This window comes from Tauraco erythrolophus, chromosome Z, assembly GCF_009769465.1.
Source record: "Tauraco erythrolophus isolate bTauEry1 chromosome Z, bTauEry1.pri, whole genome shotgun sequence".
Classification (NCBI taxonomy): Eukaryota; Metazoa; Chordata; class Aves; order Musophagiformes; family Musophagidae; genus Tauraco; species Tauraco erythrolophus.
The window spans coordinates 56,601,495-56,673,583 of record NC_141496.1 but is presented as its reverse complement, the minus strand read 5'-3'; the positions used below and the strand labels follow the sequence as shown (position 1 = coordinate 56,673,583).

The 72,089-nt window shown below is 40.9% G+C and overlaps 2 protein-coding genes across 3 annotated transcripts in view; one reads left to right on the top strand and one right to left on the bottom strand.

Annotated features, from left to right (window-relative positions):
• Positions 1-5,694, top strand: part of ALDH7A1 (aldehyde dehydrogenase 7 family member A1) — a 19,947-nt gene extending 14,253 nt beyond the window's left edge. Inside the window, exons 11-18 of one of the 2 annotated variants that reach the window (XM_086628934.1) lie at positions 119-213; positions 1,694-1,778; positions 2,068-2,174; positions 2,945-3,061; positions 3,442-3,539; positions 3,694-3,767; positions 4,656-4,731; positions 5,518-5,694. In XM_086628934.1, coding sequence (XP_086485060.1) covers positions 119-213; positions 1,694-1,778; positions 2,068-2,174; positions 2,945-3,061; positions 3,442-3,539; positions 3,694-3,767; positions 4,656-4,731; positions 5,518-5,572 — 707 coding nt within the window. In that variant the 3' untranslated portion in view covers positions 5,573-5,694. The remainder of the gene's footprint in view (positions 1-118; positions 214-1,693; positions 1,779-2,067; positions 2,175-2,944; positions 3,062-3,441; positions 3,540-3,693; positions 3,768-4,655; positions 4,732-5,517) is intronic. The other variant, XM_086628935.1, reaches the window with a different exon arrangement.
• A 17,874-nt stretch (positions 5,695-23,568) lies between these two features.
• Positions 23,569-67,234, bottom strand: GRAMD2B (GRAM domain containing 2B). The gene is made up of 14 exons (XM_086629418.1): positions 67,113-67,234; positions 41,302-41,424; positions 39,198-39,285; positions 38,815-38,881; positions 37,731-37,834; positions 33,367-33,462; positions 32,319-32,390; positions 32,125-32,205; positions 31,312-31,423; positions 30,243-30,365; positions 29,980-30,067; positions 29,434-29,535; positions 27,513-27,606; positions 23,569-23,610 (listed from the first exon to the last, which is right to left on the bottom strand). The coding sequence occupies exons 1-14, from the start codon at positions 67,232-67,234 to the stop codon at positions 23,569-23,571; spliced, it is 1,314 nt and encodes a 437-aa protein (XP_086485544.1).
• Between the last annotated feature and the right edge of the window lie 4,855 nt (positions 67,235-72,089).

Genomic DNA, 72,089 nt, shown 5'->3' with positions numbered 1-72,089 from the left:
GCGACTATTCCTAACGCTTCTTGAACAACCTGTCAGCTTATTGTATTGTTTAGTGCCTTAAGTCGTGCAAACTTCCTGTTTACTTCAGTAACATGCTGATGTTTTAATTTTTGTGAAGTGTTTGAAGATGCAGATCTGAACCTAGTCATCCCATCTGCTCTATTTGCCGCTGTGGGAACAGCGGGTCAGAGGTGCACAACTGCCAGAAGGCTGGTGAGTAACTGTGTGTTACCTGGTTTGGGTAGCTCTGAATTTAAACTCAATTCCAGATTAGCTCAGAAAATGCCTAACAATTCCAAATATTGTAGAGAGCAACAGATAATATTTGAAACGCATTTACTATGTCAAAAACAAGTATGATGGGAAAGTAAGATGGTAGTTTGTCATTCCACTATAATTCAAGCTCTAAAGGACTTTTTTTGTATGTGTTTCTAAATGTAGTGGTGCTAAAACTTAGGAAAATAAAACTTACCATACTTCCTTGTAGTGGTTTCGTCTGGGATAGAGTTAATTCTCTTCCTAGTAGCTGGTATAGTGCTGTGTTTTGCATTTAGTATGAGAATGATGTTGATAACAAACTGATGTTCTAGTTGTTGATAAGTAGTGCTTATACTAAGTCAAGGATTTTTCATCTTCCCGTGCTCTGCCAGTGAGGAGGTGCACAAGATGCTGGGAGGGAGCATAGCCAGGACAGCTGACCCAAACTGGCCAAAGGGATATTCCGTACCACAGGCTTTGGGCAACCTGATCTAGTGGAAGGTGTCCCTGCCCATGGCAAAGTGGTTGGAACTTTAAGGTCCCTTCCAACCCAAACCTTTCTATGATTCTATGTCATGCTGAGTACATAAGTTGAGGAGTTGGCCTGGGGGGCAGTGACTGCTGCTCAGATACTAGCTGGGCATCAGTCAGTGGGTGGTGAGCAATTGCATTGTGCATCACTTGTTTTGTATGTATTATCATTGTTATTATTACTATCTGCCTTTCTTTTTCTATCTCATTAAACAGTCTTTATCTCAACCCACGAGTTTTCCCATTTTCACTCTTCTGATTCTCACCCCCATCCCACTAGAGAGGAGCAAGTGAGGGGTTGGGTGGAACTCAGTTGCCAGCTGCGATTAAACCACAACATTCCTGTCTTTTGTCTCTTTTCACTGCCAGAGCTTCTTTGCTTGTACCTGCTACAAATTTTGGTGCAGGATTTAGTTTCAGCAAAGGAAGGGGATGTGTGTGTTGCTTACTTTAATTTCTAACTTATCATTTTCAACAAGTTTAAAGACATTATAATGTCAGCCTGTGTCTGTATAGTCTTTGCAGAGTGGGGTTAATTTGGTAAATATTCATCAAAATTGATGTGGGTTAACTTTGGATTTACAGGAAGGGCAGTGATTCCTCAAATTACAGCAATAAAAATCACTTGAAGAACACATTGTTACTATTGATCTGAGATGGGGTAAAATTAAAACAGGTTTTTGTTTCTTTGCTTCTTTTAAATTTTCATGGTGAAGATATAAAATTCATTTCATGATATTGGTGCTGGTTTTTTGCTCATGTGTTCGTTTTTAACTTTTGGATTTGCTGAATGTGTCTCCACTGTCTCCATGCTTCATTCAGCCCTCTTCACAGTGCGGTAGTGTTTCAGGAATAGTTACATAGGCTCAGCTGTCTTACAGCCTTCTTACCATGTTTTGTTTAGTTCCTCCATAAAAGCATCCACGATGAGGTGGTTGCAAAGCTTGCAAAGGCCTATGCCCAGGTCCGCATCGGTGATCCATGGGATCGTAAGTAGATATTTCCAACTCATGGGTTTGGGAGGCAAGTTTCTGTTTGTTTATTTCTGCTTAAATTCCAAAGAGATTATGGAACAAAGCTATCTAATTTTAGCAGTTCACCAGGGAGTGGAGATAGCTGGTTTATTTAGAATACAAACTCTGAAAGGGAGGTGAAGAGTTCAGATAATACTGCTCGTCTTGGACAGATTAAATAATTACTCTCAGAATGTCATTATAAGAATATTTGCAAACTTACACAGTTTTGCTGAAAGTATGTCTTTGGATCTTTTGTCTTCAGCTGACACTCTGTATGGGCCTCTTCATACCAAAGAAGCAGTGAAAATGTTCCTTGATGCAGTAGATCAAGCAAAACAACAGGGTGGCTCTGTGGTCTATGGTGGGAAGGTGAATGACTTATATTATCTCCGCTACATTTAGTGCTTTATGAAAAAAATACAATAACGTGGTGCCTTTGGCCAAAATCGTACCTCAGTTTGTCCTGTTCATCATTGCAGGATGTTAAACTAGTCAGTCTGAGAGTGTTAGATTTGTGATTCTGTCTTTAGGGTAAAGATGGATCTACCTGGAAGCTACCTTCTTCTCCAAGAAGCAGCTAAGAGCTTTCGGCTGTTTCTTGCACTACTGCCTAGTTGCAGCTGGTAGTGAAAATACAAACAACAGTGTAAATGGTGAATATCAAACATATAACAAAGAAAATTTTTTTGTTCTGTCCCTGGCTTCACAATATCAAACTTCAGGAAATACTGAAGATTCAAGAGAGCCACTTGCACATCTTCATCATGTGGGATGTTTAATTCTCATGGACTTAACGTTCTGGGAATTCTTGTCTCTCACTGGCACCTTCTTTATTCCTAATACGTTCTAATAAATTCTAATCAGCTTACTAAGCATCTTACCAGTAGGAGAAAGGAAGTGTTTTTTGTCAGTTGCTAGGCTTTTGAAATTTGATTACGTGCTTAGTAGACTAAGTTATGCTTCTGTATTTTAAATACTTAAAACAAGTAAAATTTAAGTTATCTATTCAAATGACTTGACCTTCTGATTGCTAGGCACGACTATGGTAATCAGACCATGCAGGATTCCCTTCCTACACTAGTACTAAGCAGGATGTGGGTTTGAACTTACTGAATTGTTTCTTTTTATGTGTTTTGAAGGTTATAAATCGTCCTGGAAACTATGTTGAACCAACCATTGTGACTGGCCTTCCTCATAATGCGCCCATTGTCCACACTGAGACGTTTGCCCCCATACTGTATGTGCTGAAATTTGAGGTAAAATAACAATGGGGAGTTAGTCAGGTGTCGAAGATTCTAACAGAAGGGTCAGGAGAGAGATTTCAGATGTGTGTCATGTTCGTGTAATTGTCCTGACAATTCCATTTGTGCATTTTCTGTGAAAAGCACTGGAATTAAGATGAGAGTCTCTACAGGAATATATTTTTGTTGTTCGTGTCAATCTGCTCAGGAGCAGGTTGTGTGTTTTGTGCAGTGGTGGAGGTATCCTATCCCTGCCTTGGTGCATGTGTATTTGCCAAGTGGCATTCAATATATTTGCATTATGGCTGTGGTACATTGGGCTTTTTTTCACAGTGCTTTGTAACTGCTTTGCTTTGAATGTTCATGGTTTAGCCGTTGACACATGCTTCTTTTAGGAGGAAGAGGAGGTTTTTGCATGGAATAATGAAGTGAAACAAGGTCTTTCCAGCAGTATCTTTACCAAGGATTTGGGAAGGATTTTCCGCTGGCTTGGGTATAATTTAAAGTATTTTTCTACTTTCCTGAAGACAACAGTCTTTCAAGTATTTTGTAAACCTGTGCACAGTGCTAGTTCAACATTTTATAGCCCTCATTTTAGGGAACGAGCCCTTCCTGATTTGAGGATTAATTGTTTCTTGTCTTTGTAGGCCAAAGGGATCTGACTGTGGCATTGTGAATGTCAACATCCCAACCAGTGGGGCTGAGATTGGAGGTGCTTTTGGTAGGTTACTTGTGCTTTTTCCTTTATCCTTTAAATGATGAAATCCTCTAGCATCAAGTCTAGAGACTTGATATTGTTCCTCAGGTTTAATTTTTTTTAAAGCTGGGGGGATTTTTTTTTTACTAATGTCTTTGGAAGAGAATAAAGCATTACTGCTGTAAAACTAGTATAATTTACGTCTCCTCATATTATTTTTCAAGGTTTTAATCAGTCCATTCCATTGATTTTTTCTGTGGAAAACAGAAATTGACTAGAGGTAGTTGGATTTCAGCTTTTAAGAATACCTGTATTTGTTTTTTAAATATTCCATGCATCTTTTTTTCCCTTTAATCAAGGGAATGTAACTCAGAATTGTGTTCTGGATATGTTTAGAGATGTGGCTGAGTGGAAAACTGTTTAAAACAGTTCTAATTAAAATAGTGTTGAGCATTTTGATTGTGAATGTGTATATAAAAATTACAGCATAAACTATTTTTGTCATAATTCTTCAAATATGTTTTTGACTTTGTTTCTCTTTTTTGTATATACTGAAGGAAGTGGAGAGAGGAAAAAAAAAAATTCTCGCCTTGCCATTTAAAGAGTACAAGAACCAGCACATTGTTGTACTCTTGTCTCATGTTAAAATAAAATATCTTTAAAACATGGTCCTCTGGTACCAGCATGATGAGACTTTCAACTCCAGGCAGATGTTTTTTGGATCAAGCATGGGGAGAGAGTATGAGTGAGTTGTATGTGGTGGTGTTCTGGTAGTTTATTTCAGATATAGAACAAGGGTAAAGGAATAGTTTTTCCCATGAATTTTTATAAAATGTCTCACCTCCTGGAGTTATTCCAGATTCCTATACTCAAAAAAAATTCAAGTTTTAATGTATAACCTTTTTTCTACAGGTGGTGAAAAGCACACTGGTGGGGGAAGAGAATCTGGTAGTGATTCATGGAAACTTTATATGAGACGGTCTACTTGGTAAGAGAGACTTTTTAAATTCCAAATAAATGTAAATTACAGATAAACTTGCAGAAGTTCGAAATGTATTAATCCTTGAGTGCAGGAGGTTATCTTCTCTAAATATGAGATAACCATGTATGACTGTAATTGCCTTTTCTTCATACAAGAATTCGCATCTGTGTCCTAGTAGAACATTATTTGAAGGGTCTAGATAAAGACCTTCCTTAATCACTGTTCTTCAAAATGAAAAAAAAAAAAAAGTTTTTTTTTCCTTCTTGCTTGATTTTAAACTTGGCTGAAAATTGAATTACTGAAATTTGTTGGGAAATTCATGAAGTGGCAACCACAGTGAGATGGCCACTTTTGCCAGTGGTGGGTAATTTAGCTACACATTGGATATCTACCCATAAATCTCCTGACAGCCTGTAGTGGTTCACCATTCCCACTCTTTGCTGGCCTCCCTAGCCTTTAACTGTGCTAACTTTGGTTTGCATGTGAAGGCTTATGAACACGAGAAATCCTACCTTGATTTTTCTGTAAGGACATTCTCCTATTAAGAGATTAAATAGAGAATGACATTTTCTTTTTGATCTATGAAGGAGGAGATAATGGGGAATGTGGTCTTTCCCCATACGTAGTTACTATATTGAAAACCAGAGTAAATTCAGTTCATAACTTTAAAGAAAACTGCATACAGAAGTCTTTTATATACGTGTGACACAAATCAGAAGCTTTGTACATAGGAAGTGGACTGCATGATCTGTCCCAGTGATCAAGTCTGGTCTCTGCTTGTTTCTTTTCCAGTACAATCAACTACAGCAAGGATTTACCTTTGGCTCAAGGAATCAAGTTTCAGTAACAGCCTCATGAATGGCCGTGCCATGAACTCTCCTAGCATTTCAGGACCAACCACCTTCTAAGCCTCATGGTGAAGAAAGTTAATCATCTGAAACTTCTCTGCAGCAAGGATACTAATCCTGTCCAAAAATTAGGTACTTCAGTCTTCAAATGAGAAGTATGTGGTCTTTAGGAAGAAGGAAGGGTGACTGAAACTAACAAACTTGGATTCAGGCAGCCTGGATAACCTTCTGTTGCCTTATCACTATATTTCAGTATCAACGCTGTCTGTATGTCCTGCCTCCCTGCCAATTGCTGATATTTCCTGCTAGTGGATCTATGCTTCAAACTTATGTTATGAGTTTCCTACGGATACCTGGTGCTGTGGGGGTGGGCAGTACAGGGCTATTTTTCAGTGGATAAATAAAAGTACATTTTGTGAGATACATTACCCTTCTAGGTTTTTTCTTCCATGGTTTTGGAGCATTTGGAACATTCAGCTGACTGTCCATTTTCACACACTGAGCTGCTAGCTGGGGGAAGTATCAATGCTTTAGTTTTCCTGCCTCTCTTTCGGAAGAGAGATTTTCACCTTGTGCATTCGGAAATAAGGGGTAAGACCAAGGGTTGCTGCAGTCTCTTGGAACCTCCTCTTAATGCTAGAAGGAGTCACAGCCAATTCAGGTTGTCACAGCCCTTGTGACACCCTGCAACCAAACCAGCCTAACAACAGGTGATGCAGCCAGGACGAAATACTCTTGCAGAGGGAATTTGCTAGGATAAGGCAAATTATTTATGTATGTTTCACCTTAGGTGAGGGTTTCTGCTGGCTGCTCAAGACTATGGCCATCAGTGCCTCATTTAGGAGCCTTGCTCAGAATCCAGGATGAGAAAAGGTATAGTGCTACTAGGCTGATTTTTACCTTTCTACAGAGTAACTTCTGAGGTTTTTTGGAGGAGATTTCTCTTCCTCTCAGTCTTATGTAACAAATTTCCACAATCTCTGAACACGGAAGAGCTGTTCATTTTGGGATTGAATTCTGAGACTCTAATTTCACTTTTGATTTATTTTGATGTTAAGATGTTACAATAGGTATGTCACCCAAACTGTGTTAAATGTCCAACATACCATGATGCTAGCTGGTCTTTCACCTTAGTATCTAGCTTTAAAATACATGGTGTTTTGAATTTTACATCCGTATTAAAGAAGATATTTTGAGTGTCAGTTTCTATAGAACAAACAGTAGGCAGCCAAAGTTTTTTCCTACTCAGTCTCTTAAAGCCAAGTGAACTCTCTCTTGTAGTCCTTTGTGCTGGGCAATTTAACTAGGAAGCAGATTTCATTAAATAATGTTCTGTGTATTTGCACACAGAAAGAACTGAAATCCCCTAAGCAGATAGATAAATCAATAGGGAGCAAGGAAACAATCCTATTTCCAGATTTAATTGTTCTGCAAATAGCACAAGTTACAGAAGCTGTATTTTTTCACTGTTCTGTGGCACTGAATGTTGCTATGAAACTCAACAATGAAGAATAAGTTCAAGAACTTCTCTCTTCTGTTTTCTTGCTGCTTATTAGTAGTTTTTGGATAGCCTCGTTATGTCACATCTGTTGTTCTAGAAAATAAAGGCCTTTACTCTTTTGCGATAAAATAATTTCACAAGTCCAGTGGTTTAATTTACAGGAATAAGGTTAACTCTGCCATCTGAGTTTAGATATCTGAAATCAGGTCACAGAACGGAACAAAAAATAGGATGATGAGTCTGATGTTTGACTAGTCTTCAAATAATTATCTGAAAATGAGTGTGAATGGAAAAAATGCAGGAACATAATCAAAAGGGTGACTATAGCAAACAGGCTAAACTTTTTTTTAAAAAAGGTTAACTCGATATTTTTATACATAACAATCCCTTCTTCAACACAAACTGTTGAGTGGACTTACCTTGAAATACTTTGTAACTACCTCTATGTATTATGAATAAGCCCATTAGATCCACTTTTATGTTGGCAAAAAATGGGCTCTCTCTGTAAGTAGATTACAAATTCATCCTGACTTTTGCTGAGTATATTTAATTACTGTTCCAAGGATTGCGTGATCTGCAGTGTCACCGGAGTGCTGTTATGGCATTACAGCAGGTGATCATCACACTTCATCTGCTTCCCAAATAGCTTTGAATTCCTTAGATGATTTTTGCAATTTGCTTCTCTCCACCCTTCTATTATTTAGTTACCTGTTGTTGAAGAATCCTACCTGAATTGACTAGCTGAATGACTTCCAGTGAAGTGGTTCTGGGGAGAGTGCCTTAAGACAGCTGCAGGTTGTAACAGGTTTTGGAAAGAATTTAGGTGCATGTAAGCAGTTATGATTATGATGAAATATTAAACTAAGGAGGTTTAAAGATACTGTAAGCACCCTATTTCTCAATTTCTGCTTTAATTTGGAAAGCCCACTCAGGAGATTGGAAACGGCATTAGCTGTCGTTGGGTTATCTCACCCAAGGAAAGCAATTTGAGAATTCATAAAACGTATCTTGGAGCTACTGGTATATGCAACATAATAGAACTTGCAGTTTTAATACAAATTCTACCAGCGGCTTCCACTGTTGCATAAACTTAATTACCACTGAGTGTGTAACACCAGTGAATAACAAGTGTTAAATGACACATGATCAATATTTCATTTGTTAGCACAGTATTGCTTACTGTGAAATGACCTTGATGGGAACAGTCTTGCAGGTAACTTCCTTTCTTTTTGCCATGTTATTAACGAAAGAAAAATGCAAATTCTACTAATGTCCTTGCTAAACAAACAGAACAATTGCTTTTTTTTTAATGAACAGTGAAAACTCAAACCTGCAGGCTGTGAGCTGCAGGATGCTGCTCTGCTGTTCTATTGCATCCTACTCCAGTTTCTAACAGCAGAGTTGGTAGGACAACTGTTTTCAGAAACCAAGAACACTACTTGCCATAGGAGGTCCCAACTTTGGTTTTTGCAAATTGTTGTCCTGCAGTGAAGAATTTAAAACACCCGGGAACGTGCTCACTGTTATCTTTCAGTATTAGCAGACCAACCCATTCATATTATATCATGTTATTTTCTCGTGGTATTTCTGTCATTCAGTTCTGTGTTTCTGGATGGGCTCAAAACTATGAGGCTGCCAGAACTCTTTAATTGGTGGTAGCTAGCTGCCTATGTTTCTGTAGGAAATATTGTATGTGTAGGTTCTGCATTCAAGACTCAGTAGCCTGTACTAATCCATTAAAGTTGTCTGCATTAATCTCAACAGGAGCTATGGAAAAAAATAATGTGTAAATTGCAGGAGACCTCTTTGCCTGGATTGTCTTCTGAATTGATTGCCATGTTGGTGCTGTACCAATGTGTTGAGCGTGTATTGCACAAGTGTATACTCTTATTTCCCTATATGGAAAAGGAAAAGAATTTTTGAGGCTTATATATGAGTAAAATGTCTTAATCGCATAGAATTAAAGTCCTGAGTAGAAACAGTGGCTTGGCAAGGACTTTTTTAGTGTCTTGTGTTTGGTATTCTGAAATGTGTATTCCTCGATCAGCAAAACACGCTGTCGTTTGCTACGTGCCCGGTGTGTGAAAACGAATGGATTAATTCCATTTGGTTGTTTGCGAACTGCAGCTGCCACTGAAGTGCTTCATGCCTGACCTTGCACTCTGAACGCGCGGGTGCTTGGTGCAAATATAGAATCATAGAATCATAGAATGGTTTGGGTTGGAAGGGACCTCAAAGATCATCTAGTTCCAAACCCCCTGCCATGGGCAGGGAAACCCTCCACTACACCAGGTTGCCCAAAGCCTCATCCAACCTGGCCTTGAACACTGCCAGGGATGCATGCAAATATACACGCGTATATTCACGGTCTCTCTTTCATCTGCGAAATTATTAGCATTGGTTTTTCCGTACAGCTCATTGCCTTCCTTCAGATAACAGGGAAACGCTCCTGCGTTTTGGGACGAGGACTTGCACAGTGAGGTGCAGCAGCCTTTTTTCCATCGTCGCGTTCCTCCTGGTGTCGCTGTCGGTCAGGCTGTCGCCCGCCGAAGGGCGGCTCGGCCGCGATCCCCCAGCGCAGAGCCGCCTTTGCGTTCGCTAGCCAGCTGTGTGGAACACGCACCTCTTCCTTTCCATGTCTTTTACACGCCGGCACATCTGGGAACACTACTTCTCAGCTGGTAGTTAAATACCCTTTCTTCTGCAAAAAGCCTCAGTTGATTAGTGCAATAGTTACATAAAACATTAAGTCCAAAAACCCCACAAAGGATAAAAATAATAGTGTTTCAGCCGGGTACTCATCTCCAGGGAAGAACAAATTGTTTAGTGCATACTTTATCCAGCATGTTACTGTTCTTCAGCATTAGGGCTCTGTTTTTCTGCAACTTTGTTTCAAGGTGGGGTGAAAGGGGACAAAAGGTGCAAGCTACGTCTCTGAACTTTGGAGCAAGGCACATCCTCCCATTACATCACAGTCTGGAAAGCTGAAAGTTAGTGGTAATTGTGTTTCATGCATCCCTGGTGCTATCCTTACAGATTTCCCAAACCTCCTTTGATGTGGCAGTGAAGTGAGCATCATCAATTCACTTATTCAGGGGAGTGCTAAGGAGGTAATGAAATGGTAGCAGGCAAATTCAACACTGAAAGATTGAGGAACAGCAGAGGATAAACATCGTCTATCTTGCTTCTTTTATTTAATCCCCAAACTACTAATAAGCACTTGCGGTCTCCTGTCTTTTGTAGATTTTAAGAGGCGACTCACTCATCGGCCTATGTTAGAGATTGATCTATAATGATACAAACCTCTGAGTCTCATATGGCAGCTGTATTTGAAAAGTAGCTAAAAAGCACAGCACATACCTCTCATTTGAGTTGTATTTCCTTTAACTACATTTTTTACCACAGTTGCTGGTATTTTTATATTTTTAACACATTTATCACTGGAAATATGCAGGATACTCGTATAATCCCAGAATACAAACCTATTTCTAGCTCATATGTGACTGTATTCACTTGAGTGAACACTGAGTACATGACTGTACTCACTCTCGACTATGTGTTTGAGAAATTAGGGCTATCTGTTTGCCCCATGAAGAGTAAAGACATTCCTTCTCCTCTCAATTTGACCCAGATGGCACTTGAGTTATGGTCTTGGTTTAAGGCAGAACAAATAGCAGAGTAAAGGTATGGTGATGTTTCATGGTAGAGTGCAAGTCGAGCTATCCTCCTAAACTTTGCTATGGTATTAAATCTTGTTAGGTTGGAAAAACAATGTGAGGATTTTAGCAGCAGGAGAGGGTATGTAGGATCATGGAGTGACAGCAAAGGAGACAGAAACTTATAGCAATAAGAAAAAAGTCGGTGACAGAGCACAAGGTAGGAAATCTAAAAATGATGAGTCAAGCATCGCTGTTCCAAAGCAGGCTTAACCAATGCTGGCTGCTGTCACTCTGTCTTGCCCGCTCATTTCCTTTCCATATTTTTTCATTAGGAGTGTTACAGACTTTTTTTTTCCTCCTGCCAATTTAATGCTGAAGTGGCTCTCTGCAAAGTCTGATGAGTACTGTAGCTGTGCAAGGGAACCTGTAGGAAGACAGCAACCAGCCACTGGCTGCAGAAAACGGAAGGGTTTGGAAAGTGAGGATGAGGAATGCAAAACTACCGGCAAGGGAGGTGTTGAAGTCAGGGTGAAGGACAGGCAGTATTGCAGAGGAGAGGACCCCGTACCAGACTTTTAGATGCTGAATATTACATGCAGAACACTGGGGAAGATAAGATTGGACTAGTGCAAATAGGAGGTGGGGCAGAGTGCATAAGAGAGAGCAAATTGAAAGAGCACGTTTCTGAATATTGTATAAAGGAACAAAGGGATAAGAGAATTACTGGATGAGGAGAACAGGGAAAGGAGCCTGATGTAGTTTAAGCTAACACATAAGGCTGCAATTAGGGCAGATAAAACAAAGACAGACACTATAGAACAATATCATCCTAAATCTCCAAATCTATTAAGAGTTCATTGATTGGAGCACAAATCCAGCAGTAGGACAGGCTGTCAAAACTGTCTATTATGATTAAGGAAAAAAACCCCAACAACGCAAAGAAAAGCATCTGAGAACAGAAGAAATGTTCTTGGTTTGATGATTGTGTGTCTCTTAATGTTTTCTTTACTGTAAAAACTGTTGCAATGTCATTCAGCATGTTTTGTGTAAAAAAAAAAAGACACACACCAAACTCTTTGTTCTGTGTTTTTTTTTTTTTTTAAATCAGCTCTGATGATGTACAAATCCATACATTTTAAATCTCTGTATTTGTTAGATTTATGCCAGCCAGTATTTGTCTAAGTACTCTAGCTTTCGTGCTGATCGTTTCATTCACTTTTCTGGCTGTTCACTGCCTGCTTCCATCTGAAGAATAAACACTCTGAAAGGCTGACCCTTACGGGTACTCAGCCTGTGTTGTTCCGTGTTGTGTTGTTGCTACAGGAAATAGTAAATATGAGGCATACCTTGCACAAGTCTTTTTATAAAGAGTTCTTTAAATCACAAATTTCCTAATTACTGTAAGTAAGAAGTTTGTGATTCCTCAGAGTCTTAGCTTGTTTCTTTTTTTGAAACTGGGTTGAGGCATTGGTATTTCAGAATTCGTGGGGTTTCCAAAGAGTAAGTGGTTTGCTTGGCTTATAACAGCCCTCAGCTAATCAGGAAATATATTGTGGATTCTGTATTTAAGTTGCTAAGAAAATTTGTTTTGCAATGTGGTTTAAAATACCAGGAAACCACGGTCTTTCATTATTTCCCTATGAGAGATCAAAATGAGTTCTGGCGTAGAATTACTAAGCCAAAACAATTCATCCTTCCCCTAAATACCTATAGACCAACATGTATTTTCTGTAGCATCTCCATAACTTCACATTTGTTTTGTTTATCTAGTTCATCATTCTGTAACTTCTCATTCCTCAGCACCGAGGTGAGATTAGTCAACTTTTGTTACAGTTCAGTAAATCAACAGAGCAGAGCAGAAAATATTTGTGCTCTTCTCACTGCTCTGGTTTAACACTGTTTTTGTTTGAACTCTACATAATTCTCTGTAGTTACTCCATAACGATATTTGTTGGGACTGGAGAGTTTGAATCTGTATATGTCTCTACCAGGCCACAATTAAGACTCAAGATACTAACTTTTCTTTCTTCCAACAAGACAGAATGACTACAGTGAGCACAGCCAGAGCACAAATCAGTTTCTCCCTGACCTCTGTTGAGAGCGGCTGTTGTTTAGCTTTCATTTCCTCCACAGCTCTTCCCCAGGAGAGTGGGTGCAAGAAGGTGTATTTTTCTGCAATACACTATTCTGCTGTTCTGCTTCTCGAAGTGGTGAGAAAAGCTGTCTAGCCTTTCTTGCAAGCTGGAGCTACCCTGCTGTGACTGCCTGCACCCACCTGGGGAGCATGCAGGCATCGCCTCTACCCCTGTCCTCCCAATTTCCTATCAGCACAGGCATTTGCTGGGGGTCAGAGGTACACTACAGGGAGCACGCACACGGCAGCCTGATGACAGTGTTTCTGAGGGTAAGAGCAATGCATGCTCATGGCAGTGCATGAGCATCTTGGGCTGAGAGAGATCTGCTCCTGTCTGCAAGATTTCCAGTGAAATCATCATTGCTCTGCTGTTACCCGATGCAGTGACAGCAAGGCAAAAGCACAGAGATTTCAATGTGAAGATAGCTCCTTTCACACAGCTGTGGACCGAGCACTACAAAGCAGGATTTTGGCTTTTGCATTGAGCTAGAGGCTGAGCAGAGCTTTGGTAAAACTGGCGTCTCGTCCTGGTGGTCGCCACGCAGGAGCTGTGCTGGCTGCCCTCTGGGACTCTGCTGTCTCCTCTGTGACCCACTGAATGGTCTGGCAATGAATCAACAGCTGTCCCGCAGCCTTTGGCTGCCTGATTCAGTAGGTTTTCTCTCAGCCAGGCCAGGGAATCTCACAAATACTGTTGTAACTGTTTTCTTTTGTGACCAGGGTTATATAGGTCTGTGTATGATGGTCCTACCCAAGTTTGCTCTTAAGTATAGATAAGTGTTGCCAAAAGGGAATTAGCACCCAAAGCAGCAACTTTCACATCTACCCACAGGAGACAAACATGTTTTTTCACCCTGGACACTCATCATTTCCAGCTCCTCCTTCCTCTGCCAAACTGGTTACTCAGATGCTCTAACCTATTTAGCAGAGCTGATGCAGCAGAGGTGATGCATCGTATCTTTGCACTCTAGACTGCGCACAGCATAACCCCAGATGATTTTCCTGGAAGCAGATTAGGGATACTGATGGCACTGCACCACAGGTGCATGGGTGGAGATGGGAAGCAGCAGCCTGTGCCCAGGACAGGGGGTGACGGTGGAGCGGCAGCAGTACTGATCTTTAACAAAGGCAGCTGCTGGCAGGTAGGACAACTGTCACAGTCAGCCTCACTTAAGTGCTAAATGGTAGAGGAGATGGAAACGTGCATGTGCCTGAAGTGACTGGGGCAACTGTATGACTAAACCCTTGAGGATCAGGCAATGCTGAGTTCTTTACACTCATTTTTAATCTCAGGAAAGACACCAGCCGCTCAACCTTATAAGTGGTGTAATAAATAATAATAATGTAGCTGGCCATAAGCGTGAGGGACTGCTCATTGTGTGTGCTATAGAGGTGAGGGAAAGACAGGTAGTGTAGGTTATTCAAAAAGCCCTGCACTCCCATGGCCAGGCTCATGACGCATGCTATTGCCAATAAAACCCCAGGTGTGCAATTTACTCATCAACCAGCCCTAGGAGAGAAACAGGACGATTGCTCGTGACTTAGAGGAACAAGAACCACCACTGAGCCTACAACAGAGGTGTAAATGGTTATTTTCTTTTGTTTGGCCCATTTGCACTTCCTGAACTGTGCCCTCACTAGGCCGACTAAATTTTAGTAGTAAAATTATTGCCTTCTTTTTTCCTCAAGAAACCTATATTGAAAGTAGCAGCTTGGCAGTGACTTGCACAGCGCTGCTTCTCAGGTGTTGTTGTTTGCACAGCTGCCAAAAGGCTGTCAGCGCCCTGAGCCAGAAGCCACTGTTTGCTCAGACCTTCTGAGACAGTACACACTCACCCTCTGCAGCAATTCGCACTTAAATTGCATTATCATATGTGTTATACAACTGTATGTGATGCGAAGTCACAGGAAAATGCCCTAGGAGTCCAAATAAAGACCATCACAATACATAGACATTCGTTCTTTGAACAATTTCTTGATCATACATTGATTAGATAATCTAGGCTGCTAATATTTACTTTTTGACGGGGCAGATTTTCTACCTGCTTTCTTAATAAATTTCCCAAAATTTATTTGAGATTGATGACAGATACGAGGACAAATACGTTGGAGGAAACATGAAGATTTCATTACAGCTCATAAAAATCTGTGTCATTTGCTCAAATTGCACATCCTTATTACCTGCAATGATGGCAAAACTTTTCTAGCACTTAATATTACACTTCTCACGCCAGCACGATTGATGAGAATGCTGCTGTCTCCCGTCATGAGGCCGCAGTTGTTAGCCTGCGTGCAAGCTTATTTGCTTATGAAATTTTTGTGTCAAGTTCAATGTAGAGAGGAATAGTTCTCTCCTCCCAGGGCTTCCACCATCCCTGATGGGACCAGCATGGGATGAGCATCCACCAAAAGCACACCCCCTCATCCAACAGCAGCGGCACATAGCTCCAAGTGGTGATATCACCAGGAGAAGTAACAGATAAAAAAAGTGGTGAGATAGATGGAGATTTAAAATTTTTCCGGCAAAGGTACTTCATGGAAGGACTTTGTCTGGGGGCGATGGAAGCGGAACTGTTCAGCTCCATGAGGCACTTCTCAGGCAGAACCAAGAAAGGGCAGTTAGGGAAATCCCATACTGCTCCAAGTTTTCAAGTCCAGGGTCCCAAGCACTCTTCTAGGATGGCCCAGGACACCACGCAATAATAATTAAGTGCCTGTTACATGCTCACTCATCCATGCTTGGGGTGTATTGTATTGGAAAAACTGTCAGGAAAAAAAAACCAAGCACACGTTCTATGATTTAGACATTAACATCTCTGTTTTTCCAATGCAATTCGAATACATCTGGTTTTGCAGTACATTCTTGCATGTTGTAAAAGAAAGAATAGATCAATTCAGGCCAGAATAAATACCCACGCTCTGGAAATAAAACTAGCTTAAAGATCTCTCAGTCTGCGAGCTGAAAAAAAAAGATGGGTTTCAGAAAGACAGAAAGAAAGCTTTTGAAAAGAACACTGTATAGTACACTGTATAGTTGTTACTGGACATCTCCAACACAAAAAGAACCACGTTTTTTTCATCAAATCAAGAAACATAAATGGAATTTCTAGTACTAGCCTAAAAAGCTTATTATAAACATTAAAACAGACCCAGGATTTGCTGGCTCTGATTCTCACAGCAGGGCAGAGCTGTTTAGTGAAAAAGTGAATGGTAAAAGAAAGGTGGTAAGCAGAGAAAGTAAGAGGTGAGTGAGATGATTTCTGTTTGGCATCGGTGCTTGGACACTAATTTCATTATTCAAAACAAAGAGGAAAAAAATCCAATAAAGTGTGTCAGCGTATAACCCTGCTTTTGCAGGAGAAAAATGAATATTGTACTTAGCTTACAGTCCATCTTACCCTGAGGCATACTTGCTATGACAGATGTGCTTCCAACTTTAACATCAAAAGCTGTCACAACTTTAAAAAAAGAAATTGATTTCCATATGTTGGACATAGTAATACCGGTCAGATTGCGTTAGGTAACTCTATCTGCTTCCTAAGGGAACGCAAATCAAAAAAAAAAAAAAAGAATCAGGGACAAATACAATGTTATTTTATAATCCTTCATCATCATATACTAAGAGGAGTTTCCTCTGTTGCTTGCAGTTGAGTGCAACCAGAGTTGGGTGGAAGCCTATGTTATCGCTGCTGAGGCATTTGGTCCATTTCTCATGTGTGTCCTCAGCTCCTTGGGGAAGCACAGAGGTACAGGGCAGGTGCACAGAGAAATTGCCTCAGAATATTCTTGCTGTTTCCAATGTTGTTCCACTTTGGATGGAATAAAATTACAGAAAACAACAGAGGGAAAACGTAATAATGTCAGTGAAACTAAAATATTATTTCAGGCATTGCTCAACAGGCCTGTCTTTGGTACTGAGCTATCTTACAGACTCCTCCTCATACATCTGGTGGAAAATTAACTATTATTGGATGAGTTACTCTTTAGCAGATCAGCTTTTGGATCCAGGTTACATCTGGTAGCACAAGAAGGGAAATGGAGGCAGAGGATGAACAGAAGGAGGGAGTAGCTAAGTATGGGAACTCTCGATAGCCAGCTCTGAGCACCCTAGTTTCTTTAGTCCTAACACTAATCCAACTCTTGTGTTTTTGTTGGTTCACAAGCTGTTTTCTTGGGAGGAGTTACTGTGGTGGTCAAAGTGTGATTTCAGAACCAGAAATATTATGAAGAGACTTGAAAGAGAAGTGTGAAAGATGTCTTCCCATAATCAGGAGGTTAAAAGTATTTCAGCTCAACAATCATCTTCCTTATAGCCATTACTGTTGATCAGAGTCCTCAGAAGGCTGATCATTTCCCAATCAGCCAATGCAGATTATTTATTTTTTCATGTGTACTGTTAGTGGCATCGCTTAGAACTGCTTTGGAGGAAAACATACAAGGACATCTCTTCACAGTAGTATCATAAGCCAGTGTCATAAAGTGTTTGTTTTTCACGTGATTCATCTGTGAGAGAAGGTTCACGGATCATTACATACTTCATGGAAACAACTGTTAGCACAAGCTGACATTCTTTCCACCTTGCCCCTGCTCCAGAATGCGGCCATGTGTGCACATTGCCATGATAGCGAGCTCTAAGTACAGGAAGGATTCAGAGCTATATTTCGCCCTGCGTGCCAGGTCCAGCATGTAAGGTTGTAATTAAGTTACTCATTACCTTTTCTCCTTGGAAGGAGCCCTTATCTATCTATCTGTAGATAGTGTGAAGAGCTGGTTTTTAATTTTGTACTTGACAGCACATTGGAATGATTTTCCTTTAATCTCCTGCTAAGCACTGCTAAAATGCCTACTCAGTGGAAAATTTCCTTATCAGTACCGCTAAGTGGGAACAGCAGTTGAAGAGGCCTTTATTGTGCAGTCCAAACTATCATCTGTATTGCCAAAGATTAATAAATCCTCATTATGAAGCTTAATATAGAACGTCGCACCTCCAGAATAGGCTGCACTTGCTACATCATCATGGATCATCACATGAGCTTGCTGTTTGTTACGTAAAGCCTGAGAAAAGATGTCTTTTCAACTTTAAGAACATAATTAACCAGTATCCAAATGAACTCAGTACAGCAATTGGCAAGGCAAGAATGTCACATACACAATAAAATACATTGGCACACGCTCCACACACAGTGGACAAAAGGAAAAAAAATGGGATGAAAGGGGAAGAGCTATCCAGAATGAATTCACAGAGAGTGGCAGCCAGCAAGACTAGTCAGTAGCAAATGCATATGGAGGGCAATCATTTCTAAAACACTCTCTTTGAGGAGCAAATTTCCAAGTTATCAGGCACAGATGTCCACTTACTAAACAGACACCCTACTCAGGGTAGCCACTCCTTCCACCAACAGTTACACCTTGGAAAGTTGTTTGGACCTTCCAGGAGAGGGAAGAGTTTTGGCACAAATACTGCTCATTGTGGGGAAAAAAGGTAGAAAGTGATTCATGCAAAGCATTTGTAACTTCAATAGGGGACAGCTGGAATAGTTGTACTACTGTTTGTATCAGACAAGCAGTATTGTGCCGTATAAACACAAGTTTGAGGAAGACTTCGCTAACATACGATCCCCTTGAATTACTCCCGCTTGAAGTTTGCTTGCTAAGACGCTGCAGCCTGACTGCTTGTTTGTCAATTATAATAGAGATGATACTAGGCGTGGAAGAAAGACAAAACCTTCTGATTTTTATACCAATCCTGCTGATATCCTCTCAGAGCATTTTTCTAATCAGTTCTTTCTTGGCATCGTTCCCTTTGAGGGTTCTGCCGATAACAGGTGTAGACAAGAGCTCCTAACCTCAGCGCCGTAAGGATGTAGACCTAGTGACCCAAATCATTTTAGATTTAATCTAAGATGAGTAGGCACAGTACTGCTGGCCAGTTTGACTAAATGTAAACTTGAGGGTCAGTAGAAGCCACTAGGAGGAAAAATAGAAGGTCTAATATGTATCAGTGAAACACCTGTATGTTGGACAGGAGTAGTTACACGCATCACAGCACTGTGTGAAGCTCAGGCACTAAACTCTCATATAAGTGCTGCTGAGTTAGTACATACTGTGTACAGTTTTATTATATGCCTTTGACTGATTTTTTGTTAAAATCCAGGAAGGCTACTGATAAACAGAGAATAAATTAAGAGACAATTAAATGAAATTTACTGGCATATATTTTGTTGTGACTATTCACAGAATGACAGGCTGTCATGAAGCTCTACAATTATTAAATTGTATAACCCAAGAAGGATTTTATAACCCAAGAAGGAAAAAAAATCCATCCCTTTTGTTAAGTCTCATTGCATGCAACCACATTTAGCAGAAAGCTCAACTAGATTCGAAGCATAAACCTGGAAGTGTCGAACGAGATTAGTCAATTTTCCCTCTTGAGCAAATTTGCATGTCAGACTCAGACAGACTCACCAGGCAAACTGAAAGCAGGTGCTGGTAAAATCCTTTCAAACGACATTATTCCTCTGCTGTTTACAGAAGCATACACACAGGCACTGAGCATAAAAGGAACTGTTTGCTCAGTTTAACTGTTTGCCTGGTGTTCTGTCTAAATAGCCAGCTTTTACATGATCTTTATTGCACGTCACACCTGCTTTGTAAATTCAAAATCTCATGTTCTTGGGAGTAACACCTCACTGGCAGCTGCAGCTGAACCAGCTGAGCAATAGCCCACAAAAGCCTGGAAAACACCAACCTCGAGATTTACTTAGCTTTTGTCAGCTGACTGTGGTGGAAACTTGGAAATGAAAGTGCAGGCATAGCAGGGAGCTGACAGCATTTCTACACACCTGCGCGACGGTTCAGGCGAAAGCAGTGATAGTATGAAGTTCAAACACACACACAACACTGTCTTTTTCTGCAAGTGCTAATGGGAGATACCATTTTTCATGTTCTGCTGAGAGGGGGCTTGATAATATTTCCCTTTCTTAGAGTGTTAGCTGCATTGTTCACACCAACAGTGTCATAAACTTGATGTCCCTCAGCCCAAGCCAGTTCAGGCAACTAATTTGGCAGAAAACCAATTCAACAACCCCTCAACCCAAACAGCCTCTCCAAACTCAACGTTACTTTTTTCCTCTCCTTTCTACTGTCTGTGTAAATGCACAACAAAGTAACAACTGGGAATACAGAAGAGGGCAGAAATGGAAAGGAGGACTCTTCCTCTTGACAGAAGCCTGAAGATAGATGAATTCCAAACGATCAGAAAATCATGCCTATAATGTACTTCCACGTTCCCCTCCACTCCTCAGTGACTATTAGCTATTTGGTACACATTAAAAATGTGGAGAAAATCACTTTAAATTTTTCACGCCAGGCCATGATGTAAGGAGTCCACTTGCTGGACATTGGCAGAATGTACGTGGAAAAGTCAGGTCTTGTCTATGGCTCCTATCCACAACCACCGATGTGTCTTGGGAGTTTCCTCAAAGTTCATTTTCAGAGAAAGAAAGTCAAGCAGCTGTTTGTTTATTTGTTTGTTTGTTTGTTTCTCCCTTAGAATAAGCACTTATATGAACTGAAGAAGGTTGGGCTAAGACTGTTAAGAAAAAACAATTGTGTCACCAATTACAACTAGAGTAAACATTGGTGATTTGTCCCTGTTGCTTTCCATACATCTGCATTTTCAAAGCGTCTTGACAGAACCTGGCACTATGACTAGGTCCTCCCTGGCTGGTAGAATCCAGTCGTTTTTCCAGCCTCTATGCTGCAAGCGACAACAGACAGACAACATTGGAAAAACAAAATCAAAAGAATACGAAAATCAGCTTTTAAAATCATATTTCCAGGCAGCTTATGCAGCAAATCATAAGTGATTATTATTAATGTCATGCGCTAAACATTTGGTGTAGATTTCTGACTTCCTTGAAGTCGCACATCTTTCCCACCTGTTTCTGCAAACTAGCACTTCACCTTTGCCAAACAAAAAACTCCCTCCTCGTGGCCTTTGCACTACCACATATGCTGGGAGGAGAAGTCCCTTCCTCTTTGCCCGACTCCCACCCTCGCAGAAAGCAGCTTTTCCTTGGCCATCACTGCAGGTGTTACTTCCCTCCCAAACCGGATTGGGGCAAAACCCTCCTCTTCAACCATAAGACTGAATCACAGTCTTGAGGAGTCACAGTCTTCAATCACAGGAGGACTGAAATCACTCCACTCGCACTTCTAAGCTTTGCACCCACAGGGTCTCTCTCCCACATGTTCTTGTCTCCCAGTTTGGAAGTACCACTGTACTACACAACGCCCGACTGTGCACTGACTTCTGAACAGTATGACATCCTTGAGACATCCTCCTCCTCCTCCCTCCAGGAAAAGGAGGAGTGAGGCTACCATCTGAAGAACAGAGAAGAGGTGGCCACACAGAATTGTGCCAGTGAGCTGATGTGACCACAGAGTCACAAGCACTAAGTGCCACTTCTTTATTTGGAGCGTAATTTGCTTCTCCTCCCTTTGAAAGATGCTGTAACACATTTGTCCAGACCCAAGTCCCCTGGCATGCTGCTGCAACGGGCTAAAGGGCTCACATCCATCTCTGATTACTCGTTCACTCGTGTAATTATTTTGTTCACATATGGCTAATTGATAAGGTGTTAGCCTGCCTGCATTATAAGTTACATGCCAAACATTCTCTCTCTCTCTCCCCTTGTTTTCCTATAGCAAAGCACATCCTTCCTGATGTAATGGAATAACAGGCAAACTCAGTTCAGTTGCTGCATATAATCAAGCTTCCTTGAAGCTCCTTTGATAAAGGTGACTCTTGGCATCAAGCTTTAAACCATAAAACAGAACTACAGACTTCTGTTGCTGATACAGAATTCAAGGGAGGAAAGTAGACAAGAAGGGAAAGGATGAGGTCAGAGTCCAAAATGTCACATAAGGTGTGTAACTGCAGAAGAAGAGAGTAGGCAAAAGAATGGGAAAAGAAGAAAAAAATAAATAACTTCAATAGTTTTCTTGTGAAACTAAGTATTCCAATAATTTCATGATAGCTGAGGAAGAAAAGATAGAGGCTGCAACAGGGAGAACAGCTGAATCTCAAGAGTTTTCTGACAGACCATGCTCAGATGGAATCTTGAGCCAGGAGGCACATTAGAGACTGCATAGGGCTCTCCAAGCTGCCTCAAAATGATGATACTCATCTAGTATCCTTCTAGGAGGAATCACTTCAGAAAACTATTAAAATTTTCTCAAAACTTTGGGGGCTAAGTTTTCTCCTGCTTTTCTGTCATTGCAGTCTGGCAAGACTGTGAGTACAGCTGAGTAAGGGGAAGCACATCAGCAGGACGCAGTTCCTAACCCTTTGTGTTGAGTACAAACTTTGTGCTGTGAGGTATGAGACTACTTAGATCATGGGTATCATGTTTGACTGAAACTGATGGATGGAATTGGGTTCATCCAAATTATAGTCGCTGAGTCACTTGTTTTAAAAAAGTTTATTTAAACAAAGTAGGTACATTTCACAGAAATGGTTATAAAATGCATAGCATATTATAAACAGTACTGTTACTTTACAGATACTAGTTGTTATTATCCTAAATACCACTTTTAAAAACTAACCAGGCTTCTTGGTGAATCAGAAAGCTAAAAATCCCCAGTAATCTCATTTTAGGCACTGTGAAAAATAATAGTACGATGTAACAAAGCAGGTGTCCACTTGTTCATTCACTCTACTGATTGATTGTATTGCTGCGTCATTGATTCACCAGTTCCTGTTATGTGGAAATATCCGGTCCCTGGTGTCACATATCAAGACTAGACTTCCATCAACTAAATTGCACTTGCTCAGCTAACCAAAACCCAGTGCAACTCCAAGGAAAGCTGGTTGGAGTATGACATCCTTGAGACATCCTCCTCCTCCTCCCTCCAGGAAAAGGAGGTTAACTTAATGGACAGAGATCATATGAACAGACAAAAAACCTAGCAGTTTTTCTAAGTTGTACAGATATGTCACACTCATACTGATATTCATAAGCAACTTGATTGCAAGTTGGCAAGACCATACATATTTCAAGCTTGACTTCAACGGAAATTACCCTCAGTGGTGATGCAATGCCACAGAAAGTGGAGTTGAGCCTTTTTACGGCACCTGAGAACTGAGCACATCTCAAACATTCAGAACTTCACATAACCAAACCCAGAGGTGTCTGTTTTCTGATCTTTGAGATCCCAGGGCACAAACAAGTGAAAACAAAGAGCACAGCACCAATCTATAACCATAGCTGAGACAGCTACCCACTCATTTACACAACACTTCAGCACGTGAATCATGACTGAAATCTTCCCATTTATTCTTCTATGACAACAGGCAGAAAACAAATGCTGAGGTAAAAGGAGTTGCACCAGGTTTGCACTGGTATAAGCAAGTATAGAATCAAGCAAGCTATAAAATCCATTAATTCACACACAACAGAGAAGGAAAAATCCCCTTATTTTCAAAACATATAGATGAAAACATGTTTGTTTTCAAAACATATAGATATATGGTCAAGAATAAACTGACTTTCTGCATTATGACATGAGCTTTACAGCAGTTTAAGCTTGGCTTGGACTGAAAATAAAGAAGCTTGAACTCTGGCCAGCAGAGCTCCTTTGGAACTGTTTGTCAAGAAAGAAGAATGAGGTCTTAAGGAATCCAAGAACATCGATATTTCATTCACTATCTTCAAGTAGTTTTTGTAAGTTGTTCTGTATCTTAGAAAAAGACAGAAAAAGAATTAAGAGGCAGGAAGTTATATGGCATTTAAAAAAAACCAAAATCAAGGCATACTCTTCAATATATTCTCTGTGCACGCACTACTTCTGTCACAACTACTCATACCAATGGTATTCACGTTAAATGCTTCCTGCAATAGAGTCAAACGAAACATATGGATACGATCAGCCAGCAGCACACTTAGCTTTCATATTATGAGTATTTCTGCAATTTCCTGCTATAGATTCTCTCCTTCATTAGGTATGAGAAAATAAGATAGAAAAAAACTAGAGCTAGAAAGAAAGGCACAAGAAACTCAATTATTTTGAACTCGATCAAAACCCAATAAAAGCCTCAAACTTCAAAGCTGCAGCTCTCAGGTTTAAGTGGATAATTCAAATAGTTTTGTAACAACTTCAGCTACTCAGCTGGCTATGACATGCACACAGCACAATAAGGTCTTCTAACTATTAGCAGATGTCCCATTTGCCAGATTTAGTATATTGATTGTGGGTTATCTTCCCTTAGTTACACTGAAGGCAATGCCAGCCAGCCGCATCCTCAAGGATGATTTGAGCAGACCTATTTTACGCAGCCTATTTATCCATCTCTCATCTCCTTGTCCTTAAAAGCAGAGAAGGGGGAATACAGTGGGTCACATCCCCTGGCACATGTGTCCTCTGTATCTTAGTAACTGGCAGTCACCGGCTACAGAAGGTTCAGTTACGGCTACTTTCAGACTTTAATCTGAGGAGCCACTGTACTTCCTGTTCAAGGATACCACTTCATAATCCTACCTCATGACTTCTAGCCCAGATGCAGAGCTTTTTCAAGAAGGGCATTTTGGTGAAAGGAAAACAGTAAGAAGCACCTAAATTTTTAAGAGTCATTTAACATGAACACAGGAATTTCCTCTTAATAAGACACATTGGAGTAAGGGAATGAGTTAACATTAGGTCACATTTTCCTTTCCTCAATTTAACGCTTTATCCTCTGACAGACATGGTGCATTTTAACAACCTGTTAAATACACTTACATGCCAAAGCAAAATTCTGCTAAGCTGTGGTAATTGCTTGGCTTCAAGTATGAAGTTCAGCTTGTAAAAATCACAAGATCACACCGAAAAAGTCATTGCAATATTATACTCTTGCACTGGACATTTTTTAAATGGAGAGTAATTTTTAGGTTTTAACCTAGATAATTTCTGTGCTCTAGTTTACAATGCTGCGGTCGCACAGGAAGCGAGGGGAGAGCCAACAAGTTACACTGGAACTTTATGCTACTACCTTTGCTGCCGAAGTCAGTTGCAGCCAAATGCCAGCACTTTTCACTAAGGCATATGAAACAGTTAAGCAAATGCAGTTACTTTGCTCAGAAAACACTAAGCTATTAGATTTCTACCAGTTTTAAACTGCAAGAGTAGGGTCAAACATCCTGTTCTAACCACTGCTTATCTGGATTAGAAAGGACCAGTGTGATGGTTGTGGTGGTTTGATGTGTGTGTGGGCGTTCTGGTGGCAGCAGAGGGAATTTGCTCCCTGTGACCTCCTGGTTCTGGCCACCAGATCCCATCCTTGTTAGCTTAAATAAGGCAATTCGCAGAGGCGCCGATTGGCTCAAACCCTGAGGGGGATGGGAGTCCTGCCACCAGAACCTCCCCCCCGCCCCGCCCAAAACATCACAACCAGGATGTGGCAATAGGCACCTACAGGCAGTACTCATCCAGCTTGTATGCATGGCAGTCGACTGTGTCTTGAGTATTTGGCAAATACAAGGTACAACTTTACGGGCCCAATCCTGAGGCACTAACTGAAAAAGCACATGACTTAAGACTCTAACTCAGGACAGAGGGTCACATCTCTGGGAATAGCTGAATGATCCGATCATCCAGCTGCCTTTTATCTTGTCTCCAAGCGGAGACTATATAAGGGAGTGGGAAGTGCCTAGCTCTGCTGCAAAGGACTGGCTGACTTCCCACTGAAATGAAGTAAGGTCTCCCATGAACCACCTTGCCAGCCTATCCCAGACAGCTGGAAAGCAGTAACCTATTAAATGACCTAATTCAGCTAAAGATGCTGGTAAGCATCTGGTAAGCATTTCTCCCTTGTATTCATATTGTCATCATCCAGAGCATACAGAGGTGTTATGCTAGAATTATTACTTTAGACTTCCACAGCTGAGGAGGTGCAGATGCCGGGGATGAAGGCGGGGGGGGGGGGGGGGCAGAAGTCTTTTTGCCAGTCTTTATAAAACCTGTGTCACACAGATAAACAGTGATATTATACAATCCTAGCTTTATGCTATTTGAAAAACTTGGTTAGGGAAAAAAAAAGTTGCTGAAAGACCTTTGCATGCACTCAGTTTTAGAAACAGAGGCAAAAATATCCCATGTGACTCAAGCACATAGGAATTCAAGCAACTTTTGTTTTCATTTTACTAATACTTTTCTTCATGCTTGGCCAGTGTACATGTACTGGGTGCAGGTGTCAAGGTTTGGGGGCAGAGGTGGAGCAGGGAGCTGCAAGGGCAGCTGCTGTGGGAGGAGGCCAGGGACTGCTCCATGCTGGGCACGGCCGTTTCAGCAGCCTCCAACAGACCTACCACAGGGCACGGTTGAGTCCCTCAGCCAAGATGGCGGTGGAACCTCTGGGAAAGTGTATTTAAGAAAGGGGAAAAACACCAAACAGAGAGAGCAGGAGACTACGAGAGTGAGAAACAGCAGAAGGAACACCAAAGTCTGAGAAGGAGGAGGAGGAGAAGGAGGAGGGGGAGGGGGAGGAAGAGGAGGAAATGCTCTACAGCAGGGCAGATGTCCATGCTGCAGCTCATAGAGAACCCATGCCAGAGCAGGCAGTTATTTCCTGAAGAATTAGTGCTCTTGGGAGAGCCCATAATGCAGCAGGGAGAAAACGAGGGAAGAAAGGAGCTGCAGAGAGAAAGTGCACTGACTGTAACCCCCATCAGCCCCACTGAGAGGGCAGGGAGTGGGGTGAAGAGTCAGGAGTGAAGCAGCGAAGGTAAGCCTGGGACAGGGAGTAGGAAAGGTGGTCTTCTATTGTTTGTCCTTGTTCCTCACTACCCAAATCTATTTTAACTGGTACTATATTAAATTCATCTTCCCCAAATCAAGCCTGTTTTGCCTGCGACGGTAACTGGTAAGTAATCTCCCTGCCTCTACCTTGAACTACGAGCTTTCTCGTTCTGTTTTCTCCTCCTGCTCTGCTAGGAAAGGGGAGTGATAGAGTGGCTGGGTAGATGTCTCAATGCTGGCCAAAGCTAGCCCACCACAACACCTGAAGTGGAAATAAGGCCTGCACATCCACACTTGTTTTGCACAGGTTTCCAATTTAAGTCAGCAACTGCATTTAGTTTTGCAATTAGAAAATAGCAAAAAGTAAAGGTCACGCATAGGGAATTACCCAACTGGTGCAGCACCATTTGTGTCACTAAAGTGAAACAGGCAGATTTCAGCCACTTCATATGAAGAGGCTGACGACATATGAAAGCCAGCATTGTTTTTCTTTAACAAAAAAACAAAACTCCAACAAAAGCTCCAGACAGAAAATTTCATCAAATAGTAGTAAAAGTTAAGTTCAGAATCCTTAGCCTTGATGGACAAAAAAACCCTGAGATCACTATATGCAATAATCACCCTTGAAGTGTCCAGTTTATTAGTATTTCTGGTTGTAAGCCTCAGCTCAAGGGAAAACATTTACACATACGAACACTTATACTTGGGCTAATTTACAGTCCAAAAACTAGTCCTTTGTCTAGGAAAATATGCCAGCTTCTGGTATCAAATCTGGGGGTAATTTGGCACTTTTCAAAATCATAGACTATAGAAATTCAGCAAGAACCTGATTAGTGTATCAGCTTTAGCAGTATATCATAGGAAGTTACCTTTTCCAATTTTATAAGATTAGCAGTTAGCTCATCACAAAGGGCATCAGCATTAATTTGCAGATGAGATCCCAAACCTTGGCGCACTGGATGTCTGTCAAAGAGAATGAAGAAGTAAGTGTGACAGACGCTAAAAGCAGAAAACAAAAAAACTGAGACATACATGTAGATGAGAATACAGTGGCAACATTGTGAACTGTACTTGTTCACAGAAACAAAGGCCTAAGTAATTTCTGCACTCTTGACTACATTCTTTATGTGGTCTCATTCTCCAGAACTTTGGATGGAAAACTTTACAGCTATTTCCACTGGCAATAAGTTGAAAAGCTGCATAAGTTCCACGTCCTGTGACTTGGAGGAAATCAAAAAGGTCAGCTCCATGACAGTGTGGATGTGCTCATTAGATCATCCTGTATCCTGTACTGTTTGGGATCAGAGCAACAGAAAACAGGACTTTCTTGTGTAAAAGTGCTTCAGAAAAGAGACACAGCATCCTGCTAATCAAAACATGCCGAAAGCGAGAAAATGCCTTTTGACATTGCCTGCTATTAGAGAGAGGTAGGTTTACCCCTCTCCTTGCATTATTGATAAAATATAAATGCAAGCCTGTTTAAGATAAAGAACTATTTCCTTCCTATTCCTTTTTTATCAAGAACCTAGCTCTGTCTTCTGACACACATAGAAGTCCTACTGCTTTCCACAGAAGACAGCTGAAAGCAGTTGGATCCTAAACAGTACAGTCATTGTTCAGTACGACCACAACTGCGTTGTCAGAGTGACCTGTTTGTCATGGACGCATCATCAAAGAACTTTGAATTAACAAGCACCCTTATTCAAGAACTTGCTACAGGTTCGAAACACTTTGCAGACAGTTCCACCCAGCCTGGGCAAAGCTCTGGCTTAAATTTTATTTCCCCTCTCTGTTTTTCAGGTGGTGCTTCTCCAGATGTCAGTGTTCCCACTCACACTGCATGTGGCTGCAGGTTTTGCTCTGAGATTTACAAATGGCTTTTGAAGCCATGTTTTTCAGAGCAGCTCAGAAAAAAATTGGAAGAGGAGAAGAGTCAATACAGAATTTAATGCTGAATAAACTGATTAGTATTTTCAGCAGTATTCAGTTAATTGCCTTCTGTCCCAAGAGAGGAGCATGAAGCTGACACAATTTGCAGTGGCATACTGCTGTGGTGTGTGTCCCTGCACCCCCTATTCATTTGACATTCGCGTACTTCCTATCCATGCAACATGGAGAATAAATAAAAAATAAAAAAATATGCAGGAGTGGATGACATCCATGACTCTGGTCACTCTACAGAATGGAACTGTCAATGGAACTATGGCCCCTTTCCATATTTCCTCTTCAAATACACAAAGAACCTTCCTTTGGTGTGTTTGGATTAGTTTTTTCTTGGTGTGATTTTGTGGTGTGTGTTGGGTGGGGTCTGTTTTTTTTGTTTGTTTGTTTTTTAATTTTAGACATAGCAGTTACAAAAGAGGATACAGGCAGACTAAAGCTTTAGAAAACATTATACAAGCAAGTCTGATGTATCAGCCCAAAGATTATAAAGTACATTCTGTCATCTTAGGCTAATGAAATGACATTAAGACTGAAGACAGAAGTTATACCTTTTCCACGGAATCATTGCTCTGGAAAGGAACTGCTCACTTCAGCAGTTTACACTGAAGTTACTCAGAGCTATCTGAAATATTCTCAAGGCAGTAGTACACCACAATACATCACATTTGTAATAAAAGTCTTAAACAGAAAGCTGTCAGATGAGGCTAGTACAGATACAAGAACTACAGGACACTAAAGTACCACAAGGGCACTACAGTATTGCAGTAGTTTCTGAAGGAAATAGAGAGCATGACAGATATTGGAAAAAGATTTTAAACCCCTACAATTTTACAGAATGTATCTTACTCCTTAACATGTGAGTCAAAGGATGTGATAGAAATAAGGCGTTCCTCCAGGACACTGATCTTGTATCTCATGTAGAAGGTAGAAAATATTAATACACAAACACTGTAAGAGAGAAAAATAAGGTACATCAGTTAATGGAAACTTTAGAGGTATCTGACAAATTTTATGTTAAAAGCCATTTAAATTGTTACTTGTACATGTTGAATAACAAAGGTATTATTCTTAGGAACACCTCAGGAATACCCACCAGTGACATTCAGACCATTATGAAAATCTCAGCCTTGAGTATGGCTTTGCTAAGTGACATGTAAAATGAACTTGCAAGTAATTAAACTCTTTTAACATGTCCTGAACCTAAAGACTCTTTGCTTTTAAAAGTAAAAGGCCTGTTAAATAAGCTTGCCCTGGCATTTCTACTTCTGAAAGTATTAAGGCCACAATTCCCAACAATTTCCTTTTTCCAAGTGAGACTTAGACTTTAGTAATTTCTGTAAACATAAGAAAATCCTAGAATTTTGACAGTCTTGGTATTAATTGCTAACTTACAGAACTGCGTAAAATATAAGTACATGGTTCAGAGATAAGAGCTTCTGGGACTTCACTTTGTGGAAAAACCTAAACGCTTCAGAATGACCTGCAAGAAAAAGAAACAAGTGTTACAAAGCAGGCCGTGGCACAGAAGTGTTTTGAAGCATGCAACAGATAATATAAACAGAAACATAAACAAGAAGGAGATCTTCCAAATTATGTGAATTGACATAACTATGCAAACTTAGCTTACTCCAGCTGATCTGCCCTTGACTCCTTACCATTTCGAGGACTGTTTCGGGCTTTTCCATCAGGTCCACGTTTACTGTGTGCGTCTGAACGGACAGACTTTGCCTCAGTCTTGGAAACTTTCAAGTGAGTCTTCGTCTCAACGACATGATAATCTGTCAAAAGCAAGATTTTTAGTAAAGCTGAAATCTGAAGTCAAAGGAAGCTGCTGGTAGCTTAAGGTAGTCATGGAGTAGGGGAAGAAGAGGATTTTAAAAGGTGCACTTCTGGACTTGGATAGAAAGGACCAGCTGGTTTAGTAGCCTTAAAACAGTCTGTATAGTAATTTCACATCATCACAAAATATAAAGAAGCACCTGGACTGGAAGAGGATGATGTATGCTGCATTTACATTTCCACATTCCTTGAGAGATGGCAACCTGTGATGATGATTCCAAATGATTCCAAATGACTTTAATACTTGTGAACTTATATGCAGTGAGTTTCTACACAGCATTCCTGCTAATTAGGTGAAGCACTTGAGGCATATGAGACTACAAACAGTAGTGTTGAGAAAGAGCAGCTTTGGATAGTATCTTAAATGTCTTAATAACTGCAAAGAATAAAATGAGGATTTAAAAAACACAACAACAAAAAGACATGTCAAAAATAACTTTTTTTATTACCAAATGCCATCACAGCACAGAATGTTATTTGCATAGATTTGAAGAATTTACACTGTGACTTGGAACTACTTTAGAATATGGGTTTTTGTCCACTTGTTTGTTTTTTGTTTTTTTTTTTAAAGAAGGAACATCTCCAACATTTTGTCTCTGCTAGCATAACTGATGGGGATGTGGGAAGCAGATGGTACATGGATAAGCAACGGGAGGCAGTGGTGACAAATCAGGTCTGCTGCTGACCAAGCCATTGCCTGAGTGTGGATTGCAAAGGGATATAATAATAGGAATGCAGCTATTGTGGCTTTGAGGAAGACCTTAAAAAAACCTGTAATTTTCCAGGACTGTGGAGAATGTAGATTCTACATTAGAAGAGGATTACAGAAGCAAAACTGAGAGCTAAGCCATTCTTATGTTACTGGGGCCTCATGATCCCGCTCACCTTGAAAGCATTCCAGCTCCGGGGTCTGTGAGCCTGTGCTGCTGGACTCTTCCATCTCTTGTCTCCTCTGCTGCACTATTCCATCCAGATCAGAATAGTCTTCATTGAAATCCTGATGGGGAGAAAGAATCACAAGAAAGCTCAGCCCTGTTCTAAATATAGACAACCTTATTTCCTCCGATCAACCTCTAGAAACTGAATCAGCAATCACAGATTTAAAACTGTTTATCCAGGAACAATCTCTGATATCAAGATGTTGAGATCATGTTAGCAAAATAAGCCCCATATGATCCCCAGAATTCCAGTGTCATCCCCTGCCTTCTTTTAAGTGAGGAGGTTAAGTCTATGAGCAAAAGAAAGACTGTTAATTTAGATAAACTGAGAAGTCCAGGACAGGCATTACTAGAATTAGACTCTGGTCATCACTGTGGCTACACAGCTGTTTCAGATGTCTGAACTGACTCACAGAGGAAGGACTGCAACTAGAAACACTTCAAAAACTGTTCACGGCAGAAGAGGAAGCAACTTTAAGTCAGTACAGAGTGCTGTGAAACCTGACTGCTAAAGAGAGATATGTAGAGCATACAGACTTCGGAATATATCCAAAGCACATGCATGTATATACTGTGCATGCGATCAGATCAAATTGCACTTATGCCAGTCATTTCCACTGCTTCCTAATGTGAAAAAACTCATGGAAGTTTTAGAAACAGATGTTATGATTTCTTTCAGTTTCCTTTCTTCAGACATTATAAGTAGCACTGGCAATGAAAGGTGCCATGCAACAAAAGAACAAACTTTTAAGACATTTACCAAGGGTAAAGTTGTAGGACGATCAGCCCTGAAGCTGTTTTCTGCAGAAGAGGGGTTTGGACTGTTGCCCATGCTTGTATCCTGAAAAAAGCAGCAGTGTTAATGAGGAACACACTCAGAAAACAACTAGCATTTAAAAGCAGGAAAGCAGTAAGAATGAAGTCAAAAGTATCTTCATTCCCACTAGAACTTACCTCAAGATGTCTACAGATAGATTTTAATAGCTTGTAGGTAGTATCTCTGGAGAGTAAGGAGACAAACATGTACTGAAAAACAAAAATTGCAAAACTGTTTGAGAAAAGGCATACAGTACAAGTTTCTTACTATCTAAATAAAACTGATAGGTGGTTTTGCTGATCAAGTAACTATTTTCAAGAACTTTCATATAGCAGGAAAAACCTCTTCTCCTTCTAAGCTTATGAGCTGAGGTTAATCACAAGGAACACAGAACAGACTCATAAAAGTTAACACATTCTGCTGCAGGAATCGGAGCATAGTCCAGATCTGTTCTTTTTTTAAAAAAGACTTTGCATGCTATATTTTACCTAACCCTTTAAAAAACCCTAAAAATCCACAACTCATTTTTTGTACCATCTCCTGCATCCACAAAGTATTTATGCAAAAATGGGTGGTTCTAAAACTGCTCTTGGGATAATCATATTTTCTACTAATTGATGCAATTACTCTTCGAGTATCACTGTAAGCAACTGTACTTCGTGCACCTAAAGTATTACTGGTCAAGTAGGAGACCAAAGTAAATGAAACAATACTGAGAGAGCTGCCAACAAGGCAAGTAACCAACCCTCTGCGCATGTACTTCCTGACCTAGCTGCTTCAGTTCCACCAGTGTTACTACACAGTGGCCTTGGAGAACGGGGAATGATAGATTACAAAGAGTAAGTGGCAACCAGAGATTCTCACCAGGTTCTATATAGCTTTGTTTACTGCAGATCCAAACTAAAACAGACAGGGAGTTACCAGGAGGAAAAACATGGTCCTTGCCTGTCACAAGAGAGGAGGCAGAAGAAGCTAGAATAATTCCCTAAGAAACCAGATCCTCAAGGGACCTAAGTATAAATGCCAACAACTGACCAAATCCTATAGCTGTTTAAATGGCCACTTGGCACTTTCAAGAATCCCTCATATTATTGCCAATAAGTAGGGGGGGGAGGGCAGGGAAAAGTAGAAAATGAAAAAGAAAGCAGGCAGAATGCAGTAGCTTCACCCTTTACCAGTACTCACCCTATCTGTAATGGTTGCTATGATCAGAGCATTTGGCACAAGAAGGGCAGTTTTGGTTTTCTTCAAAAGTGTCACTGAGAGCACAGGTATACTAATCTGAAACAAGATCAATGTAGTGTTAGAGTCCCAATACACACATAAAAATCTGCATGCTTTTTCACAAGGAGCCAGACTACCAACTGTAATAAGGCAGACCTTCAACACTCTTCATTTAAAGATTTCTCCACTACATTCCTGATTACTAATATTTCACATGTAACAGGTGTGGTTTCAGATTATTACTATTTCTTAACTATTTTTACTTCTGTTTTTATCAGACGCCAACCCAGGCTTTTGTTTATGCCTTCCTTTCCTGATCCTTTCCAGCTCTTACAAGACTACAGGCTTAGCTCACTGTAGATCTGCAGAACAAGCCAGTCTTAAAGATGGGCTTCTTTGTTTAGAAACAAAACATTTCAGAACAGATCAGATGAGAGGCTTGTTGAAGAATGAATATAAAAGCTCCTCATCACTTACAGATCCTTTAGTCTGCAACAAGTGGCTAAGTAAAACAGGTGCCCTTCAGTAATGTTGAAAGATTCAATACCCACACACCCACTGACTGACTTAAACTGATTCCTGTGTGTATCATCCAGACTATCTACATTTACATGGAGAAGTTCTCAATTTTCCTTCCTGCTTAATGTGTACATCCAACTCCATTAGCTTAATGCTTGTCAAGTTTCAGAGCATTTCACTTCAGATGCTCTGTACGGGCCCTTCTTGTAAATGTCACATTGCAAATCGTTTGACTTTCAGTGGAAAAGCCTAGAGATTAATGAGTTAGGCAAATATAATAATCCTGGATACACATGATTAAGACACAGCTCCTGTTAAAAATTCCTTTGGCACACACCGTCACAACTACCTGAGAAATTTGGAAACAAGATTAAAAGTGTCCAAAGATTGTTCAACAAGCGATCGCAGCACTGAATTAAAAACACATGTCAGAGCAGAAGGAGAATGAAGGTACTCTGTGCACCGTTTCCTAAAACCTTGTTAATGTTTGTTCAGAACAGCAACACAAAGTCAGGATATTAAGAATTGTTTCACATAACATAAAACGTATTTGTGTACACTAGTGTGGGTGCAAGATTGCCACACACTGTTGAAGGATGGCTAGTCAAGCATCTGCTTATCACCTAAGGTCTGGAAACTCGGTCTTGACTCAGTACCTAGTTTCGTAAAAAAAGTTTACTAGCAGAAAAAATAACAACCCAACCCAAAGCATATAATTTTGGTTATTCTTAGTTCCAGGTCTGGGTCCAAGAATCTGTAAATCTGGTCAAAAAATTCTATTGATTTTTTAACACATCAACTCTATTTGTCCTGCTTCAGAAGCCATGTCTACTGAAAATGGATAATTAAAGATGTCCTCTACCATACCTTTTCTTCTTAAACTGGATATTGTGTCACTGCAAAGTTTTTTTTAATGCTTTTCAAAACTGCTTTTTCTGGGAGTGTGGAGAAGGGAGCTGCTACGATGCATGTTTGATAGGAAAAGCCCAAGCAGTCACAACAGAATCTGCATAACTTTAAAAAAATCAAATCAAACCAAAACAAAACCATACCAGAAGATTTTTCAGTAGAAATCCCGCTAATAGTAACCATAAAAAAAAACAGTTTAGAAGTTTTCTAATTGGTTCAGTTCACCTCAAAGAACTTTAAATCAGAGGTGTCAATGACATTCTAACTGCACGCTATTTTAATGGATAACACTACTGTAATCAATACTAAAGCGTACTTCAGCGGGGTTAAGTATTTGTTTACTGTTACCCCAGCATTAGATTAGAATGGTAACATCACTGTAAAGTACTTTATTTCTATCTGGAGTAACGGTTATTTCAGGAAATAAGGTTTACCTGCAGGCAACTTCAAAAGCAACTAAACTGTGTAAGATAATGCTCAGCTCCAGGAAAGACTCAAGGCTAATATACATAGCCAAAACAGAACTACCTGGAAAGACAAGTGACGTCTTTCAAAGTCTACTCAATCCTGCAGAAGCAATCTTTCACTTTAGAACATTCACAGTGTTTACACTACAGACTCAAATCTTGTGACTTGCATGGCTATTCTCTCCACCAAAGCTTTCAATAAAAAAAATGCTGCAAGCAGAAGAATTCGTTGAAAAATTTATTAGAACATGTAGACCTGCTATTGCTCACAATAAAACACTTCATCACTAAGCTTAAATTGTTTTACAACTTCTAAGCAACAGAGATTTGGTGACTTGGAAACTTTGTCAGTGTATCTGACTGCTAAGAATTTTCCTCTTACTGTCAAGTTTGATTTCCTCCTCTCCCTCCCACTACATTATTTTTCATTATATCCTTGATTTTCTTGCTTTTTTGTTGATAGTATTTCTAAAAACTCGTGCCTGCAGTATGTGACTGATCAAAGCTCTAAGTGTGTCGCAAGGTTAGGAGGAGACAGCTGAAAGTAAATGATTAGGCCTATCCCCTTCACTCTTGAATATTGAATAATTTGGAATATCACTACCGCCACATTTACAAATACTGTCTACGCTACCCTGTCTTGTAACATATTTTCCCTTTTAATTGTATACATAAATATGTATCTATTCCTGCATTTAATACCCTGTTGGCAAAGATAATTTCCTAGTACTACATCATCACCATTCTGCATCTTTTTTTCTGGGTCTTTCTAGTTTACTTGGTAAGAGTTCTACTAGATTTTTGTATAGAAAGCAGTCCCACACTTTGAAGTGGTTCATATTTGTTTGTGGTGAACAGGAGATTGCCAGTACAGCAGCTTCAATTTTAATTAAACTAATTGCCAAGATGGCTGTTTCTAATTACAAATGACAATATCCAGCCATTTGTTAATTTTGATTTCCTTGTTTGAGCCACATGGCTTTCAAAGGGGGCCTACAGGAAAGCTGGAGAGGGACTTTTGACAAGGGCATGTAGTGATAGGACAAGGGGCAATGGCTTTAAACTGAAAGAGGGGAGATTTAGATTAGATATAAGGAAGAAATTTTTCACTCTGAGGGTGGTGAGGCACTGGAACAGGTTGCCCAGAGAAGCTGTAGATGCCCCATCCCTGGAAGTGTTCAAGGCCAGGCTGGATGAGGCTTTGGGCAACCTGGTGTAGTGGAGGGTTTCCCTGCCCATGGCAGAGGGGTTGGAACTAGATGGTCTTTGAGGTCCCTTCCAACCCTAACCATTCTATAATTCTACACACCATCCGCATTAATGTACTGCCTATGACCAACACAATCCATTAACTAGGAATCAACAATAACTCAGTTTCTCAGGCCAAGCAGTAAACCACAATGACCCATAAGGTCACTATGAACAATAATTTTAAGCACTCTTTAAACTTATTCCACCTTCTTAATAGCCCTTTCAAAGATAGATGGTGTTCCATCAAAACAGTTGACAGCAGAGAAATGAGACACCGTCAACTCTTAAACTGGTTTCAGCACTCAGTTCACTGACAAACGGTCTGGATCTAACCAGGAACTTTGTCCAAGGAAGCCAAATAAATCCTCGCAGCAAATCAAGCAGTTTCCCAATAAAAGCTCAAAAACAATGCAGAGTTTATGTAAACAAAGAAAATCACTCCAAAACTCCAAATCAACAGAACCAGAACACAAATCTTTTTGGAAAGGCTTTATTTTCATCTGTATGCATGTCATGCACCACAGGGGGCCCAAACCTTACGTGGGTCACATCTTCACCAAGAAAGAGTAAATTATGATCTTGTAAATTAGGATCTTTCCAACTGTTCGTGTCCTGTTTCTGCTCTTCCTACTAGGGTCACAAGCAAAAATCTTGCAAACTCGTTTTTCTTTTCCTGTTCTCTGTTTATGCAGAACAGAGGGAGTGCTAGAAGAATCCCTCCAAGACCTCTGTCACTCAACTCAGTGGCCAGTTCTAATTCTTTCTCTTTAACTGTCTTAATATACTTGATCCTTCTCTCCCATTCCCTAACTACCGTCTTGTAGTACTTACACTTTTCAGGCTTCCTTCCTCCTCCTCCTCCTTTCCATGCTTACCCCAAGAAAGACATCTTTGTATACTTTGCACTACATGGGCTTGACAATACCCTTACTGCTGCGTGTCAGATCCTTTCCTTTCATATATTTTTTTCAGACAGGAAATCTTTAAGAGAGACTCAATCTTTAATAATAATAGTGCTCCAGTTCTAGAGTGACTTTTGAGCATCACTTCTGAACAGTGATTGTATTCAATAATACTTAGTACTATCAGTAGTATTCTAGCTAACGCGAACTTCTGGTGATGAACAAATTGTTAAGGAACAGCATTACTTACTGTTCTGTACATAAAGATTTTACTAACCTTAGTGTCTTTACCAAAAACCTTGGAATGGAAGCAAATCCAGTTTTCAGAAAGGAATAATTTTCCTTGGTACAGAATTTCTTTCTGCAGAGCACAGGTAAAGCCTGAAACAAATAGATATTCTATGATCTTTAAGATAACCACAACCCAAGCTAACTGTTATCTGTTTGGCTTTTGTTTTGCTCTTTGTTCAAAGCCATAACATGTTTAGGTTTATACCTTTTGATAAGCATTGTCAAACTTAGAAATATTAAATAAGTTTAACTAATATTGACAAGCTCAAAAGATTTCACAGGCTTAAGTTCAGACTCAAAATGTCTGAAGGACAAAGACTGAAATGCACAAAAACATGCAACTGGCTCCCAGAAGCCAAGAATCCTTTCTGAGAGAGTACTAGCTAGCTTTCTATAAACTTTTTGACTAGCTTTCAGGTAACTATATTATGTAAATGTAAAGAGCTTAATGAAAGGTTTTAGCTTTAAACTTCTAGCTCTATAGCAGCAGTCCGGACTAGATGACCAACAGAGGTGCAACATATGTAAAGTAATACTGCTTTTACTTCACACCATTCAGCAAATTATTTCTCACTCACGAGCTGCTTTTCTTGTATTCCTTTCAAGAAACATTTGTTATATGTATCTACGTATAATTCACTTATAACTACCACAGACAATATTAGAATCTTAAAACATTTTAAGTCCTTCTCCTACCACTGTTTTTAAATCTTAAAGCATCATCAATGGCAAAAACTCAAGCTAGTCACTTGACCAGTGCTGTCTCAATTAATTAAGTAGTGCCTTTAGTAAGGAAGTTTCAGTGTCAAAAAAATGTTGCACTAGGCTACTGTGCTAAGAAGTGCAAAGTGGGCTACAATTCCCAAAGACACCCAACATCTGAAGACTTAAGTTTTGCAAGATTACAACAAAAACACCCACTGCATGCAAATGAAGGTGTTGTAGCTCTAGGCAGCAGGAATTTAAGGTTTTTAAAATTTAAGTAGTCCCTCTTGTATCTCACCACAGTTGGTGGGCAACAGCATTATCTTAGATCCACAGCCAGCAATGACAAAGGGGTTAATACTTACTTTGTTTCAGTGGCTCATCAATGGGAACGTCTAGAAACAGCTTATGAAAGTGTGCATTTGCCTTCAGCTAAAAAACAAAGCCCCACACCCAGAGACACATACCTTATTAGATAGTCTTACGACCAAGTGACCCATTCCACTTCCTGTCCTCCCAACACCTTCTCATTGTGCCCACTTGTTTTACAATAAATCCTCATTTTTGCTATGTGGCTATTAATTAAGTGTGCATCCTACTTTACCCAGACTCTAACATGCTGATGAAAAAGGAATCTACGTCCTTATGCAACCATGAACTACAATATTGCTGAACAAGGGGGAGTCCCATGATAGTTATGGATTTACTCTTACTACATATAAACAAACAAGTCCATCTTCTGTCCTACCTGATTTGAGGCACGTTTTTTCCTTTCAACCTTGGAGTCACTCTTGATATCCATTGTAAGGAGTGGACTATCTGTGCTGCTCTTTGTCCTGAAGATTAAAAAAAGGCATCCCATATAAGCTTGGCCTCAGTTGATTAGTCGTGGTAAGTTATCAACAGGACATGCTTTTCCATGAAACGTATTAATCCTTTAACAACTACTACCTGATTCATCAAGGATTACGCAGGAACAAAGAGGAGTATCTCTTATTCTCAAACCATGCCAGCCCTCACTGAAGGGATATTATAAATTACTAGTTGTAAGGAAGAAAAATTTCAAGATATTTTTACAACTTAATGAATTATCACAGTGCTTAGCTCCACGTTTGTTAAGATAATGTAAGATAAAACTTAGTAGCTGAGAGTGCAAGGCAGTACACTGAAAGCTATGAACTTGTACTACAAAACGTGAGACCATTTGGAAAGTGCAGCAGAGAAGAAACATAAGTAACACAAGTCAGAGGATGGCTATGAACTGTGCAGTACAGTGTAATGAAATAATTAAGACAACCAGCAATCCTAGAGGAGATGAAAGGGAATTGTGAGTGCCAGTTGTATAGCAAGCTGTACCTGTATGGCTCTAGCCATTCATACTGGAAAAAGAAAAGTAACTGAAACCCCAACAACTCTAGAGTAGAACAAGTACAGACGAAAGTCTCTGCAGACGGCCAGGAAAATTGGTTTTATTTGTTTCATACAGGAGAAATTAATGGCACAGGCTGTTCAGAAAAACAAAAATAGAGGTGGGATAACAGTGTTTCACAAATCAGAAAGAGAAGAATATCATCCGTCAGAGCTATTTAGCACAGAACAAAAGCATATCAACAGGCTATAAAAATAAGGTAGCTCTTTTTTTAGAGGCCTTCAGATGCAGATGGAAGAGCTGAAGGTAAAACACAACACAGGACTCCTATACTGGATGACCTGAATAACATGTTGTGCTAAAGATTCAATGGGGAAATAAAGGTGCTACAAAAGTTTTCATTACTGCACCTTATCTTGCACAGTAAGTCTTAATTTCCTAAACTTGAGAGGTTCAGGATTCCCAGTAAAAACTGTAAGGGTGAGAGGAAGAGAACCCACAAGTGTAACAGAGATATAGCTGGATTTAGGAAAAAGATTATACAGCAGGGCTGATATAGGTAGCAGGTGGACTGGCTGCGTATCACAGAAGAAAACTCTAAAATACATGTGTACGTGGGTTTGTGTGTCCATGCAAAATACAAGTCGAACTGAAATGAACAGTGAGCCTTACAAAAACTTAGGCCAATTTCTCGCCAGTCAATTACATTGTCTGTGAGAGGTAAGACTGGAAGGAGAGTTTACAAAAAAAAAAAAAAAAAGTAATCACATATTTCTTCAACTATCTTCTCCTAAAAGATGCTTCAGGAAATTAAGTGCTGTTTTTAAAACATCTACCTTGTGACCAAAATCACAGTGACAGGTTGACTGCTGACTTTTGCATTGGCTACTCAGTTGACAAAGTGAAAAGGCTGCAAAATTTGTATTCAAGCTCTCCAAGTGAGATTTTAGTATTATTTTGTTTTCTTTTAGAAGACTTTCAAATGCATTCCAGTTTTCCAACAAAGGAAGAATGACTGTTTTTGCAGAGACATTACAGTAATCTGATGAAATATACAGCACAGAGTCCAAAATGAAAACTTTTGTCATAGTTTTACCGCAGACAACGTTCCAGCACGAAAGTGTTCTGGAAACAGCCCAGGACTCAAATCACAGCTCAGTTTGACTGCCTGTCAACTAGTAGCTGGCATGTAACTAGCTAGTTGGATGTAACTAGCAGTGGCAACAAACAGTGCAATGTACTTTTTCCCAGAACAGGGAAGGTAAGCCAGTCCAAAGTCTAAATTCCCACTATTTGGACTGCTTGAGGAGGGTGAAAGCAATCTCTGGAAGGTTGCTCTGATTCCTGTTTACTTGCATAGTGTGCAAGCTAATCCACGAGTAGGATGCCTGATAAATCTTACTACTCAGCATAGCTTCTTGAATGGGTTGTAACCATTCTGATTATCAGACTAGAAGAAAATTGACAGCGTTTCTGACATTACCTAGCAACATCAACCTTTTTCCGATCATCAGAATATTCCATTTCACTTGTAGGGGTCTGCAGCAACACAGTAGGCAATTTTCCTGCTTTTCTTTTTTCATCTGTTCCATTTTCTCCATCTGAACTGCAGAAGGAAAAATAATTATTAAAAAAAAAAAAGAGACAGAAATGCGTATTGCAGGATTCATACTGAAATCAAATGCCACTGCAACATGCTGACAATACAGCATACATTAAAGAACAAAACTATGGCATACCTTTTATATTAAGGTCCTAAAAAGTCTTCTAGTGACTTCATAGTGTTATACATCTGAACAGTGTTCTGAGCTCCAGTACTGGAATTTCAGCAATGAAGAGAGGAAAATTGAAATACTGCCATGGATATTTGTATGCTTATAAAAGTTGTAGCTCTAGTTCCAAAGAGAATGTCTCGTTTAGGAAAAATGCATTCCACATTCAGTACTCAGACTCGATGACTAATGGAAATTCATTTGATTAGCAAGCTGGGAGAGAAACATCCTGCATGACAGTACCTAGGGTTTAGCAGATTATTTGTGGCTCAATGTTGCAAGAGGAACCTGGGTCCTATTTTGCCTCTCACTTACCTCTTCTGTGAGAGTCCACCTGGAAGATTTTCACAATAAAGGGTTCTCTCAAAGTATCAAAAGTGCTGGTTTTATTTTACAAAAGCAGTACTTCCACCACAGTGCACTGCCTTTTCACAGTACATACCACTGCCTCAGAAATGTATGTTAAGGAACTAGAGTATGAGGGCTAACTGATGTGTCATCACAGCCTCTCCCTGGCTTCCCTTTTTCTAATTTTCTAATAAAATGTTAACTCCGAAAATTTAGAGGAAAAAAGCTGTCATTAATAGCAGGATCTGAAGAATGACAATACTTTAAAATAAGACATGACAACTGTGTACATACATACTCCTTTGGAAGACTAAAGCCTCAGAAAGACTACAGGATGCTCTTAGCATTAAAAAAGCAAGGCAAACTATGCTGCCTGTTACCTTAATGACTTGCCTGAATGATCCCATTTATAGAAGCTTTATATTATAATGTTTTATTTCTGCAATTTTACAGAAACGACACAGCCTCTGCCATAATGTGACAGTGTCTTCACAATAAAAAGTTTCTTCTCCTACTAAGACAAAAGTTTTGCTGACAGAGGTTTCCAGGCTAATTTAATCTGTTTTCTTTTAGGAACGGCATAAAAAGATACATTGCTTTGATCACACTTTGGTGAATAAGATTAGAAGATTCACCTCACAACAACCTAACTGAAATCTAATGAGGCAGTATCCTATCTCGCAGATAAACCAAAACTTATGTCACAGGACAAAAGCCATGGAGTTTTGCCTTACTGGTGCTAGGACTTGTTCTCAAGGGGTCTTATGTTTACATACAGCAACTATTCCTCCGTTTAATCTTTCTTCAACCATTAGCACTCCTCACAACAGGGGCACTGCATTGGCATTTCCTAATCACACTCTGTGTGTACTTGAAAGGGTTACAGCACTATCAAAGTCAATAAGGAAAAAAAACAATTGTTTCCTCATTGCTTCACTCTTCTATTGACCCTGCCTGACCACAAGGCACCAGCTTTTATTTTCAGCCAACATAAACTGGAATTAAATGGGAAAGGCAAGATATTCAAGTGGAATCCAATCTTTTGCCTGAAAAACCCAAATAAGCAGTTTTATGCTGTTTGAGATTTTAAGCAGAGAGAACTGCCAACCCAAGATGCTTCCTGCAAGCATACAGGAACTTGTACTCCAAAAGTCTGCAAATCCTACAAATGTCTTAGTCACAGTCTTGCTGTCTGTTATTTTTCTGTTCTCCAAATTCTTGGGCATCAAGGGAGGCCAGATGATATCAGACATGAGTGGGATGAGGAACAGGGTGAGGCAAAATGGTGAAGTTCAATCACACCTTCATTTCAAAAGAGCAGCACAGCACGGAAACTCCAAAGTGAACAAGACTACGTGACACAGCAGTCTTTCCAAGATGTTGTTGCCTGAGCCTGAGGCCTGACTGGTGTCCATCATTGCCTTGGGCAGCCTGCTATTCTTATACGGCAATGCTGTCGACAGATCAAAGCAGCCTGTATCACACCCACACCTCTGTACGATAAATTCGTTTCAATAATACCTACAACACAGTTTATAGTGTTCACTTACACCTACCAGCATGGTTAGACATTTTGTCGCTCTTCAACGCTCTATTTACTCACCACTCGTATTCTCTTTTCCCTCAACCATAAATTAATCTCTACTTCACAGTTAAACCTATGAGCCTGTTCTGTCCTCTCTGTCTTCCCTATTAACCAGTACTATTCCCGGATCTCTACTGTCTGAACTCATTCCCTCTAGCTGCTTTCAGATGGCGGAGAGCTAGCAGCTAATCCTGCTGACTGTTGTGTATAGAAATGCTGAGCTATCTCCTGCCAGTCTGATCACCTCTCCAGGATTGCCTTCTGCAGATCAGAACAGGGAGAACGTACCCAAACATAGAAAAAGTTTCCCCCAAAACATCTCAGGCACGAGGAGACTCACCCGTGTAACACGTGCCACTGAACAGCAGCAATTCGGTGTATTCCTACTAGCTGATACAGTTTTGCTGTGTCTGTCCTTCACCCTGTCTCTCATATGCCCCCTTCACATACCGAAAAACTATAGAAGGATTCGTCCTTACACTTCTGGTAACTATAGCTCCACACAGCAGCTAAGTTCCTCGTAGGTGTCTTTAAAGTATCAGCAGAATCTTAGCTGACTTTCCAGAGAAGGAAAGATCACAAGTATGACCTAAAACCAGTACAATATCGCTTATAAAGTCACAAGCAAATTAAAGCCCTCTTTATATTTTCATGTGTGAGTCAGGATTCACGAATACTTTGTATAAAGAGCACGAAAGTCAGCAATCCGTAAAAAAAAATAAATAATACATCAAGCACAATTAAGAAACAAAGTGAAGCTCAGTACAACTGTTGGCAGTAGTTGCATGTAAGTGAACTGTATTGGCAAGTATCAGGGCAAAGCATGTCAACTTTGTGACATCAGCACTCTGCTGATATGAAAATAAACATTTTTCAAATTCAACATATATTGTGTATTTGGTACTACTACCAAGCCTATTTCAAATAAGAGCTAAAAGAAAAAAAAAAGAAAAAAGTTTCCTCCTGTTTACCAATAAAGAATGGTTGTCATAGGGAGTATTTTCAAAGCCAAGGCTCGCGCTTGCTACGGGATCATATCCTGTATGTACTCAAGTTAAAATAAATATTAGTTGCAAGCACTCTAACTAAACCTTTTGCAAGAAATGTTTCTTTTCCTTTCTTCAGTATACACCAATAACTGAACTGAGTAATTTAAGATCAAAAGCCACAGTAAGTTGCGACAAACCAGTCCCCCAGTCCACAAACCACAGATCAGTTATGTAGGAGGAAAAAGGCATCTTGAATAACCAGAGATGCTAATTAGCTACAACTTCAATTGTTTGCAAAACTGCAGCCAAACCAGCATTTCCCTAGCATTTAGCGTGAGTCAGCATTGCTGCAACATTCCCTCTGTGGACGGAGCATACATATCGATCATCATGTTACCTTAGGAGACCTCTGATTCTGCTTTGTTTCTTTTATACAAAGAGGATTAATTTTGCAACAGCAGTTAGACTGCTGTATTATTGCAAATGATTAACCAAAAGAGTGCGAAACAGTTTCTCTGCTGCTGTCCACACCATGCTTAGTACAACGTATGTGGAAACATTCATCACAAATACAAAGACATTCTGCATCTTTTGGTTCTGTCAGGTAGCTATTGGATTCACTAGGTAGCTCCTAGCAGACCGAAAGAATTTGACTAAGGAATCAGCATAGTGAGAAAGGCTCAAATACTAAGAGATAGTGTTATTTAAGCTATTTTTACTCCCAAACATTCGATAGTAGTAGCAGTAGTAGTCTATTCAGATAAAGGAATTGGTTATTCTTCCAGAAACTAAAAGCCAAAGGGAGAAGCTCAAAACATTTCAAGATCCCAAATTAAGATGACAGACTTTGGCAGGCATAAAAGCAGAGGAGACGGAGCAGGACGAGGAGATCTATCCAGGCAGCATCCAGGACACATATTGGCAACATGCTTGAAGCAGAGCTGACTGCAAGGGGGTAAGATGAAATGTGCTAATGCTTGAAAGGACACCCTGCTAAGCATGCTGCAGGCAAGGTACCTCCTTCTCAGCACAGACTTTGCTTGATCTATCATGCCCTGAAGGAACAATCATCTCCTTTCGGTAGACCTAAAGTCTTAAGTCTTCTTTCAGAAAGTATGTCTCATCATTCCACTAAAAATCTTTTCTACGCCACACCACTCTGAAGAAACCTTTTTTGGAAGAACAGTCAGAATCTGGAGTGCTTTATCTGATGAGCTTGCTTTCATATCTTACACAGTTGAATTATTTCACCCCCGGACTGAAGAAAATACCTTTTCCATTGCAGACTCTTCTACTGTTCTCTTCACAGCAGATCAGAATGGTCTCTGCACTGGACAAACTAACAGTGCTCAAGTTGAGGATTTAGATGTCTGTTTCTACAAAGTTTGGTCACTCAGAAGCAAAATGTATCCAGTAGCTCTACAGTCATACTCTAGCATTACATGGCGCAGGGCACTATTTACCGGAGAAAATACATCCCTTAAAAAACCCATGCCTCAGAATAACGTTATGATTTAATTTACTCTAAGACCAAGTATCACTTTTACTGTGCAAATAGAGTGCCAAACATTGACTATCATTGAGACTCCAAAACTATCAAAACAGGCAAAAGTGAGCTATAGCTACCCTAATCACAAAGGAGCAGAGCGCTGCTTAACAGCTGTTACAATAGATATTAAGGATAGCCATGATGTATGCATTTGGTATTTCTGTAATTCCATACACTTAGTATATAGCCTGTACTTAAGGCTGAAAAGTGAAGGGAGTAAAGCAGCTGATTCTGAAGTACAGCATTTCTTAACTATTTTGTATGACAGACACACAGCCCGCAGATGCATTTATACCACATATGGAGGCAAAGCATTAATGAAGGAGCAGAGATCATAGAATCATAGAATGGCATAGGCTGGAAGGGACCTCAGAGATCATCTAGTCCAACCTCCCTGTCATGGTCAGGGACGCCTCTCAACTAGACCAGGCTACTCAAGGCTCCGTCCAACCAGGCCTTGAACACCTCCAGGGAGGGGGCATCCACAACTTTTCTGGGCAATCTATTTCAAAATCTTACCACCCTCATACTGAAGAATTTCTTCCTAAGATCTAATCTAAATCTGTTCTCCTTCACCTTAAACCCATTTCCCCGTGTCCTATCAGTGGACACTCTTGTAAAAAGTCCCTCCCCAGCCTTCCTGTAGGTTCCCTTCAGGTATTGGGAGGCAGCTATTAGGTCCCCCCAAAGTCTTCTTTTTTCAAGGCTGAACAATCCCAGCTCCCGCAACCTGTCCTCGTAGCAGAGGTGCTCCAGCCCCTGGATCATAACTCTACATGAGGTAAGGCGTCTTTTTGTTAATATGAATAGGTATAATCCAGACTGAGATTTAACTGCCTCAGATTGTCCAAGGAGCAGTCTAATCCTCTTCTCATGAGATCACAGTCAAACACAGCATAACGAAGGCAAAGTCATACAGCTGCACATTAATAGAGTATCAAATGCATGGACACACATGCATATACACCACGTGTTTCCCTATGCATTTCTAGGATGAAACAAGCCTGCAGATACAGGTGGAATCTTGATGTCAGACAACTCAATTGTTGAAGATGTTTTAAAATTGGGAATCTTATTTTGAATATCAAGAAATATATATATGTTATATAACAAGAAATATTTACTGTGTTCTGTTTCACAGCTCTCTCTGGAAACACAATTACTCACCTGTGAGTAGTTTCATATGAATTAAATGCTGAATTAAATTTTAGAGTTAATACTGAACAGAAACCCCTCCAACACTGTTAAGGTTAGAGGAAATCAGTTTTTTCCCCTCAACTGAATAGACACTTCACATAATAACCAGATCAAGTTTCACACTAACTTACCACTTGGACATCAGCAAGATCACTGCGACACCACAGACGTCATTAGCAAGTATGTAAATTCCCTGCTCTAAATACCATCTATTATTAACTGGCTGTATTTCCCATCTAATCAAAACCAGACTGCTATCAAGTTCCATAGAAAAAAAAAAACAAAAACAAAAAAAACCAACCACAGAAGAATTCCCTGTGCTCTGAAACACAAGACACTATAACGAGATATTTTATTAAGCTAACACTAGAGCAGGAACATAAGCCATCTAGCTCTCTTGTCTTTTCAAGAGTTTCTGTTTCAGATACTCACTTCAAAAAACAAAAGCCCTCTCGTATGTATCTTCACTCAAGCCCACAAGACTCCCATAATGTGGTTTTCATGGGAGACTCAGCAGGGTGTCCACCAACTATTTATCTGAACATTGGCTTGGCACACAATCCAGCACATAACACAACTCTTCTTAACAGACACATTTCAGAAAAAAATGTGAAGCAAAAGACCTTAGAGGAGACACTCATTGACATCTACTTGCACTGGAGCATGTGCTCTTTTCACAGCTAGCAGCCTTTAGGAGGAAAGGTTTTCCTATCTCCTAGTTCTAGCCTACCTTATCTTCGAACCCAGAACAAGACAAAAATATAGGATCACAATTTTTACCAAAGAGGAAGTGTGCAGTGTTATATTAGATCATATTTTTACCTTTAGCTTCCAGAGGTAACAGGAAAAAGGGCAAAGAAAGAAGAATTCCTGATCTACAACTTGTTCAGGGTGCAGAAAAGAGGGCAAAGGCACTTAAGTGTCAGGTCTACCTGACAGGTTCTATACTGGATTGTTCTATACTGAATTCAATAAGGAAGATAAACACTGCATCTGTACATAACTTGTGTTCAATGTGACCTCACAGGCATCTATCAATTAGATCTGCACTGTAACTCAGGTAGAAACAACACACATCTCTCTCTGGAACAACACAAGCATCTTTACCAATCACCAGAGCATACGCATAAAGGTTTGGCCTCATTACCTGAAGCTACATCCTGTTTTTTAGAGGAAGAAGTCCAGAGCAACATGCCTCCACTTGATACAAGACTTGGCTGCCAGTTTTCCAGCATTGTGCTTTTGAAAAAAAACTTGAGTATTTACATCAGACTGAATTAGGATTAAAAAAACCAAAGCAAAAATAAAAAAGCAGACACTAGCAATTATATTAACAACTGCTATTAAGAATGCAGAAAAGTTAAAGATGACAGCAGAGGTTTAGGAGCAATCTTACAAACACCCTTATTCCTTTCTCTGCTGTTTAAGAAAAATAAAGTTAAAAAACGAAGCTGCCACAAATCACTCGATCAGAAGTTTCTGGTTTATGGCATTTTTAGAAATAATGACTTGATGTGCTGCACACAAGGTGTTTTAATCAACATACAGGGTAAAAGAGAATTTTAGTTGTTCAGACAGATTATACACAAAGAGAAGGATGGTTGGGTTTGATCATGTGGCAGTTTCTTTGAGAACTGGCATTGACAGCAGATAATCCACAATCATTAATAAGATTTCTCTGTTGAAAAGGCAACACTAATTGAGAAGAGAAAATTTGAAGTAGGTATTTGAAGGGATGCCCAAGTACAACATTTCTTGTAGATTCCCCAGCAGGAACATTGCACAACAAGGAAAACACTGAGATGAAAATTAACATCTGCTTGTGTCCATCTACCCTGTTTCATCATACCTTCCATAAAGGATGGAAGTAGATCAAAGTGAAATCCCTATTGGAGGCTCACTGTTCACAAAGAGTCTGGCAATGCTGAACTTCCCATAATTTCTCTTACAGACCTGCCTATGCGTTCATGGAAAAGACCAGGACAATCTAGATAATCTTATACAAAAGCTATTATTTCACAGTAGGAAATAGTAGCTTCCAACAATGCGTCTAACCGACACTAATCGCAACGGTGCCTTTGACTGTGACACTATATATGAGGAGTTATTTTCCTTCCAAAGTCTTGGAAAAAGATACTCTTATTACAATCAGATGTGACATGTGGTAGCCAGATCCCTGCTTGGTCCCGCTTTACTTATTGTTTTCTGAGTCGCCAGGACACTGAGTCTGAATGCTCTGTAAGCCGCCTTCTCCAGTATGAGCCTTTCCACTGGCCATACATTGTCCTCTATGGCAACATCCACTTTCTGTTACGCTGGCCATAGCATATTTACACGTATTGTAAAATTTCACAAAACCAAATGAGCATATATGTAATTTTGTTACTCACTGGACTTTTGTACTATAACATTCCTTCTCATCCAGGAAAAGGCTGAACAAAGCTAAAGGGCTCTTTAACTAGTGTAGCACCAAGAAGAGCTACAAAATTACCATCAAGAGTCTTTCGCCTAGGTGGCCTATCTGTCATAAACAGTCTAAACTAAGACTCCCAAAGGGCTAAACCACTGAGGTGCCTACAGGAACGGATCTTTGTAGAGAATATGCCTAGGTATCATTGTTTTCTGGGGGGATGTCAGCAACTGTTGTTTCATAATAAGGTAACTAGAAGGCTTCCTCCATCTATTCACAGAGGAGGAAGGCTTCAGTCAGCCTCTGTATCCTCTACACTGCTGAGTCTCTCTGCTGCCTATTTTTGCCCGCCACTCCTTCTGGAAGCTTACTAAACTCCCTCACCTTAGTGTGCTCTTTTTCAAGGATGGAGACAGAAGCCTCAGTGCCAGGTAGAAGTTTATTTAAAGGAAGTGAATACTTCACTACAGCACTGAAGCTCAGTTACCAGGGAATTAAGAAGAGGTAACCGTGTTCTCCTTGTATGTATCCCTACAACCCTGGTTCTCCCTTTTATTCAGGTGTCCCACCTTCCCATACTTAATTCTATTACTGTAACAATCACCCCAGCACGGGACAGCACATTTTGCCATTTTACAAAGAGGAGACTAGGGCCCTACACAGTGGGCTGGCTGGGAGCAGTTGCCCATGTTCTCCTGGAATCTTTCACTGACCCTTGCATTATCTGTAAGGAAAAACCAATGTTTTAAATATTTGTCTACAGCTTTCTGGTGAGAAAACATGATGTCTCTGTAATTTTGGGTAGGTTAGAGATCTTCTAGATAAAGCAAGAAGTTTCTTTGCAAGGAAAAGTGGAGAAGCAGGGAAAGACAACTTGTCCTACCGTATTCTCGTTATCTGCAGAGAAACAATCTGTTCCAGTGATGACAATATTTTGTCTTTTGCTGATCAGCCTAGCTGGATCCAGACAGCTACCTATGAATTTTGCTTAAAATAAGTACTACAGAAGAGGTCTGTAAAGATTGCTAGACCAAACACAAGATCTCTCTGGTATAACAGTAACGTAAGTATAAAAAGGTTAACTGGAAAGCATATATATGGATTTGGCAACAGCCATGTACAGAGCGTGAAGATCACTAGTCGCCGCAGTGGTATCACTAGAGGAGCGCGTAATTGCTAACCACATGACTGCAACATTTATGGAGATGGTAGTAAGAAGACAATACTGTGGTACTATGTTTATGCATCACCTGTCAAATACCAGCAACAAATCCTGCTGCCCAAAGCTTATCTGCAGTATTATGTTGCCTAACAAGCATTTCTCACAGACTGCATGTAACCAGTAAAGGCAGCACATTTGGGAGTATTTCAGGTCAGCCAATGAGGCGCTTTCATACAAAGAAAAGGCTCTTCAGATTCATGGCATACATTCACACATGGCACAATTATTTTTAAAAGCTGCTTTTATAACTTAAGCATGTACATACAGTGAAAAAGTTGAGAATGACAGGAAAAAAGGAAAAAAATGAAGCAATTAAAAAACACCATCATGAACAAATGGAGGTCACCCAGATCGGAAACCTCTTTTCTATCACACCTCAAATTTAAATGTTTCACTTTCAAGCCTATTCTTGTTTTGAGATCATGTATTACAACTTTTGCTATAAAAATACGGAAGAAGTACCAGGGAAGAATTAAAAAATATGATACTTAATACATGTTAATATCTTCATCCACTGGAAGTACAGAACATGAAAAACATAAGGACATTCCTATGCCTTTTTCCCTTCACAAAAACCAGCAGAAGTTTGGCTGCTGGAAAGGACTTAATCTACACCAAAGCTGAAATAAAACTTTGAATCAGTAATAAATAACCTCCCTTTCTTCTCTGCATTTTGTATTTCCCCTTATGTTGTGCCACCACAAACATAACACACTCCACTTGCAACTCAGAAAAATAAATATCCTCTAAATAAAATGCAAGGGTTAACTTATTTTTGGTCTGAGCCACATCAGGATCTAACGGTCAGGGAACACCACTCAGAAGGTGTTTTCTGTCCGGGAACTCTTGATTTGTTTGGGAGGAACTCCAGGTAACAACAAACTTTTGGCACATCACTATTTTGGATTTGCATAATAACAGTGCCTATCTTCCACAGAGTGTTATCTCTGGGGTTGTACAACCCAAGATGTACTGCAAACTTTGCAAAGATATAACTGTTGCTAAATATGCCAGAGAAGCTGACTTTCTAAACCAGTACGAATGTACTAACTTTTTCCATATGAAGTTTCCTGAATCACTGGCACCTATAATCTGAACTTGAAATAACTAAAAAAAAAAAACAATACAACAACAACAACAACAAAAACCACAAAACCCACAACAACCCTCTACAGCCTCAGTCCTTCAGAAGCACCTATTCCCCAGGTACACCTTTATGGTAGCTGTAGAAGCATATTGAGCTATAAAGTCCATCTCTAAACTGAATGACATTTTAAGCATGCCTCCAGGAAGTACAGATTACAGTATGCACATAAATCTCTCTCCCCTGAGCTCTGGAAAACACTAAAAGATTCTCTGAGCCTCTCTAACTCTGCTAGGATTTTTTCAAATACAGATCAGCAGGAGCTCTGTTGGTTTCATACTCTTTCCTGAAAGTACGTGAAGGGAACGAAAGTCCACCACAACCACACACACTTATTTACAAAATTTTCTAAAAACACATCTTCAGCAACCCAACTTTTAGTGAATCCACTTCTAACTGAATCAAAACCAAGATTCTGTTCTTGTTCTTCAGCTGAACAACACCCCCTGAAGCTTCACATTAGTCATACTACAGCTACTTGGTTTCTGAGGTTAACTGACAATCAAATGAACATGACAGTTTCTCAGAGGATCTGCTACCAGTCAAACAGGATTGGCAAATAAATTTCGACTTTGTTTCCAGCCAGCAAATGCTTAAACAATTTTCTAGTTTAAGACAAAGCATTTCAACTTTTTTGCCTACCCCAGCCTTTTCACTCTCCTGCTGCCCAGGCTAGCATTGCTGAACACTGTAGCTTGCAGCATAACAGACTGCCAGCTTTGCCCTGCATGACACCCACCTTCTACTAAACAGCAAAAATTGACAGCTAAAAAAAGCTCAGTCATAGCGAGTGAGACTTCTCCATTTATCACACTGGTTAAGACCGACCTCACTTTTACAACTGTAGCTGATTCTGCACTGAAAGATTAAACACCTGGGGACAAAAGAGACGGTCAGTTAGTTGGCATGTGTGCGATGTCTCTGACATCAAGCTTTCTATACACTGTCTTGGACTCTTAGTCCCGTTCTCAGGAGAAAAATTAGATACAGATCTGGATATCTGAAGAACTTCATTAAGCTCATTGGCACAATTTTGCGTGGGAGATCAGGACCCAAAGCTTGAAGTCAGAAGATTCTAGAGAAGACTGGGGAACTATGTCTCATTTGTAATGTGAAGTCACTGATGTAACTACACCATACAGGATAAAGGACACTTAGAAGACACTTTGATGCCTAGTGCTGTCTAACAAGGAAGTTATTTCTGGCAACAGATTTCACTGTGATGCCTACTTTGAGAATACACCTGCTTAGAGACCAGGGATACAACAGTTGTGGAAAAAAAACCCAACAACAAGCCTCCGACCTTCTGAGAGTTTCTTTCCAGAGAAAGAGTTAGCTGCTTGTAATCTCCTGGAGACTGTTTAGGATTAAATTTTTGTGAAGGAAAGTTCTTTGAGGAGGGGAATCATCCCAGACTAGCAGAAAGTAATTTTTTTTTTCTTTTCTTTTTAGGAGAAAGTCCCAGATTTTTTAGTTTCTTGTTTCACAGATGCTTAACTTTTCAAACATCATCTTCGGGACTGGCAAGTCCCACGTGAATTAGGACCCCGTATGGAACCAGAGAGCTGCTTGATTCCAGCAAGATTTTCACGTAATGGTCATTACCATGCCATACAAACACCTAAACAAGTTGAGACCTCTACAGGAAGCCAAAGACCAATGCAGGAGATGCAGCCTTTAACTCTCGACATTCCCAGCGACCATCAGAGGCTGGGAAGGTCAGTGGCCTTGAGGGAGTGCAGGGAGTCCTCCCCCTCATGGAAGGGGAAGTCCTCTGACTTGCCTACCTTCCATCAGTTAGCCTAAACAGCCTTTACCAGCCAGCAAGGCCTCTTCTTTCTCCCGAAGAATATTAAGTATTTTTGATCTCTTCATCTGCTCAATTTTTACAGTACCTCTCAGGTTAAGAAGCAGAGGGAGGCGGAGTATGGCCACGCTGGTTGAGAAACACAGTGGGGAACCATCTCGAGGCAGGCAAGCACCCACTGCCTTGCTGGAGTGGCTCGTCTCGTCTCTGTCTGGGACAGAGTCAGAACGAACTCCCATTTTATTGCATCTTGCCCATACCAACATTTGTGAACTCTCTAAAAAGTTCTGGGTTTTCTCGGCCCTCAGAGGAGAGGATCACAGCTTCCCACTGGAGCCCATGCACTACGTGACAAAGCACAGATAGCTGGACTTCTGTGCCACAGCAGAGAAGGACTTCCAGGGTACTGCATGAAATTACTAGAAGCAATATTTATACGCCTTGCTCCCAAAAGTACGACTCGGGAGTTTAACGCTGTGCTCGGGGCCGCCTCCTGCAGAGCGCCGATCTCGGCCGAGCGTAGATGTTCGCGCTTAGTTCGGGCCCGGACGCGGAGACCCCCGGCGACTCCTCCCTACGAACCTCGAACCAAAGCCGCCGCCCCGAACAGCGCGGCCCCCGCCGCGCCGCCCAGACCCGCGCCCGCCGCCGCGGAGGGCTCCCCTTGCCGCCGCCGCCTCACAGGGCCCAGCTCCGGCCGTCCCTCCGCCGAGCAGCTCTCCGCGGCCGCCTCTCTCCCGCGGGGCAGCCCGGGCGGGAGCCGCGGTCCCCGTAGGGCTGCAGGGCGTCCCCGCGGGCGGGTGGGCTGGCGGCCGCCCCTCCCGGCCCGGGCACTACTCACAGCCGCAGCGCGCCCCTGTTTTCCCGCCTGCCGGCGGCCCGCGCCGCCTTCGGCTCCTCCGCATCGCACCGCTGCTCGGTCATGAGCACCATCGGCACCGCACGGTCCGACGCAGCCAGCCGCCGCCGCACGGCTCTCGATCGCCGGGCCGGGCAGGGCCGGGCCGCCCCGCCCCCGCTCCGCCCCGGGGCGGACCCCGCCGCCGCCGCCGCCGCCGCCGCGGTCGCCCTGGGCCGGCTGGCGCTGGAGCGTGGGCCCGCGGCGGGAAGTCGCTGAGAACCGGTTCCGCCCGTCCACCCGGGGCTGGCTGCCGCCCCGGGCCGCGGCAGGGAGGTCGGTCCCGGTCCCGGTGGCGGGCGCGAAGTCACTGACGAGGCCCCCGGTAGCGGCGGCGTCGGGAGCCCGCGCTCCTCGCGCCGCCGATCCGTTACGCGCCTTAAATTATTCAGTCAGGACGCTGTCGCGTGAGACGCGGCCTCCCGCTGGCTCGAACAAAAGGTGCCCTTAATGTTTCATACGCCGGGAGAGGGGATGAGGTTTCATCCGCGCGCGGCCCGAGGAGGGGCAGTGGCGGTGGCGGGGGCCGAACCCCGGAGCTGGGGGGCAGGGGCAGTTCGCCGGCGAGCGGCGCCTCGGAGGGAACCGCCTTCCGCGGGTGCATTTCCACGTCCTCTGTCGGTGCGTTTCTCCCGTGTCTCTTTGAAGTAGCCGGTAGCCCAAATACCGACGCTGGCCTGCAGACAGCGGTACTCACAGGAACTGCTGTGGCGATTAGCTGGCGTTTCCACCTGTGGCTGCCTCAGGAGGGTTTCGTTTCCTTTTTCTCCGGCAGCCCAGGAAATGTCCGAATGCCGCGCAAAAACCAGCGAGCGCAGCCTTCTCCGGCCGGTGCTGGTGGGGCTGCTGGGGAAGTCGCGCACCCCCACGTTAAACGGCCGCGTGTGGCACAAGTCATCCCGCGGGGCGGGAGATGGGAGGGACACGGGGACAGCTGTCAACGTGCGTACGAAAAATGTTTTCGTTACCTGGTTAATACCTGAGCCGGCGTTCCGTTCGGTGAATTAAGGTTTTCACGCAGAAAAGGTGGACTCTGGCTATAACAATATAGAATCATGGAATCGTCTGGTTGGAAGAGACCTTCAAGATCATCGAGTCCAACCATTCACCCTGCACTGTCAGGGTCCCTAAACCATGTTCCTCAACACCAAATCCACACGGTTTTTAAACACCTCCAGGGATGGGGACTCCACCACCTCCCTGGGCAGCCTGTTCCAATACTTCACCGCCCTCTCTGTAAAGAAATTCTTCCTGATACCTAACCTAAATTTCCCCTGGCGTAACTTGAGGCCATTCCCTCTCGTCCTGTCATTCACGACGTGGGAGAAGAGACTGACCCCTGTCTCCCTACAGCTTCCTTTCAGGTAATTGTAGAGAGCGATAAGGTCCCCCCTGAGCCTCCTCTTCTCCAGACTAAACAGTCCCAGCTCCCCCAGCCGCTGAGGAATAATATAATAATAATATAACAGTAATACAATCTAATAGCAATCTAATAATATAATAATTATAATACAATAACACAATAATATAATAATTATAAGCTAATAGTATACTAATAGTATAATCTAAGGAAGGCTAGCTTTGGGATGAGAGTTCAAAGTAACACCTCTGGTAAACAATGTATTTTCAGGGTTTAATGTGTTAGAATATATTAATAGAATTAATAATAGAATATGTTAAGTTTTCTTCGTAACTGCTGGACTGTTCCCAGGAGGTAAGGGGAGAATATGTAGAGGAGTGTGGTCTCTGTTAGTGCACATCAGGGTAGGAGATGGATACTGCTGTGCATTTCAGACTAAAAGCATGAAGTGTGAAGCAAACCCATCAGCCTTCCAGTGTCATTGTTTGGATTGCTTGATACTGACACAGTATTTTGAAGGTGCAAAAGCTAAGTATTAGGTGTTGTTGCGAAGTATTCAGGAAATCGGTAAAAAGATGTTAATGGTGAAAAGGCTCAGGACTGCCATAGCTGCCTGGGCACACAGATCCTGCAGAAAATATTGGATTGCTGTATGATCTTAGCTGGATCAGGTGGTTTTAATTAGCTCCAGTCCAAGAAAATTAAAAGATGCTGTTCCAAGCTGCATAGAAAGGAAGACATTTAAAATGGCCGTATTTCTGGGAAACACCATTATCCAATATTTTATGTATTATTTAACTCGAAAGCCAAGACACGTGGAAAATAAATGAGATATAATTTACAAGACAGATTGTTCTGACCTGTTAGGTCCTGCACCTGTGAAACTTGGATTGCTGCCTTATGCTCCCCTGTGCAGCACCTGAGTTTGTTTGGCACTGCATTGCATAGCTTCTCTGAACTCCTTATGCCAGATGCAACCTGTGGCTATATAGCAGCATCCCATCTATCCAAGGGATAACAGAATAGGACTCATTTCAGCTGTCTGGGCTGTGAGTAGAGCTGGAACTGAAAGAGTCAGGGAAAGAAAGGTTGGCATCCTGTGTCTGTTTGGCTCCAGGACCTTTTGCTGGAGTGAGGTGACCTGTGTGAGGTTTTGGGTTCCCTGGGAATTGTTCCCATCTCAGTGTACGCTACCAAGGCATGCACAGTATGTCTGGAATCAGTAGCAAAAGTGACTGCCTACCCTTCGTCTTGTTTTTGGAGGCTTTTCGTCGCACTGGAAAAGGTATCAGTTGCTGTATTAGTCCTAGTTTTGAGGCTGAAGGCAGGCTTGTGGTTGAATAGCTCTGGTGTGGCTCTACCCACTCCAGCATAACAATGCTGGTTTACAGTAGGTAAGAATGTGACTTTTAGATATTTGAACAAATAAAATCCCGCAGCCTTTTGAGTGCTTAGATTTTCAGTCTCTGGCAGATTTAGCTACAGGAGAGAAATGCTACTGCTGACTGTTTTGTTCACTCATCTTCAGAGTTTCCTGTCTCTACCACAGTGGTGCAAGAACTGGAAAGGAGCTGCTTGGTGCCTGGTGCTCCAGTTTTAGTTTTGTCTGGCTCCATTCTCAACGTATGCAAAGCTCTCGTTTTAATTAGTCAAGGTATTTACTATAGGAGAAACTTATATTTGAATAAGTTGATGCCTGCAGCCTAGACACTAAAACCCAAACCTTACTAAATATGTTGCTCTGTATCATAATATCTTAACTCTTGTCAGAGACTTGATTCTAGTGAATTTTCAATACATGCCTCTTTAGTGCCTTTTGTTATTATCTGTTAATGACAGTGGAAGTAATCAGCAATGACTATAGCATGTGGCTTTTTTAGGATTTGAAAAAGAAGCTCTGTGGCCAAGCTTTGTCAAAACGTGCATGGTGCCACAGCCCCAGAGTAAGAGGACACACTCTTAAGTGATAAAAGTCCTGAATGCCAGGATTCTCAGTAATATTTAGTGAGGAGTGTCTTACATTAAACAGTCAAATGTGCAACTGCTCATGTGGGTGGAAGGTACTTGAAAACCTTATGCTTTTATTTCGATATGCTGTGGCAAGTCATACATATGCAAAATAAGCACAAAGGATCTTTTTCAGTACAGTTAAATTGCTTGTGTGTACAGATACATTAAAGCAAGTATGTGAAGACCAGGCTGTCACCAACAGAGGCCCATTGTTGAGTGAAAATCTGGACTGTGTTTTTCTCTAATTAGTGAAATGCAGATTGGGGAGAGAAAGCAAAGTTAGTGTACTATAAAATTACTGATCAATGCCTGCAGTACCGGTAATGCCATGTAGGCAAAAATTGACATATTCCTGCTCTGAAGAGACTACATTAAATCTCTGAGAGGGCTGATAGTTTTCCATAATCAGGACCTTCCATGTTATGTATAACACAGCAAGGGAGGAAAAACTAGAGATGAAATAATAGGAAAAACTTCCATTGTAAAAAAAGATTTAAGATACATATGAAATCACAGAAAAGCAGAACGGAGGACAGATTCACTGAGACATCGAGTTCATTCTCTATTCCAAGGCAAGGCCTGCTGTTCCTGTGTCATTCCTGACAAGACACTTGTCTAAATTGTTCTTAAAAGTCAGCAATGTATCCAGGCAGTCAATTTCAGTGTTTGTTATCGTCCAGGGGAAGTCCTCCTTAATGTCTAACATGATCCTGAATCCTTCTTGCTGAAATTTAAAGCCATTGCTTCTTAATTTATTAAATATGTAGAAGAGCAGAAAACTGTCTCTCATTTTGTCCATTTTCTTCTTCTCTCTAGCCTACGATAAAAGTTATAAACTGTGTTTTCTGGACTTTGTTTCCTCTGAACTGTCTGTAATAGGTTCAGATCATTTTCTGAACTGCAGTGCCTGAAGTTGGACACCAGATGCCTTACAAAGGCTGAACAGAGGCAAGATTAAAAGATAACTATGTCTGTTCTATACTCACTACAATTGTTTATATTTCACAGTAAAGCGTACGTGTTTCACAGCAGGGTGTGTCTGGCTCAGGTTTAATTGTTGAACCAGTATGATCTGGTGAAGCTTTTATAAAGGACAACTGAGATGTTCTTCTCCTCTAATATGTTAGCAACTGGTTGTTAGATTTGACTAAGTATGACCTACATATCCTTTTTGAATTTCACTCTGTTGGTTTTTTTTTTCCAGACTGTTTCTTCAATTTATCAGAATAATTAAGAATCTTGTCTTGAATGACATGAGGAAAATAAGAGTAAAGAGGCCCAGTAAGACACACTGGACAGGTCAGTATAGAAAGCAGTAGGACTGCTACCGATGCCTGGAGATTCTTGCATGGGATATTGCCGCTGAATGATACAAAAGTCAATCTAACTGGAAATAGAGTTAGAGATTGTCTTAATCAACAGTATTTATGCATGTTGGGGTTTTATTTCAGTACAGTCATCAAGGCTGTTCATAAAGTATTTCTCAACTTGTATGGTGATTATCAACATGCCTGAATGTGAGGAAACTTCCTGGGGAAGGAACAAAACAGAAAATGAGTACAGTGATTTCTGGCATTCTGTATACTTTGAGCACATTTCTCCTCAGTACAGAATTCTTCTGTACTACTTCGCAGGTGCAAAAAGGTACAAAGAGGTACAGCCTTAACAGTACCTGAATAGAGGTACTTTTGGATTATAGGTTGTTGTGTGTCTTCTCTTCAGTTCTCTGTATGATATTTTGCATTGGTAGGATTGTGTGAAAGCCACTCAAATGCCTTGGCAGCCATTAAGTGATGAAAGACTCGCTAAATAAGTCCTTACTCTGTTGAAATACGATAGGAAAGCAGTCTTATGTTAGGTACTATAGAAATAAGAGCTGTGATAGTATGAGACACAAGCTAATAGACATTTGGAAAGATGTTGAAACAGTGAAAAATTTTGATTTCTAGAATATACACAAGTCAGCCACAAGCTGGAGTGAAATGGCTTACGTTTTGGGAGGTGCAGCCTGGAAAAGACAAAAGAAAGCTGCGCTAAGAGTGCTGCAGCATTGAAAGAGGTTGCCCAGAGAGGCTGTAGACTCCGAGTTTGGAAGTTTTAAGACCCAGCTAGACAAAGCCATACCTGATCAGTATACTGATCAGTCAGTGATACTCCTGCCTCAAGGAGGAACGTTCAGAAACCTCTGCAAGTCACTCGGCATGCTTCAAGTATGTTCAAAATAAATGGAGTAAACCAAGGTCCTAAATAGTCTGTAGAAGATAACTAGGGCCAGAACATAGTGGGTGGTGCAGTTTTGTAGGGAGTGAAAAGCAGTTTTGGCCCGTTCCTTGCCTGGCTCAAGAGTTTAGGTATTTGTTTTCAAGAGTGTGAGATTGCTTTATAGACAATTCTATCAGGTGATTGGTTTCTTCTGAGCAGTTTGCTAGAAGTCATAGAATCATAGAATGGTTAGGCTGGAAGGGACCTTCAAAGGTCATCTAGTCCAACCCCCCTGCAAGGAACAGGGGTAACTCCAACTAGATCAGGTTGCTCAGGGTCTCGTCCAACCTGGCCTTGAACATCTCCAGGGATGGAGCATCCACCACCTCTCTAGGCAACTTGTTCCAGTGTTCTACAACTCTCATGGTAACAAATTTTTTCCTAATATCCAATCTGAATCTACCTCCCTCTATTTTAAAACCATTACCCCTTGTCCTATTACAACAGGCCCTCCTGAACAGCCTCTCCCCATCTTTCTTGTAGGCCCCCTTGAGGTACTGGAAGACCGCTATAAGGTCACCCCAGAGCCTCCTCTACTCCAGGCTGAACAGCCGCAACTCTTTCAGCCTGTCCTCATAGGAAAGGTGCTCCAGCCCTCTTATCATCTTCGTGGCCCTCCTCTGGACCCTCTCCAACTGGTCTATGTCCTTCTTATGTTGGGGGCTCCAGAACTGGACGCAGTAGTCCAGGTGAGGTCTCACGAGGGCAGAGTAGAGGGGGAGAATCACCTCCCTCGGCCTGCTGGCCACGCTCCTCTTGATGCAGCCCAGGATGCGGTTGGCCTTCTGAGCCGCAAGAGCACATTGCCGGCTCATATTGAGCTTCTCGTCCACCAGTACTCCCAAGTCCTTCTCCTCAGGGCTGCTCTCGATCCATTCTCCGCCCAGTCTGTATTTGTGCCTGGGATTGCCACGACCCAGATGTAGGACCTTGCACTTGGCCTGGTTGAACTTCATGAGGTTGGCATGGGCCCACCTCTCCAGCCTGTCAAGGTCCCTCTGGATGGCATCCCTCCCTTCCAGCGTGTCGACGGCACCACACAGCTTGGTGTCATCGGCGAACTTGCTGAGGGTGCACTCCATGCCACTGTCCACGTCACCGACAAAGATGTTGAAGAGGGCCGGGCCCAGCATGGACCCCTGAGGGACGCCACTCGTGACCGGTCTCCACTTGGACATCGAGCCGTTGACCACTACTCTCTGAGTGCGGCCATTGAGCCAATTCCTTATCCACCGAGTGGTCCGTCCATCAAACCCATGCCTCTCTAGTTTAGAGAGAAGAATGTCGTGCAGGACAGTGTCAAAAGCTTTGCACAAGTCCAGGTAGATGATATCCATTGGTCGACCCTTGTCCACCGATGCTGTCACCCCATCATAAAAGGCCACCAAGTTGGTCAGGCACGATCTGCCTTTGGTGAAGCCATGTTGGCTGTCACCCACCACCTCCTTGCTCTCCATGTGCCTTAGCATGGTTGCCAGGAGAATCTGCTCCATGACCTTGCCAGGCACAGAGGTGAGGCTGACCGGCCTGTAGTTGCCCGGGTTCTCCTTGTTCCCCTTTTTAAATATGGGGGTTATGTTCCCTCTCTTCCAGTCATCGGGGACCTCACCAGACCGCCACGACTTCTCAAATACAATGGCCAGTGGCTTGGCAACTTCATCCGCCAGTTCCTTCAGGACCCGCGGATGGATCTCATCAAGTCCCATGGACTTGTGCGCCTATCACGATAGGCAGTTGGATCTGCCTATCTGTTCCTGGTTTTGTTTAAAGGATCTCGGATTACTGTATTGGTTGAACGCCCCTTTGGAGAGGGAAGTGTGTAGGGCATATGAAGCAAGCTGAGCTGGAAGCTAGTTAGAGCATTTCTCACCACAATAGTGAGGTGGGTTGAAGCTGTTCGTTATGGCTGAATGCTGAAGCAATTGGAGGAAGGAGACGGCACTACGGTTGTGTACTGTAGCACCCAGCAGGAAAAAGGAGAGAAATTCTCATGCAAAACTTCCAGGATATTAGCAATGTGGTGTCAGCTCCCCTCCATCTCACTGACGTGTCTTTCTGTATGTCATACTGATTAAAAGAACAGCATGGGAAGAAGGGTTGATGGAAAAACACAGTGAAACTAGTGGAAGTAAAGGAACATTTGTCCCTCTGCAAGTTGTTCATGGCAACTTTCTTACAGTCTGAAAAAAGCAACCTTGTGACATGTTAATGGTTCAGCTCTGCTGCTGGCACTCAGCCAGTTGGCACTTTGCTGAAAAGCACAGGTCAGTGTCTCCTCTTAGTTCATGAGGAAAAAAGCAGTCATGGCATACTTCACAAGCAATATATTGCCCTGGATGTCTCGTGAATGGCACTGTTAGAATGCCATGATGCCTAGACCTTGTCATTTATAATTGAAAGTACCAAGTCCCATGGCAGTGAAATCCATTTTTCTGCATTTATAACCATTATTTAATACATTGGCCAGCTAGGTGGGAAAAGATAAATACAAATATTGCTTGTTCTACCTTGGTGGATCAGCTTAGCTTGATTTGTCATCCTCTGCTTATAAATGTCCAAAAGAAATCCTAGGTGACGTCCAAGTGTGACATTTCTGTATGCAGATTAGATGGACAAAAATTTCAGTTGAGGTGCCCCAGCATGTTTAAGACATCAAGTAGATTATGTGTATCTAATGAATAATGTGCATGCATGTATGTATGTACTGAATCTGTGTATCATGAAGGAGTATACACGGATACCTCTTTGAACCAGATATGCGTGCATGCAGACATTCATGGTATATTTAAATATGGTGACCATTTTGTTGAGAGAAACCTTTAGTTATGTGGCAGACTCTGAAGAGCAGCAGTATTGTATGTTCGTTATTTAAGAAAGCAAAAGTTAACACAGATTCTTTGAGGATAAACTGAATCTTTCACAAGAAAAAATAGTGTCCAGACTTTCCAGGAGCTTGGGGAGCTGAGGAGAGAAAGGTTAAAGTGAGAGACATAAGATAACGTGAAAGAAGGAATCGTGCTATCAGTTCTCTCACAGTCTTTACATCAGATGGGGTTGTGAGAATAATAAGTTATTCTACTAAGCGGACAGACTTACAGTTTTGTCTCGTTTAGAAGTAGGAGCTCTATTACCCTAGGCCAAAAAAAAGGCAGGATGAATGCCAAATCCTGAGCGTAGGCCTTTGAGCAGCAAAGTGGTTGCCAGCGTTTTGGGTGCTCATAATTGAGCTATAATGACAAGACACCTTCCAGAAGGTGGCAGGTATGTGTTTATCTCTTTAGCATGACTGCCTGGATTAGTTTGAACTAAGCCTCAACCTTACAGCAGTGCATTGAGTGTTTCTGAGGGGTGTAATTTCAATGCAGAAGTAAACTTACTTTAAAAAAGTTTACATTCCCATCCAAAAATCTTCAGAGAGAAGATCTGAATGCACGGATCCCTTCTTGTGTCCAATGAAAAACTCAAATGCAACAAAACAATCTTTACAGTTTATGTTACAAGTTGTTACACAGTTTTTCTGTTATTCTGCTGTATGCAAAAGATAGGTAAATGTTAATGCCAGATCACAGATGGAAAAATAGGTATTGTATTTAATTGATTTGTGCATTGCAGTGTACCAAATGAGCTGCCAAGCCAGGATTAGAGTCGAGGACCCTGATTTTTTTATTATTATTATTTATAATTTTTACTTAATATCAATGTTACTGACAAGTGCTGAATCTTCACTCTGTTTTTACAAGCATTTGGTATACAATCTGCATTTGATTATTACTAGGGTTGATTTAACATATGTAGCAGTATGACATTTATAGAGCTGGTGGTCAGTAGTCCTGATCTAAATGGCTTAAAAATCTCATTCTTTTGTGTTCAGTATATTTTTTCAGGGTTATTCTTAAAATTGGCCAAAACCACAAGGCCTGAGATTTTTCTGAAGTTTAGGAGATCTGGATGCAGGGTATTGACTCACTTTATAAGGATGAGCTCCAAAGGGGAGATTGAGATCCCTGTTGTTTTGCTAATATTTTAATCTGGACTACTGGAATATGTTTTCTTCTAGAGTCAGAACAACTCTATACATTCATGCTGATAAGATGCTGCGTACGCATGCGGCCAATACTTTTATCAATACAAATCTCTGATCTATTATTCATGTCTGACACCTCAGCTATAGCTCCTGAGTCTTAATTTGCTTCTGAAATCAGTTCTGCTCTGTGTCAGGAATAACATGCTGCCGTGGTGATAAACTGCGAGCTCCTATGTCTGAAATGTTAATAACCCCCTGGATTCTGGCAAATTTGTGCTCATCCACATGGTGCCAATTACAGTGAAGTGAAAACAGAAGTGTAAAAAACCTTAGACATATAGTCAGTTTTTGTCCTCGGGCATGAATAATTAGGATAAAGAAGAGCAATCATTAATACAGTAATTTTTTTCTGTGGATATATCATCATATATGGGAAATATGCTCTAAATAAACAGGACTGTATTGAAAACAGTACCCGAAAATGCAGAGCCTGCATTTGTTTTCCCTAAAAGCATTTTCCCTGATTTTTCACGTGGCTCATTTTGGATAAGTGTATCATGACTGTGACAAACACATGAAAAGCAAGTTTGGTGAGAGCTCAGTCCACCTACTAGCTCATTGTGTGCAATCATGCATTCCTCTTACTAGATTGTCTAGTATTTGCAGCCTGCTATTCCATCTTTGCTATTGATAGAGGTATAGTTTCATAGCAGAGCTTTATAATCATATTATCCTTCTTAATGAAACAGCAATTGAGTAAGCTGGATTTCTCATTAATGTTTATAAATATGTAAAGGGTGACTGTCATGAAGATGGAGCCAGGCTCTTCTCAGTGGCATCCAATGATAGAACAAGAGGAAATGGATATAAGCTGGAACACAGGAGATTCTACTTAAACATGAGGAAGAACTTCTTCCCAGTAAGGGTAACACAACACTGGAACAGGCTGCCCAGAGAGGTTGTGGAGTCTCCTTCTCTGGAGATGTTCAAAACCCGCCTGGACACATTTGTGTGTGATCTGATCTAGGTGGTCCTGCTCCGGCAGGGTGATTGGACTAGATGATCCTTTGAGGTCCCTTCCAATCCCTAACATTCTGTGATTCTGTGATTCTAGAAGGCCTGTCCCTGCCACTCGCTACTTGGCAGGCAGCTTGATTATTGGGAAATCTGAGGCAAAGGACTCTGTTCTTTGCAAGGGCTGATCACATTGCTATCAGAGCATATATGGTAGCTTTCTGTGTACTGGTTATCTAGTGGTAAATAAGTAGGTAAATCTGTCTGCCCGGTGTTTTGGGCTAGACAGTGAAAAGAGGGCAAACTTTCCATTGCACAAATTAGAAGTGGTTAAACATCACCTACTTGTGTTGAACCCTGCATACGCCACTGTATGTACTCATGTCTCATGCCTAATCAGAAAAGGAGATCCGAGAGTTATGCAAAAGCACATGTGGATGTTGTTTTAAAAAGCAGTCTCTAAGTCACCAGTTCTAGGTAAGTGCCTTTGAAAGATCTAATTAAGACTTAAAATTTCTGATTCCTTATTCTCTGTTCAAACCGTTGGACATTATCTCACTGACATTCGAGTTGCAAGAAAGGATGTTATGAGGATATAATATTTAAATGCCCTAATAACATTTCAAAAGAGGAAAAATGAGGCCAGCAGACTTATTTATACTTTTGACCCAATTAGTGGTATGAGCTGTCATCCCATATAAAGAATTTGTGCGCAGCTACAAAGAAATATAATGCAGTCACACAAAGAATATGCAGAGGTGCTCCCTCCAAATCACTCTTCAGGGTGGCTGGGCACTGGGCAGATACATGTCTTGGTAAAGAATTTTCAAGTTGGTTAAGAACGAATAAATGTCTAAAGCTACTCTGAATAGCTTTTTAAAGCTATTTTATTCATAACGGGTTGTCATAAATACTATGGATGTTTACTTGTCTTTCTCCTGCAGTAGATGGGGAAGGAGAAGTGGTAAGTGCCAATTACCCTCTGACACTGTCGTCCCTCATTTGTCTATGCTGCCAAAAATGCATATGATTTTTCCAGAACTCTTCATTGCAATGAATTCCACCTCAGTGTGAGTCTGCAGTCCAACACGTCTACCTTTCCAAAGTAAGAAAACAGATTTCGCCTTAAAAATTTTTTGCCATTGTTCCATCAGCAAGCCCTTTAGCAGTGTTCATTCATGCAAGCGTTCAACTTCCATGAATACTCCTTGTGATTATGATAGCTTTTATCTTGAAACATAATTTAACAAGCATTTTAAAGTTTCATATAGGCCAAAACATATTGGAAAATATTTTGTTAAATTCCCTGTTCTAACAAAGCTTACTTTTTTTTTTTTTGTACAGAGATCCACTAATATATCACAGATGGTATTCGATGACCTTGCAGAGGTAATTTTAAGACTTGAGTTTATTAGTGTACAGTGCTATATACATTCAGAGCTGTACTTCAGTGTAACAGAAAAGGAACGAGAGATCAACACCTTCCTGTCCTCGCTTAAAAGTTTCTCCTCTACAGTAGTGCTCCCCTTCCCAGTGCAATCAGTAACATAACTGAAATTATTGTCTCTACATGCATTGCCTTCTCATACTGAGTTTCCTCATCACAGTATTTTCACCTGTGTATTTGTCCCAGTGCCCTCCTGTGTTGCTGCCCTGTCCCCCCCGGCATAAAATACAGGATACTCAATCACATCCGGATTTACCTTATAAATACTGATCCAAAACTCTCTGTAGGGTTGACTGGAGTGTCATTACTTGACTTTCGGAAGCTGTTCTGTCTTTCAGTATGAAAAACGGAGTCCTCCGAGGAATTCCTTTTTCTCATTGTTTTACTGGAGTTAACTGCAGAGTTAAGTAAGTTCAGTTCTAGAGGAATCCTTCAAACACTCAGCCTTTCACTGCTGTAGGAAGTGAAGTCTGTGTGTGACTCCAGCTCAGGCTAGTTTTTTAAATCAGTTAATGAGTAACATATTGATATGACATCATAAGGTGGTTATGTTTTTTATCCGCAGCACTTCATAGGTTTACTTGGAAGCAACAATCATCAAATCTAGGTGCACTGTGTCTTTGGAATGTCATTAATAATAGCAATAACTTGTTTTGATGAACTAAGAAAAAGAAGAAATGTAAAACAAGAACTTTAATTCAAATTATATTTCATTGACAGATTTGTACCAAAACCTGTAACGTGGTCTGTCATAAATTCTACTTTGTGAATTGTTTACCAGTCTCCAATTACCCAAGTTTGAACATCAGTTGTTTATCTTTTGGAAGTGACTATGTCTACCTATCCTGACATGTCAAAATTTAATTATATTGCACTTCTCCAGTGACAAATTGGTGCACAGGTGTTCACGTAGCTCCTATAAAGTCATGTCATTGTAGTTCAGCTTAAATACAGATAATCTTTTAATTCTCAATGTGCAAAACCCAACTGAACAAAAGCAGTTTGCCTAACCATTTTTTCCATAGGAATTGGCAAACATTAACTACAAACTTACACAGTTTTCTGTTTGTTGAAGATTACTATAATGATTAAGTTAGTCAAGGAAATGATAAGTGATGTTTCTTTAGATTGTAAGTCCTTTTATAATACTGAATGAGCACCCCAAGGCCTCTAGAAATTCCGTTAAACTGCATTTAGGGCCTGCATGGTAATAAGGGTTTGTCCATGAGACTGAACAAATATGTGGAATGTAGCCCTTTCTTTTGATTCCTGGGTTTTACTCATAAGCTCAAAGACAACTAGTCAAACTATGATGTCTTTCTCTTTTTTTTTTTTTTTTTTTTGTCTTTGGTATCTTTGCTTGTATAAATACCTGGTCTTTGCTTTTTCAAATATAAAATTTATGTTGTGATCAGTATTAAGTAAACTGTAATGAAATCTATCAGTGTCAGAAACAACAGGAGAAAGAGTAACTATCAAAATACAGGATTAGCGTAATAGCTAAGAAGCAAAGGTAGAAACGTTAAACAGCAATTTCCTTGGAACTGGAAGTTCCAAATAAACGTGAGCAGTCTTGAAATAAAAAAGACAGAAAAGGATTGAAATACACACCCGTTGTCATCTTAAGTATCCCCTGTGAAATGGAAAAAATTGAACACTTGTACTTAGGAGCAGTATTCAAAGTGCTTGGAAATTGTCTTGAACTTGTTGTTTTTCCCAAGTTAAAAGTTCTGAATTAACACCTCCTTCAGTAGCTGTTATGCATCTTTGGTTTCCTGCTATCTAGGCCTTTCTCTTACTCTGATTCTGCCTGATCCTGCGTGATCATAGACTACACAGGGCTGGGTAGCTAAGCAAAGTCTCTGTACGTTATTCCTTCTCCATAAAACAAGCAATATAACCTTTGACAGATACAGTAAACAAAAGCTACTTTCCACCTCAAGTCACAAGGAGGATTGGCCTTGGTTCTGTTGTGTTGTTCACATCTATCCACTTAGGATAGGAAGTCTTTATTCTTTTTAAAGAAACAAACATCCTTAAAACTGATTAGAAAATGTGAGGGGTGCAGTGAGCTCGTAAATCATTAATATGAAATATTTATCTTTGAAATCAATCTAATTGTATAGTAATTGTAATGAAAACCCTTCATTAAAAGTCAGAATGGCAACTATTCCTTCTGTATGTTAAAGAACAAGTACAGAGAGAGAGGAATTGAATTTTCCCCTAAATGGGTAATTGCAGGAACATTTTTAGCAAGGAACAACCATGACACGATTTCCTGCTGTCAAGTTTATGCCTCTTTGCTGTTGTCCACAAAACAGTTAAGTTCTCTTTACAGAGCAGCATGCTCCCCTCTAAACTACTGTATTCCATCATATGCTACCGCGCGGTCAGTCTACACTTTCCAGCCCGCAATTATACGACCACATTGCGTATGCCTGTACTGAAGGGCTTCTGGGTTTGCCCATGCTAGTGCCCTACTAACCAGGTACTTAGCTAGTGAGTTAAATGCTCTCGTGGCTACACAGCTGGTGTTACTGAGCTAGTTGAGGACTAGCTCACGCCTGACTATGTAGAATCATAGAATCGTTTAGGTTGGTAAAGACCTTTGAGATAATCAAGTCCAACGGTAAGCCTAACACTGCCAAGTCCACCACATGAAATTTGTTTCAGTGACACTGGTGTTACGTGTGGCCATGTGAAGCAAAACAGGCTCGTGTGACAGCGCCCTCAGACTCTTACTGTTGCTGCTTAGTAGGAGGGCTCACCTTTCTTGAGTGTTCCAGCAGTAGCTGCCTGGATTGTTGGAAAGAAGACGAGCAGGCCTACAAGATGCATTTCTAGTGGGAACAGAGAGGTACTATGGTGGTAGTGATGTGATTATATGACCAAGGGATAGAGCTTGTCTCTCCTTATTATCAGGCTCAGGCAAACTGAGTTTACTATTGATTTCTGGTGTCTCTGCACAACTGTGATCTGGAGATGTTTTGGAGATTGTTTTGGGGCTGGAAAAGAAGGAGATGTTAGTTTGCAGTTAGGAGCCCAAAAGAGCTGACCTGATGGTGCCTGTATAAAAGATAAGACTTGAATTCATGCCATGTTTATTGGAAGGGGATCTAAGCTATATGATCAACCTCAGGATGCCCTATTTTGATGCAAGCATATGCAAACCTTGTAGTTTGTAATCACTATGCAATTTTTTCAAGCAGTCAGTCACTCCCTGTCTGATTCCTGATAGAGATAAATTTTTCCAGGGGAGATTTAGATACATACAAAAATTTCACCTGTAGAGCTGTGTGGCAGATACAGTACTTACTTTTCTTAGCTGCTTGCTTCAGATCTCTTAGCAGTAGTTAACAGACACCAATATCTTTTCTCTTTCTGATGCGGTGGATCAGGTTTGGGGAGAAGTTGATACTCCTGATGGTGTGGCTATCTGCTGTATACGACTTCTCCCCAGAGAATTCTTCTTCATGTTGTGAAGAAATTGGTAGCTCAGTGGCTTGTAAGCTTGAATACATTTTTTGACACTGTCTCTTGCTGTCCCATATCATGAAAACAGCTTTTCCCCTTTATTTCTTGTTTCTCTTTCTGTAATCTACTTTTCTTCAACTCCATATGTATATTTGGCCAAGTGTATCCTTATTTTTCTAAATTATCAAACTATGCCCTTTAATTCTGACCTTTGTCACTGACACTCTGTTATCACTTACCTGCTAGACTATACCTTGTGGAATCTTGCACTTGTTGCAGTTGTTTCTGATAGGCAGAGGGAAAGAGAAAGGTGTCCTTGAACCTCATACAATTTTATTCTCAGTCTGCAACGACCATCACTGAAAGGTTAGAATTTGTCCTGAAAAATTTACAATTCTCCGATTGTCTTTTTTTTTTTATCCTCATGACTGCTGTGAGTTTTTTTCCACAGTGAGTTACTCCAGGAAAAAGAAATCGTAGTTTATTTTTGCTTTCTCAGTTCCTGAAGTATTTCTTCTGAGGAAAGAGATACTGGGAAATATATTAGCAATGCCAATTGTGTTGCCCATATTGTAAGTCCTTATGTCTTTACTAAAACGATCTCATGTTATTGGATAGGAAGAAAAAAAGCGATGAATTCTTATAATTCAGAGTGAGAGCTTTCATTTATGCTAGGAAAGCCTTTGTGCCTTGTGATAGGTAACTATGAAACTGAATAAAGATTCAAAGTTGAAGTGATGTTAAAGGAAGGTGTTATTAAACAAAAAAGTTAGAGATGGCTGGAAATATATTCTGAACAAAATATTTGATTTTATTACCATCCAAGAATGAATGAAAACAACAATAAACCAGCCGTTGTACTTGTGGCAGAGTGTCATACTAGTGATTTGAGATGGTAGTGAATGTTTTTATGTACAATCTTATAAGAGTTTACATCTGGGCTGGAGTGCAGCCACAAAACCTTATAGATTTTATAATAAAGAGCAGGGGAATGGATGAGTGGGTGTTTCTTCAATTTGTTCTGAGTCTCAGAATTTACAGGCCTGTAAATTGGAATAAGGCTGTGCATAATTAGCCTGTTATGATCCCTAGAATAATTGGGGGGTGGGGGAGGGAGGCAACATTTAACTAGTAGCCTAAAGCACTGAGTTCTTGCTTTATGGGTTTGACTCACATTATTTCTGTTTTGTGTGGTATATAAAGAAGGAGCTGCTCTGATTCAGAGCTGACATTGCCTTTCATGGTTAGGATTGCCTCCATATTTTTTTTTTTTTCTTTTTTGCTGTTCGGACCAAGCCTGTGCAAAAACTAGTATTTTTTTTTTGTCTCTGAATTGTACATTTGAAAAGTGCACCTTTCCACAGATAATTGCAGAATGAAATATGGGTAAGATCTTGTTAACTATAAAATCAGTTTGGATATTTTTAGATAAGTCTTATCTCTAGTTTCCTATATTCTGTTCCTCTTTCAAATCTTAGATTTCTTGGCTTTCCTCTGGAACTTGTATTTGATCTGTTCCACTCTATGCTTAGTCTGCAACAGTGAAATACCCTTAGTTTGTATGCAGTGAGTTTTGAGTTGTGCCTGTTTCTGCTTAAACTTACACCAATACTTTGTTGAGTACGTGGGATGCCACAGGCAGATACCTAGGATTACTGTGGCTCCTTCTGTGCTGCTCTGAATGCTGGATGAGAGCAGCACTGGTAGAATCACAAACACATTTATGAAGCAAGGAGGCAGGAAACTTCTTCAGCTAGTC

Excerpts from the sequence above, each read along its gene's own strand:
- GRAMD2B (XM_086629418.1), bottom strand. The coding sequence starts at position 67,234 with ATGAGAAAAAGGAATTCCTCGGAGGACTCCGTTTTTCATACTGAAAGA. Across the intron at positions 30,068-30,242 it reads CCGAAACAGTCCTCGAAATG|GTCATTCTGAAGCGTTTAGG; the intron begins GTAAGGAGTCAA and ends TTTTTCTTGCAG. Across the intron at positions 29,536-29,979 it reads CTTATATTTTACGCAGTTCT|TGTTTGTGTATTAATATTTT; the intron begins GTAAGTTAGCAA and ends TCTCTCTTACAG.